We start from the raw sequence: 67,500 nt of genomic DNA, 5'->3' as shown, positions 1-67,500 counted from the left end.
TACCGTATGTTTCAAACGCGAATTTTAAACGCGAATTATATTTGACGTTCAAAATCTTTTTGCCATATTTATTTTAAGTAAAAATCAGGCTTAAATCGCGTGATTATAGCTGTCTCGCGTGATCTCGTGGTCCGATATTTTCATCTGTGTCATACGTATGGCAAGTGTTCATATATAGGAGCTTTACGTGATGTGAGAATGATCTCCTCCTGATTAACTTGATTTTTACTTTCTATATAATAGCCGCGTTCTGAGAAAACTTGGCTTAATGCATGTGCATAGAGTGTCGTCCCAGACTAGCCTGTGCAATTCGCACAGGCTACTCAGGGACATCAAATTCCGCCTTGACTGGATTGCCGATTAAAAGAGACCTTCTATCAATGAAAAAATGCATAAAAGCGGAAAGTGTCGTCCCTGATTAGCTTGTTCAGACAGCAAATGCTAATCTGCGGCGACACTTTACGCATTTGCACTGAGCCCAGTTTTCCAAGAAAATAGTTCATATTTGAAATTGTAATTACCTGACAGCAAAGCCGGCGGCTATCCCGACAATGACCGTGATTGCTATGACCACAGACAGAATCGTCCACAGCGCTGAAACAGATATGAAATCTACATTTGAGCATCTCTACGGGGAAACGGTGTTTATTGCATATGCGTAACTGGTCGTCTCATATAGGCGACGACCCTTTTTGCCTTAAAAAGATGTTCTATAAAAAAAGAATTTCCTAAACGTTAAATGAAAAGAGGAAAGCGGAAACATCGTTCCTTATCAACCTGTGCAGACGACTGAACTTCACTAGAAGTTTCACAACAGGCATTAAAAATCCCAGGATGTCTCCTGTTTCTCACACAAGCCCCCGTAGCCTTAAACGTGTTTTGAGGACGATGGGAAATCCCCAACGCACTCAATAACAGTCTACTATAAAAAACAATCAAGCTTAACACTTACGCTCGATTGGTCATTGTCGGCGCGGGTACTACTTACATGTACCCCGGGTACTCTTAAGTATACTTACATGTACCCCGAGTACGGTAAATATACTAAAACGTAACCCGGACATTTTAAAGCTAAATCGGTCGTTGTCGGCTTTTTAAAAATTAATTATGTTCACATTTATGTCAATTTTCTTTTAAATGGCCTCTATATTATCGGAACTCATAACTCAAATAAGCATGTAGTTTTACGGTAATCGGTAGCGCGTTTTACGACATCGGATTTTTGGCGGGAATACAATTCGGGTACAGTTTAATATCGACCGGGTACGTTTAAGTATAGTTACCGTACCCGGTGTACATGTAAGTACCCGAGCCGACAATGATCATGCGGGCCACACTTACCGTAGAGTTTCGCACGAAGCAAGTACGTACGAAGAGAGGAAATCAAAACGCGTTTCGTGAATCAAGTACTAAACATGAGTATAATATTTTAGATAATGTGAATCGTAGCTACCACTAAAACGCCTTTGGACAAAACTATGCAGTTATTTAAATTTATGGTTTTGCCTTTGTTTACTACAGTGTTAACAAATTCACATTATTTTTCTGTATCAAAGATAAACTCTAACGTGCTTGAGAAATTTAATGTGTCATGATGTAATACTAGTATATTGATATCTCCATCCAATTGTCCAAACAGAGACTTCCTGCATAATATTTATTACGTTGTTACACATATCCAGTCTCTTCATAGCAACTTACTTACGTGACTTGTGTTGGCACTTCTCGCCGTAAAAGCCGCACTTCGGCTCATCCCTTGGCGGGCCGCCGTTCCTCCACTTGATATCCCGAAACAGGTTTAGCTCCTGCAATCATGTGCATTACACTCTTTGATTGTGTGATATTATAATCGATTCACCCTGTAGGTTCATAAGATAACAATAACTCTTGAAACAACTGCGCTTTATACAAGTGCATTTGTGTAAAGTGTAGTCACAGATTAGCATGTTCCATCGTATGCTCTTCATGGACGACATTTTCCGCCCTCAACAGAATTTGTTAAAGAAGAAACGTCTTTGAAACAAAAACAAAACAATGACTATCGGAAACTTTCGTCCCTGATAAGCCTGTGAGGACTATACAGGCTATTCTGGGACGGAACCTATAGGTAAATGACAAGCTAAGTGTCACGTGACTGTTAAGAGTCATGTGACATATGAGTGGAAACATTGGAGTCAGATATTGTTACTAGGCTTTGATAATTTAGATGTCATTCGAAACTCAACATTTCATCAAAGTTCAAAGGTTTGCATGCGCACCAATATACATTGTGGCCATTGTGTCAGTTTTTATAAAAAAAATATTTGCTTTATTTCCACAAATGTCTCTTTTCTAAACCAACGACTTTAAATTGTATGTAGTCTTATAAAGCTTAAAGTGTTGAAATTGATATTAAAATAAGATTAAATCGCTCGTTGCGAATTATACTAAAAGTCCGACACACGTACAGACTGACAGGCGGATAAGGGTAAATCTATCATTAAGGCGAATACTTTAAAACGAGTTCTTAAAGATACACGCGATACAGAAAGATTACTTTGACATTTCTTAATAATTGTTAATTATTAAAGCGATGTGTACAATAATGACTACCGTATTCATGTATGCAACGATAAACGGGAGCATTTGACAACGTTATTTGACGTGCGAGTAATTTATGTTCATTAAATATAGGATACTTATTCGCTTTTGGGGTAATGCTGTGAACATTTATTTTCAGAAAAGTAAGGAATTAACATTTTTTTACGTGCGTCTGCTCGAGTGAAAGTGGTTTTAAATGTCACTGCACTCATAACATATTTCACTGTTTTACCCTGAAAAGAAACACATTTTATTTTTATTTAATTATTAGTTTATTTGATTTTTAGTAATTAGTACTTTTTAGACGTTTTATACCCGTACCATTTTCTCATTGATGCGCTATTTAGAAATCTTCATCAAAGCGCCTTATTACAAAATAATACATATGTTTCGGATTTCAATAGTATTGTGGGGCTATTAGTTGCTTAAATAAGAGACATAATGTATTAGATCCGTTTACACACGATCATAGAAAAGGCATAACTTTATTACATGCCAAAGTCATCTAAAAATAATGAATCTCAATGTTAATTAATTTATAAGTATTATAATATAAAATTGTTAGCAGAACGAACGTAAAGAATTCATTGCAGTTTGAATGTTTACAGGACTTATATAACTGTATTCATACTAGAGATAAAAATCAAATTAAATGTATTGTAAAGAGCAGAAGCCCTTGGTATGGCTATTGAGAAAAATAATGGGAATCATGTTCATGATAATCTTCCATATGTCATAACTAAGTATTAAATGAATAGCTTAACCCATTTATGCCTAGCGTCTATAAAAAAGGCCTTGGCAAACAGCGTAGACCCCGATAAGACGCCGCATTGATGCGGCGTCTCATCAGGGTCTGCGCTGTTTGCTTAAATGAATTTCTGTAAGAAATATTCTAAATATAGAAATAAATATACTAGACATCCCTAATTTTGGAAATAAATTGATCCAATTTAGAAGGGTGGGAGAGTCCACTAGGCATAAATGGGTTAATTAACTCCACTGCGGTTATCAATCTAAGTCTATCAATTGAAAACATGTATATATTGTATTGTCGAAAAACAAAACAATAACCATGTCTGGCAAATGCCCAATTCGCCCGTTTTGTATATTATTGGCAACCACCAATGTCTCACTTCGTGTCAGATCGCAATAACGTAATCTACGTCTCTGCCTAACCTCTAGACAAATGATACGTTCCGGAAATTTGCTACAGTCGCGCTTTTCGCGCGTCAGAAAGTGCAGAATGAAAAAAGGTACAAGTGGAAGATAATATGATATTATTTGGTATAAAATAACACAAGCCCTTAAAATAATACATAATACCTAAGATAATGGCCTATAAAAACATATGCTCTAATATGTTTGAGAGCCAAAAACTATGTATAATCGCTGAAATTGTAATTTACACCATAAGTTATATTTTTTAACTATGACTGCCTTTAAGAGATTCCGAAAATTAAAAGGAAAGCTATATTAACTTTGGAGTACTCGACAACTATCTGTTAAGAAACAACTTGGCAAAATTATAATTTACATACTGGAATGCCGACGCCACCTTGGGTCATCCGGAAGTTGCCAACAGGAAGTAGCTCAACGCGGGAATCTTGTTGGTGGACGTCAAACGTGAGGAGTGTGTAGTTTCCCTCTGCATCCCCCTGGCGGTCAATGTACACCTCGTAACCCAAAATACCTGTAATCAAAATTAGTTGAGGGCGCTAATATTAGATACACTAAACAATTATCATCGTGTTAACTTTACAGCTAAAAACATCTGCAATTATGAACATATATTTTTAAAGAAAACCATTTGCAAAGGAAAGAAAACACAACTCATGTTATAAGATGATTCTTTTTAAATCATTGTATAAGCGATTTCATCCGTAAATTGTTTTGAATAATTGATTGATCTTAATCAGTGGAAAAACATAGAATTTAATCAATGTTCGGAATAATTGCAGTACATATCTCAATTATATCTAAAATGCCTGCATACACAATATTTTATAATCGACGAAATTAAAAAAATAATCCAATATTCATGTAGGCAAATACCAATTTAGTCTTAAATACATAAGAGTGTCATTACTCGTATATGTAGTATTGCGGATGTGATCTATAAACGCCGTGCCGTTGCGTATGTCTCCCCCGGATATAAGCGTCTCGTGGAGAGCACGTGCGTACGTGTGCACAGCGTCATACAGGAAGGCGGCGTAGATTGGCACCTTGATCTGAAGAGTGGACGAACTGTGTGTCTCAATGTATGAGCATCGTTTTTGGAAAATGGGTCGTAATGCATGTGCGCAAAGTGTCGTTCCAGGTAAGCCTGTACAGTCCGAACAGGATAATGGTGATGACACTTTCCGCTTGTATGATAATAGTTGTTAAAATGAAGCCTCTTCTTAACGAAGCATTCAGGTTCGTGCGGACAAGGCATTGGTATTATTGTTTTTAAAAAGCCTCGATCTGGGAAAATAGGACTGTATGTATGTGTGTGTGTAGCGATTCATCCAATATTAGCCTGTGCAGACCGCTGGATTATGAATAAAATACTTCATTTAACCGAGAAACACGGGATCGTTTTGTTTGTTCATTCTCAATACAATTCACAAAACAATTCACAGGGTAATAATTGTCATTTAGTTTTTAGATATAAAAGTGGAAACTCAAGAATTTTATTGGCGTTTTACAAATAGGAGTCAGTTGAAGTGGTTGTGTTGTGCTTTTGCGTTTTCTTATGAAGAATTTCTCTGATCATCTAAGCTATCTCTACTAGAATGTCTGGCAAAATTTTAACAGAAATCTCAGTTATATTTATTGTAAAGGACAATCTATAAAAGTCGTATGGGACGTTCCGTCAATTATATTCCATTGTTCTTTTTATCACACGTTCTTGAACGTCTTCATCGTTTGTGGTTTAGTATGCTATTCTATTTCCATTTAAGTGACGAACTAAAGCGAAATACGTTGACATCAATTTAATTCTCTGTTCCAAGAATTGTTGCATGCATTTCTCTTGTATATTGGCTTTAAGCATGCGACCAATTGTATCAAATATCTCAATCAAAGTGGAGACGCTAGGGAAGCCTTCCTTTCTATACCAGTTACAAAATGCACGCAACATGTCTTTTTATTGTTGTTTCCTTTGCTGTTGTTTTTGAAGGTGTTTGGGCGAACCTTACATTCGTTAATTCATTCACAAAATATGAACGTGCAAATAAAATAAACCCATATGCACCAATTTCTAATAAAAAGACAATTAAATAAAATATGTTTTTTAACTTAAATATCACTCATTTACTAAAAAGATAGCTGTAATCTCGACCAACATGTTTTGTTACATTCCGAGGGGCGGTGACAGTAAATAATGATTATACGTTACCTATATCAAGTATTATACACAAATATTTAAAGACATGTTGCTACGAAGATTAATATTCATAAAATGAACATGAAATTTCAGGAAGAAGCCGAACCATTTGGCTTCATAAAACCGATGTACCCCTAAATGGTATGCTTTGCATTTACTGTTCTTAGGCATTGACTGAAGTTTTATAAATTGGTGTTCGTGGTTTTTATGTGTTTTGTTCTATGTATAATTGTATGGCAATTGGACACTTTGCCTTCAAATGACCTCGAAGTGATGGAAAGAATGATCACCTGCTGATGCAAATAGAGTTTTGCTTAATTTATATTTGAGCCACGTTCTAGGAAATCTGGGCAGTCCACACTTTCAGCATTTGTAGAATTGTTGGATTAAAGTAATTCTCTTCTGAATCAACTCTAGGCAGAGAGTGTCGTCCCTAACTAGCCCCTGCAAACAGCACAGGCTAAACTGGGACTATACTTAGCGCTCATGCATTAAGCCATGTTTTTTTCCAGAGCACGAATTTTTGGTTGTTTGCAGACCTTACCGTAAATCCCTTGTACTCCTTTGCGAACCCGTTGATTGGTGGCTCTGTGTTCCGGCGTCTGACGTCATCCAGGAAATGGTCCCAGTCTTCATTTAGGGGTGGGCGAGGGACCAGCAGTAAGACCGTCTCGAACGACTGCACTTTATATGTGTTCAAGTCGCCTTCGGATTCGAATGGTGCTGTGGAGAAACCGTGTGGCTTGATCAACCAATACGCATCTCCATAATTCAAGTAATCACTTTAAATTGAATACGAGAAGTCAGCGGCAATTTATTTTTGTTTAAATACGTATTTTAAAATGTAGTAATGTTGCATGGGTAATGTAAACATGAAAACCGATGTAAACCCAGTGCAAACCGCAAAGCTATTTCCATATATTTCATCTGGTTAAAAAAGCTATCCCCATTATCAATAATAAATAAATCTCTATGTTAATCAAACAAGGCAATATCACGTTGTGAAAGTGTTGAGTACTTTTGAGGAGGTATGCGTTCGGATCCTCTGTGTACATGCGTTCGTCCACGGCGATGACGACGTACTCGGATATCCGGTCATCCACGTGCGCCTTCAGCAGACGACTGAAGTCGATCAGGCCGTGATGGTCACCCAAGAACACGTAGACTGGGACCAAGAAACACACAGACTGGCAACTCGTGTAGAGTGTCAAGACGATACAAATGAGCATTGCTCTGGGAACCATTGATCCTTTCCCCCATAAGGAGCAAAGTAAAAATGGCTTTTGCAACCAGCATAAAACCAGAACAGCCTGCGAGTAACTCGCAGTCTGTCCAGGTTTTATGCTGTTTGCTGCTCATCAGTAACTAAGGGTTGAAAATGAAGCCCATAAAACTTGAATTTAGTAAGAAAGGTATTTAATTACATTACAAATTAACTTTCTACGGGACTACAAATGCGTCAAAATACGTATCTAAGTGGTAAAGGGTTAATGCATGTGCTTAAAGTTTCGTTCCAGAAGTGCCTGTGCCCACTGCCCAAATTAATCCGGGACAGCTTTTTACGCACAGAGCGTGGCTCGATTATTAATAAGTGACGTGACAAGGTACTTAAATGATGTATAAGAGTAACCAACATAGTGATAACAAAACACGTACATTTAAATGAAGCAGCGGGAACCAACATAGTGATAACAAAACACGTACATTTAAATGAAGCAGCGGGTAGATTGTAGACGTGTGAAGCGCGGGCTGTTAGAAACATGTACAGTTTTAAAAGTAACGCATGAATATTTCATGGAATGGTTCATGTTTAAGAGTAAAGAACTCGCTTTAATCTTACCGGTCGCCAATTGAGCAAGTTGTCCTATTTTCTTTGGCCTTAAATAGTAACTTGCTCTAACATGCCAATGTAATTATTACACTTCCCTGCTATGATTAACTTGTAAACTTGTTAACTTGTATCTTTCATAAGTACGACAATTCGCCATTAAAATATAGAATTGATGAATTTCCCGCGGTATTGCGGCATGATTAGTAGAACTGTAACAACGCTTGTAGAGTATTCATGGGCTTGGTTTACGCATTTCTAAGATAAGAAAATAAGATGTTGACAAGCTTTTGATTATGTTCTTCAGTATGTACATGTATAGAAATGAACTGAATGATATTGAAACATTTTCACTGACTGCTTAATCAATCAATATGACAAACGCAAGCACAGAATACAATTACCAATATACTCAGGAGCAATTGTAAACACATGAATAATACGGTGTTTCGATGTCAAGAGGGTTGGAATTTTTTGTATTTTTTTCCAGATTCTTCACGTTTTAACTGATGGTCAAGATCTATCAAGAAGTGCCACGTTCTAATGTATGACAAAGGTATATCACGGAGTGTCACGGTCTAATTGATGGTAAAGATCTCTCAAGAATTGCCACGTTCTATTGTATGACAAAGTTATGTCAAGAAGTGTCACGGTTTCATTGATGGTAAAGCTCTATCAAGAAATGTCACGTTCTCAAGTATGACAAAGGTATATCAAGGAATGTCACGTTCTCATTAATGGTAAAGATCTCTCAAGAAGTGCCACGTTCTATTGTATGACAAAGTTATGTCAAGGAGTGTCACGGTCTCATTGATGGTAAAGATCTATCAAAAAGTACCCCGTTCTAATGTATGACAAAGGTATATCAAGGAGTGTCACGGTCTGATTGATGGTAAAGATCTATTTAGAAGTGCAACGTTCTAATGTATGATAAAGGTAATATCAAGGAGTGTCACGGTCTCATTGATGACAAAAGTAAATAAAGGGTTGTAACGTTATAATGACTTTTGACAATGGTAAAAGGGTCACGTTGCACTTTATAATGACAATAGACTATCAATGAGTGACACGTTTTAATTGATGGCAAAGGTATGATCAAGAAGTGTCACGGTCCCATTGATGAAAAAAGTAAATCAATGTTTGTAACGTTATAAATAACGATTTCACAACCAAAATGGTTGTAACGTTAGTCTTAGTATTTCCAAAGGTAAATCAAGGATTGTAGCGTTACAATTGATTGCTTAGGTGTATAAAGGAGTGTCGGCTTACTTACTGCGCGTCATTCGGTACGACTTTTCCACAATGTGATACATTTCCTCACCGGGGGCGTACGGCTCCTCGAAGAATATGGTGTCATGCAGCTTGATGTTGTGATCCTTCATGAGAGTCTTCAGGTTATCGGCTGTCTCGTTCCATATTGAAATAGAACCAACCACCATGGTCACCCTATGAAAACATATCACACGCGTGGTTACAGAGCTGTTAACAGACAAGGGGCAGTTTTAACACAAATGCTAAAAAAAAACAGTATTATAGGTGTGCAATTGTATTTTAAAACTGACTCAAACTTTTATACGTTGTAACATACGGGTATATGTCTCTGTAGTTTTATACAAAACTGGGATGCTCTACGGTGTGACGGGTTGACATTGAATTCTTTCAATAACCGACTTCTTATTTATTTACTGTTTTCTTAGGCACTGTTGTAGAGAGTTCAATATATATATATATATACCTCGTAGAAGTCAAGCTGAAGGAGATCGTAATTATTATCACTGCAAGCGACGTGATTTGAGGGAAGTTGCCGACTGTTTTTAATTTAGACACACGTCAAAACACGCGATAGAAAAGAAAATTACTAACCTTTCGTATTAGCAAAAAACGTATAAAAATCAAATAAATTGATAATCCTTCGTAAATATCAATTCTATCATTATATTCTGATTTATGTAAGTAATCGGTGGTTTACTCACTCGTAACTTAATTTACGTATACGTGTATGAGTGTATAATTGTTAAACAATGATTAATAACGTATAACCAATCTTGCTTTATTTAGAAGCCGCAACTCATTTTCAATGTTATGTTGTATACGTGAATAAGCGTCTTATTGGGTATGAATGAAGAATAATGTATAAACAATACAGCTATATTTCAAACTTCTCAGACAGTTTTGATATATGACAATTTTAGCTCACCGTATAGCAACAATCTTTAAACATGTATAAGGAAAACCTTAAAAAGCCTACATTTGGAATGGGTAAAACTACATGATTGCATGTACATACTTGCACTTACCTATTCTATTGGTAACAATTCATTTTGGCAATTATGAACTTGGGCAACTTGCCGTTAATAGCGTGTTTTCACGTGATAGCGTACCTATCTAATCCGTAATAGCTCGTCTACCTGTTCTATTGATAGTACTGTAGTATGGCGATTATGGAATTGGGCACCTTGGTCGGGATTATCTTGTGATAGCGTGCCTAACTGCCCCATTGGTATTACTTTAAAATGGTGAGTATGGACTTGGGCATATTGGCCGGGATAGCGTAATCTCTTGTGATAACGTGCCTACCTGCTCCATTGTTAGTACTGTAGTATTGCGAGTATGGACTTGGGCACCTTGGCCGGGATAGCGTAATATCTCATGATAACGTGCCTACCTGCTCCATTGGTAGTACCGTATTATGGCGAGTATGGACTTGGACACCTTGGCCGGATAGCGAAATATCTCGTGATAACGTGCCTACCTGCTCAATTGGTAGTACCGTAGTATGGCGAGTATGGACTAGGGCATATTGGCCGGGATAGCGAAATATCTCGTGATAATATGCCTACCTGCTTCATTGGTAGTACCGTAGTATGGCGAGTAGGGACTTGGACACCTTGGCCGGGATAACGTAATATCTCGTGATAAAGTGCCTACCTGCTCCATTTGTAGTACTGCAGTATGGCGAGAAGGGACTTGGACATAATGGCCGGTGTAACGTAATACTAGTATCTTGTGATAACGTGCCTACCTGCTCCATTGGTAGTGCTGCAGTATGGCGAGTATGACTTGGGCATATTGGCCGGGATAACGTAATATCTCGTGATAACGTGCCTACCTATTCCATTGGTAGTACTGTAGTATGGCGAGTATGGACTTAGACACCTTGGCTGTGGAGGGCTGGGTTGAAGCGAATGTCCGCCGAGTCTGTTCGTATTCCTCATCCCAACTCCTGGAGTCGTGGCATTTCTGAAAGCATGACACATTCTATTTTCTTTAAACATGACCTATAAGATAAATAATGACACCGTAAACTGGGTCTTAAGTTTAGGAAGCATGTTTTTTATAACCATGATCTTTATCAAGTATAGACACATATGGAAAATACACAAAACACAGTGGCTTTAATCAAATTTATCATATTTGTAAAACCATGCCTTAATTTACAGAATGTAGCGTGGTCGTTATATTTAAATGATCGCACACGTACTTATGTAATTAAAAGATGCCATAAGAATAAAGAAGCCATTATATTGCCTCATGTGGACCTAATATTTATAAATAAAAACAAACACGTTTTGTCCGGAAATTTCAGCAGTTACATTCGTACAAAATTTTAAAGCCAGGAACCTTTTCGCATTTTGGTTGCTTAAAATACGAATGACGTCGATAAAGAATGATACGTTCGAATTCGTATGCCTTGGAATACTATATCGTCCTAAATGTTTTAAATAAATCGTACAGAGGTTCGTGAAGTTGGCACACCGCTCAGTAATCGACATAAGCTCAGCAAATTACGAATGCTGATCCGGCACAGCACTTGGCTCAACATTTCAGATCAGTATTCATGTTAAAAGTGTTACGGCGAATGCTGAGCTAGCACAGAACTCCAGCGCGTTATTAGCGATCAGCATTCGTTTTAAACGTGTTACGGCGAATGCTGAGCCATCTCAGCACTCCAGCGCGATATTCCAGATCAGCTTTTGTTTTAAAAGTGTTACGGCGAATGCTGAGCCAGCTCAGCACTCCAGCGCGATATTCCAGATTAGCATTCGTTTTAAAAGTGTTACGGCGAATGCTGAGCCAGCTCAGCACTCCAACGCGAAATTCCCGATCAGCATTCGTTTCAAAAGTGTTACGGCGAATGCTGAGCCAGCTCAGCACTCGAGCGCGACATTCTAGATCAGCATTCGTTTTTAAAGTATTACAGCTAATGCTGAGCCTGCTCAGCACTCCAGCACGACATTCTAGATCAGCATTCGTTTCAAAAGCGTAAAGGCGAATGCTGAGCCAGCTCAGCACTCCAACGCGAAATTCCAGATCAGCATTTGTTTTAAAAGTGTTACGGCGAATGATGAGCCAGCTCAGCACTCCAGAGCGATATTCCAGATCAGCATTCGTGTTAAAGGCAGTAAGATGAATGCTGAGCCAGCTAACCACCCCAACGCGGCATTCCAGATCAGCATTCGTCTTATAAGAATTATGGCAAATGCTGAGCCAGCTCAGCACTATAGCGCGACATTCAAAATCAGCATTCGTTTAGAAAGTATTACGTCGAATGCTGAGCCAGCTCCGCACTCCAACGCGACATTCTAGATCAGCATTCGTTTTTAAAGTATTACGGCAAATGCTGAGCCTGCTCAGCACTTCAGCGCGACATTTTAAATCAGCATTCGTTTCAAAAGCGTTGCGGCAAATGCTGAGCCAGCTCAGCACTCTAGCGCGACTTTCCGTATTAGCATTCTTTCAAAAGAATTAAGGCGAATGCTAAGCCACCTCAGCACTCCAGCACGACATTCTAGATCAGCATTCGTTTCTAAAAAGCGTTTAGGCGAATGAATAACCAGCTCAGCGCTCCAGCACAACATTGCAGATCAGCATTCGTTTTAAAAGTGTTACGGCGAATACTGAGCCATCTCAGCAATCCAGCGCAACATTCTAGCGCAGCATTCGTTTTAAAGGCTTTAAGTTGAATGCTGAGCCAGCTCAATAGCCCAGCTGGACATTCCCGATCAGCATTCGTTTCTAAAGCGTTAAGGCGAATGCTGAGCCAGTTCAGCACTCCAGCGCGACATTCAAGATCAGCATTCTTTTAAAAGTATTACATCGAATGCTGAGCCAGCTCCGCACTCCAGTGCGACATTCTAGATCAGCATTCGTTGTTAAAGTAATACGGCAAATGCTGAGCCAGCTCAGCACCCCAGCGCGACAATCTAGACCAGCATGCGTTTCAAAAGTGTTACGGCGAATGCTGAGGCAGCTCAGCAGTCCAGCGCGACATTCCAGAACAGCATTCGTTTCAAAAGAGTTAAGGCGATTGCTGAGTCAGCTCAGCACTCCAGCGCGACATTCTAGATCAGCATTCGTTTTAAAAGTATTACGGCAAATGTTGAGCCAGCTCAGCACTCCAGCGCGATATTCTAGATCAGCATTCGTTTCAAAAGCATTGCGGCAAATGCTGAGCCAGCTCAGCACTCCAGCGCGACTTTCCAGATCAGCATTCGTCTCAAAAGCGTTAAGGCGAATGCTGAGCCTGCTCAGCACTCCAAAAAGAAAATCTAGATCAGCATTCGTTTCAAAAGCGTAAAGGCGAATGCTGAGCCAGCTCAGCATTCCAGCGCGATATTCAAGAACAGCATTCGTTTCAAAAGCATTGCGGCGAATGTTGAGCCAGCTCAGCACTGCAGCGCGACATTCTAGATCAGCATTTGTTTTATAAGTATTACGGCGAATTCTGAGCAATGAATACTGATCTGAAATGTCGAGCCAGGTGCTGTGCCAGTTCAACGTTCGTAATTTGCTGAGCTGATGTCGATTACTGAGCGGTGTGCCAACTTCACGCAGGTACAGTGATGAAAACTTCACCATACATGAGTTATATTGATTAATCCAAACGAATTTACAATTTTAGCAGCTAGTACTATCAAATGATCCATTCGCTATTAATTTTGTCGAACATACAATCAGGCAAAACATAATTGTTGCCATAGTATGCCTTGTTAGTTATTTCAAAACAGATACACACGTACACGAATTAAACCTTTTGTGTACGCTAATCACAAATCCAATACCACAAGGCATGTTTGTGCATAATTTTCATAATTTTACTACAATCACGCTTTTCATTATGTTATTGTTCACTAAATATGAAATTACAGATAATATAAGTGTTTCAAATCCGATACTTGACTCAAGTACACGATATTGTACCTGATGAGTGTACAAACTGTATGGACACACACACTTATATTCCATGAAGACTTTATACATGAATTGGTACAGGGAAACTTAGCAATATGTCGTTTTATCTGATAACTGTATATCGATAATATGTCATTTTATTGAGTGTTATAATACATTCAATCTTTATTTGTTGCATACTTCACAGATTATGCACGAATCAAGGTGATCATTTAATTACTAAACACGTATGCACGGCAACTTGTTGTTCATATAAAAAAGAAAAAAAACAACAACAAATACTTGTGTAACTAACAGTCGAATAATTAACATGCAAACAGTGCAACACTTAAATGAAGTAATCTATTGCAAAAATGCATATGCATTGTAACAATAAAAATCAAATGATATGGCAGCTTTTATTTGATCACTTTGTTCGTTTATCCCGTAATTAACATGAGGTAGATCTAAGCGTAAATGCGTTGATGTGGCATATAAACACACATGTATTTTTCTGTTTAAAAAGGATAGTAGATACTTAACAAGAGATTGCCAAGCAATATGGTCCCCAACCGGTAAAACTCAACCATTTTCAGTATTTTTATTTTTTATTTGTTGCCATAGCAGCCAGAATTCTAATGAAATAACGAGCATAATCTCCATATTGCCATCCATCCATGTTTCAAGTTTCATGAAAAAATATGAAGAACTTTTAAAGTTATCGCAGGATCCAGAAAAGTGGGATGGACAGACAGGACAGGAAAAGACCGACCGACCGACCGACCGACCGACCGACCGACCGACCGACTGACCGACCGACCGACCGACCGACCGACCGACCGACCGACCGACTGACTGACTGACTGACCGACCGACTGACTGACGCACAGAGCGGAAACCATAATAAAGTCACCTCCAGTTTCACCGGTAGGGGACAATAAAAGACCCGCGGATAGTCTAGATACTTTTGGTCTGATATTGTTAAGTTATTTTCCATAATTATCCTTCATGTTTTAAATGCAGAAAACTGTCTTCAGGATATTATAAATATACGAATTCACTCAAAATGTAAAATACATCGCTCAGAAATTAAAAAGCGTGACTTTTCAATTGGAAATCGTAAATGTGGTAAAAACATGAAATGTCATAATTAAATTGTGAAGATATAACTATATTTTATATGATGCGTGTTCTTCTAAGATAACAATACATTATGTGTGGTTTCAGTATGCCAGTATGTGCCGTTAACTTCATGAAAAAAGCTATCTTAAAGTTAATTAAAACGCTGTTGTCTGTGATGGAATTTCACTTTCTATTCACGATTTTGACAGATAAATTGCCACAACACATCCATGTTATAATGACATTATTTTCAAAATGTCCAATCTATTGAAAAAAAATGTCATAAATAGTTAAACACTTCATCACATTTTCCATCAATTATTGCATTTCTATGGTACCCTTCACTTTTGTACGAAATTGATTGAAATCAATTGAAATACACATTCTGTGTCGTTAAATCGTACTAAATCTCAAAATTCATCACCTTATATGACATTAGTTTTAAGTCGAAACTCACAGTTTAATCTCTATTTTATGATAATTATATTGTCTATCTTCCCTTTTTACATTTCAATCGATTTGAATTATTAAATACACGTGCGATGCTTTTGGGGCAAAACGGGTAAAACTTATTGCAAAACGAGTTGTTATAAAAATTTCACACTGCTTTTTTTGAACGACCTCACGAAAAAGTACAATAAAGCAGCGTTTTGAAGTGCATGAATATTTATTTTGAGTACATCTGCTTTAAAAAGGTATGGTACATTTTACAAACTTTTGTTAAGTACATTAAATGCTTTTAAAACACGTATACTACATAAAAAATAACGCATAATAGATGTCTGTTAAACAAATACAATCTCGTTTTACTGAATAATATATTCCAATAATGTATTTCGTCATACAACTATAAAGCGACTATTATGTTAATTGTTAAAACAAGAATACAGGTCTTAGCTATTTAAGGGTAGTACATTAGTGTTCTATACGGTAAAATCATGTCGCTGACGTCAAACTAATTTCGTGTATTGACTCTTTAAAAGCAGATATTGTACCATGATATTTGCTTTCGGAAATGTTTTTGATCGGCAATGAAGAAAAATAATTGACCGGCGCGTCATAATTGACCGTCAGCCACAAAACAAAGCAAATATCAAATAATAACATGATGTATGGCAAATTAATGTTGTATCTGATATATCTTCTGGATTATATTGATTTCATGTCAAACTGAGTTTGGTTTAATGTACAATTTACAAATCACTTCAAGGACTTGTTCATAGATTGTGGAAAGTACAAATTCCAATGTATTGTTACAATACAAAACACTTTTAAACACGGATCTAAATATCACCAACTAATTAATTATGAGATTACAGCTTCGAATATTGACAATCGTCATTTGAAATCGATACAATTGTTAAGCGTTTTAAACGCAAAACGAATTCAGAATTTACAATTAATCCGCTGGTTCCGTTTAATATCGTGTAAATATGTGGATCAGTTATACCATGCAAAAAAATCGTTTTGACATACAAGGTTAAGGATGAACTAGTGGTCATGGCGATACACATTTATCGCTTTCCTACGGTGGCATAGAGGTGACATTCACTCCTCTTTTTTCTATCTCGTGGCAACGAGTTAGCTAAGTCGGTATCTCGAGATCTCGAAATAGAAAAAAACACTCCTCTTTTTTCTATAAAAGAGGAGAGAATTTTCGTTATCTCGAGATCCCGAGTTAGGCAGCCAATCAAATTTTGCGTAACATGTGTAAATATTCTGTACGCATATATATAGCTGGTCAAAGCAGGCAAGGCTCTGATATAACATAACATACTACTATTAGTACTACTATTACTACAACTACTACTGTTGTTGTTGTTGTTGTTGTTGCTGCTGTTACTACTACTACTACTACTACTACTACTACTACTACTACTACTACTACTACTACTACTACTAATACTACTACTACTACTACTACTACTTCTACTACTACTACTGCTACTACTACTACTACTACTACTACTACTGCTACTACTACTACTTGTGCATATGCATTAAGCACATTTTGAACGCTTTGTAAATGACTTTTTTGTACAAGTGGATTGATGCGTATTATATTCGAGTAAACAATTCACAACATAGAATTCTCTGCAAAAGCACATAAGCACTTACGACAGGAATGTATCAAAGAGTTTTAGGAATCATGATTTCTTGCGAATAAAGTGCATTTCCTATTTTTTGTGTTTTGACATGCAATTTCCTTTGACATGCTGTCAAATCATTTTGCGGAAATTCCTATATTTTTGGGGGGCAAACAAACGCAACAAATAACACCAACAAATTCAATTTAAATTAAATAAGCAGCACGCACGACATTAAAAGTAAGACGCGACACTCGATATTTAAAAACGACCCACCATATTTCATCTCGATGAAAGATGATTCAAACGACATATGGCATTGGATCGTGCATATTTGTTTATTAACTTATTATCGGGCTTCTTGATGAATTTCGTGCTTCTTTTTACTTATGCAATTTACGCCGTAGTCGATATTTCCACGACATAAGCTTGATACTTTAATTTTCAGACTGTTCGAGAATTGATTCAAGAATTATTCACGAAATTAAACGGTACACACAAAACGCATATATACACATTTATAAAATGCTACAACCTGTTCCCGTGTCAATTAACCAGTAAAACAGTTTTATCTCAAACATGTGCTTTTTGAGCATTTCCATGACCTACTTTTTCTACTTTTTGTTTGAATGCGTGTGTATTTCAAAGTTAAGGAGGTCCTTTCCGAGCCAGAGGCTTCATGATGCATTGACTCAGAGTGTGCCTCAGAACTCCTCCCTTAACCCATTTATGCCCAGTGGACTCTCCCATCCTTCTAAATTGGATCAATTTATTTCCAAAATTAGGGATGTCTAGTATATTTATTTCTATATTTAGAATATTTCTAACAGAAATTCCGTTCTAAAAGCAAACAGCGCAGACCCTGATGCGTCTCATCTGGGTCTACGCTGTTTGCCAAAACTTTTTTTCTAGACGCTAGGCATAAATGGGTTTACTTTTTAGACTCACACAGTTTGGAACTAATTTCAGACTATATTATAGTTTAACATATATGTTTAGAGTAATCTTGTAGTAATCCTATAACCATTATATAACCATATTCCTAACCATAACATGACTACTGAAGAATTTACAAATAAGTATGAAGGCGATGAATTACATGTACAATAAAAAATAATCGGGTTAAGCTTTTAAATAGAATATTATTTATGGGTAAAATAAAAAACTGTTTTTTTTTCTCGTTGAAACAACCCTATAACGGGCAGGAAAGTGAAAATCTTGCTACAATAACTTGTTGGCCTTGGTGGACGCCATGGGACTATATTGTCACCAGTGTTTGTATTTCCATTCAGCCACTTGGCGAGTTATTTGTGGTTGTGCTTTCAGATGGTCTTTCGATCAATTTACTAATAAGTTAAAAATCACATTTAAACATTTTGAATTAGTATTTATCAGGGTGTGATTTTATCATCAAAAATACTAACTACCGTGTGTCTAAGAAACGACACCCGCAAGAGATGTCTATACTGTTCGTTTGTGTTGATTGTTTCGCTCATAAAACAAATTGACAGCACAAATTGACAACACATATTGTAATATCCCATATTATACACATAGCGTTGGTTTTCATGCACAATCATTATGCATCAGTGTTTAAGGTTCTGTATTTGAGTCTTGGCCCGGAAAACGGGACTGTATACATATTCGTAAACTGTCGTCCCAGATTAACCTGTTACTTGTAAGTCGGCGCAAACAAGACATGGACGACACTTTTCAGTTTGACGGATTTGGTCCTTTATATTAAGACTCGTCGGAACGAAAATACATTGTTGTTTTTTTAATAAACGACAAGTTTTGTTTAAAATTGTGAGCAAGCCATTGTCAACGTTTGTAAGTTTATTCTCTAAACATGGTAATAGATGCAAATAACATAAGTGTCTTGTATAAGTCAATTTTGTATTTATGCGTAAAATTAAATTTTCACAAACAGTAGTGTGACGTTATCAAGACATTTGCATTTTAATAAAACCGACCTTAAAAAAGGTTAAGTAAAATATTGCACACAAGTTGTCGGTAAAGTATTGTTTGTTGATAAGCACAAAATATTTTAAAGTGTGCACCGCATATTTCCCCTAACTATGTTAACTAAAACTGTTATCTTCCATGCCATGAAATTTATTATCTTTGACTACAATAAATATGTGCTTCACTCTGGAAAAACCGGTACATGTTCAACATTTACTAACATTTTGTTAAACTAGCGCACATGCATGTAGTCTTTAATTTCAAAATAAGATTTAAACAAATACAGGAAATTAATTATTTCACCCTGAGGTCGACAATAATGGCGATTTTAAGTCAAAGAAGATATACATCTTACAAAAACATCAAGGTAAATATCGATTCTTGTTCTGAGAAAACTGAGCTTAATGTATGCGCGTATGGAATCATCCCAGATAAACTTGTTCATTCCACACAGGCTAATCAGGGACGACGTTTTAGACCAAAAAACATACACGTGGAAAGTGTCGTCCTTTATCAGCTAGTCTGGACTGTACTGGCTAATCTGGGATGACTTTTACGCAAATATATTAAGTCAAGTTGTCCATGAACGAGTCTCATAGGATAATAAGGTCAAGCGTAAGACTTACGTAGCCGATCATAGGCAGGTTCCAAGCCGCGGCCACCGTAGACTCGCAGTGACAAGACTCGTCCGGTCCGATGAACGCGAGAGTCTCGTTCCTGTAGTGTGACGTCATTGCGTTGATTGCATTCAGGGAGCTAAGTTCGGTATCGTTGAAAAGGCATTCAAGTCGGTATCCGTGCAGCAGGGAAGTGTTCTGGTTTACATAATCCAGGGCACTGAAGAACGCGCCGGCGAATGTCTTTGATCCATCTTGAGAATCACCGGCTGAAGTTAGGAAAGAGATCTTCAGCGGGATACGAGAATCCTCCACCACCGACGCCGACCAGCCGAAGGCAGCCAGACTTATATAACAGAATGTTAGAGCGTCCCATCTCCGTTTCTGAAATCGTCGCTTATGTGTGTACCGGTACTTTGGGTACATGTTTTGTAAGCAAAATTAACTCTCACATAACGGACAGTATTTTAACACAATGACTCTCAATGATTGTTGTTGTGTAGTTTTTTTCGCTGGGGTATACCGTCACTTAAATCAAACAGATTGTTGGAACTCAAATGGGTTCATGTATCATTTTTAATAAAAATATTCTTGAACATAGAATAAAGTTATTTTCCTAAAGCATCGAATCCGTTACATTATTCAATAGATCGATGTAAACATTTCATTTATCAAATTCGTTTTCGTTTCTTTTTTTATTTATACTGAAATATGTTATACGTTTTAAATTCACTAATAATAGTTGTATGTTACTATAAATAGTAAGTGTAACAAAATCAGACACTTAATGTTCATCAACTGCTGAATTCCAACACTTATCGAGATACCATAGGGATGATATATATGCTTTTAAAATAGGTTAAAAACATAAACCGAAAATGTTTATAATACATTCGTCAGTCGGGTTAGACAAAGAATTCGATTTAAAATTAAGCTGAAATAAAATCCACGACGGAAAATCCAACAAAAATCAAGACACTCGCATTTAAATATATTTTTCATATCAATAATTGACACTTTCTTTGTAGAATAGACGGACCGTATTACGAAAGGAAACATATTCGACTGTGAAACTCGATATTGTTTGCGTTCCAAATTCATCAATAGCGACGTGTTTAACTTAAGCAGTTTTCTATCATAATTATACAAATCACAGTATTGAATATTTCTATTTCGGTAATCAGCGAGGTTCAGTCAAACAGAGTAAAAGCTCTGAAGTTTCGTTCAAGTCTGAAAACAAACATTTCCAGTTTTTAGAGTGGACTTCCGCGTTATTAACTCTATAGTTAGCGGGGAAGTGTGGGTCGCTCTCACTTCCAGCTGACAGCCGCTTACCGATACTGAACAAATACGAGCCGCGAACGGATTTCCGCAGCAAGCGAAAACCTGTCGCTATATTAGGTCATTTTTTAACAATACTTAACCCATTTAAGCGCCTTTGAACGTGCACTCTTGCATGAAAAGGGCGCTATATAAATCCGGTATAATAATAATAATAATAATAATTTATGCCTAGTAGACTTTCCATCCTTCTAAATTGGATAAATTTATTTCCAAAATTAGGGATGTCTAGTATATTTATTTCTATATTTAGAATATTTCTTACAGATATTCCTTTAAACAAACAGCGCAGACCCAGATGAGACGCCGCATCATGCGGTGTCTCATCTGGGTCTACGCTGTTTGCCAAGGCCTTTTTTCTAGACGCTAGGCATAAATGGGTTAACGATATGCTCAAAAGTAATTCAAACATAAATGAAATGTAGTAAATATGAATTTTCTACATAAATATTAACCAAACAAAAAGGAGCACATATTTACTAATCGAATCAGATTTCGACGCTGAAGTAGATTATCTGGCGATTTTATCAATTTTGTTAGATCTCATAATGCATATAAGCTACATCATACTGTCACGGTTAAGCCTGTGCATTCCGCACCGGGCAATCAAGAATGACACTTACAGCTTGTATAATATTCTTCGTTTAAAGGAAGGCCCTTCTTAATAAAAACACATTTTGGACGGAAAGTGTTGTCATTGATTAGACGGTGGGGGCTGTACATGTTAACTTCGAACGACACGACGCAAAGCATTAACCTGCATAACCTGTACCAATATATATATATATATAGGTATAGGTTATACCATAAGAGTTATAATCGAATATAAACTTTAAGTAATTTTTCTCTGGTCAAATATTCGCAGAATTTTAAGTCGATACATAATTTAATAGCTTAGCAGTATATTTTTGGTAGACGTCAAACACTTTTCAAGTCAAAAACATCTTTGTTAGTTTTATTGAGCGGTTTTATTTGAGTAAGGGCTTATCCAACATATGTTATGAGGTGGAAATACTGGCGGATCAAATCCGACAGTGTTCTAAATGAGTATTCAAAGACTATTACTGTAGTATATTCCGCGGACAGGTGTTTAAATCGAAGAAAGTAAATATTTTACTAAACGTTTCCAAATAAATATTTTTTAGTGCTTTTTATGGTTTTACATTTTAAAATATTATATTTAACCTTTTTAATATGCGCATTTGATATAGATAATAATCGAAATGTTATCACATACGGATTCTGTAGGTTTATGTCCATCAATGTAGCTTTTAATAAGTTCATATTCGTTGGTGACCCGTTAAGTCGTAGAATATAAATATCACTTTATCAGTAAGACCTTAAATAAGATATATAATTTGTCGATCTTTAATTAGCCCATTCAATATTCGTGTAAATAATATGTTTAAAATGTTTGTTTATTTAACAGTTTCGTCCCTGAATAGCCTGTGCCTACTACCAAGATTTTAAATAACTCAACTAATATATAAAACAGGTCAGATTATTATTGTCGTTTTATTTTGTTAAGTATTGTTTTGTTAAAGATTGCTATCGTATCCATGCATTGCGCCAGAGATTAAAACCTGTAAATAAATTGATATTTCTGTAGTAATTAAGCCACAGTCATGTATGTACTGTTAGGCCGTTAATTGACGTCATTATGACTGAACATTGTATTTACTAGTGTAGCTTACGATACAATGTTAAGCCACCTACAATCGCCAAATTTGTGTAAGTGTTTTACTATAATTTGTATTACTGATGTGGTTTGTGTAAGTGTTTTACTATAGATTGTATTACTGGTGTGGTTTGTGTAAGTGTTTTACTATAGATTGTATTACTGGTGTGGTTTGTGTAAGTGTTTTACTATAGATTGTATTACTGGTGTGGTTTGTGTAAGTGTTCTACTATAGATTGTGGTACTGGTGTGGTTTGTGTAAGTGTTTTACTATAGATTGTATTACTGGTGTGGTTTGTGTTAGTGTTTTACTATAGATTGTATTACTAGTGTGGTTTGTGTAAGTGTTTTACTATAGATTGTATTACTGGTGTGGTTTGTGTAAGTGTTCTTCGCTAGATTGTATTACTGGTGTGGTTTGTGTTAGTGTTTTACTATAGATTGTATTACTGGTGTGGTTTGTGTAAGTGTTTTACTATAGATTGTATTACTGGTGTGGTTTGTGTAAGTGTTTTACTATAGATTGTATTACTGGTGTGGTTTGTGTAAGTGTTTTAGTTTTACTATAGATTGTATTACTGGTGTGGTTTGTGTAAGTGTTTTACTATAGATTGTATTACTGGTGTGGTTTGTGTAAGTGTTTTACTATAGATTGTATTACTGGTGTGGTTTGTGTAAGTGTTCTACTATAGATTGTATTACTGGTGTGGTTTGTGTAAGTGTTTTACTATAGATTGTATTACTGGTGTGGTTTGTGTAAGTGTTTTACTATAGATTGTATTACTGGTGTGGTTTGTGTAAGTGTTTTACTATAGATTGTATTACTGGTGTGGTTTGTGTAAGTGTTTTACTATAGATTGTATTACTGGTGTGGTTCTCCCAGTATAAGAGCTGTCCGTATACATGTCCCGACTTCACTTACAAAACACATCGGCTTAAAAAAACTATATTTGGGCATTGACTTTTATGTGTTGAAAAGTTCTTTTTAAATATAGAAAATACTATTTAAGACTATTAAAAATGTCTGTGACATGAATTACGAACAAGAAATACAGAAAAGCCAATGTTATTTTAAACAAAATAAACATTTTAACTCTGCTGTTAGCGAAATACATCTTTTAAAAACACTCAATGTTAACATCATATCTAAGACCACATACGAGGCCAGGTTTCAAAATCCAGATAAAACAGTTTTATAAGACCACTCAGGTAATAGTTTAATAACAATCAAACCACGACATGGGTAACAATGAGACCAAAAACAGAAGTGGTGCTATGCTGAAGTGTTCTTCACTCATCATGATCACTGGCCTAAGCTTCTCTGGATTGGCGAAATTAATGCAATGTGATATGTCCTGGGTCTTTGTATTGTGATGTGTTTACTTGATCGGCAAAGAGTTTTCTTGCATATCTACCACCGCTGTTGCTAACGTGTCAGATCTTTAGCCTTTATTCTAAAAAACTCCATTTTCACACTCACTGCGATATTGTCTTGATCGCTTATGCCAATAACATGATTGTTGTCATTATGAAGTGATGTCAACTGTTTGCGCAACAGTTTGTTTGTTCACGCAATACGTTTAGTATTTTGCAAAATGTACATTTATAATTTCATCTCAAAAGCAATTGCTGAAGAAATGAGATATTGAAGTGTTACTAGTATTTTAATGTCCCCACGTCTATACTGGGGGACATATTGTTTTTTGCCCTGTCTGTGGGTTTGTTTGTTGGTTTTTTTGCGTTAAACTTTAACATTTGCGATATCTTTTGCAATATTGAAGATGCAACTTCATATTTGGCATGCATGTGTATCTCATGGAGCTGCACATTTTGAGTGGTGAAAGGTCAAGTTCAATGTCACCCTTTAAGGTCAAAGGTCAATTATATGGAGGGGGACATAGTGCTTCACAAACACATCTTGTTTATACTGTCATACACGTGCTTGACCTTTCACAGCATTTAACAATGTTGACCACTGTTTTATAAAAATAAAAGTTCCTACAATTTATAACTGCATTTTATGCTTTTCAATGGCGAGTATAAGGTGTAAATACACCTTGAATTGTTGCAAATGTAATTAACAAAATAATGGTGACACTTTTTTTAAAGTTGTGACAACTGTGTTCGAGCCAGCGGGAACCTTGCACATGATGTACATATTTTTATTTAGCAAAGTGACTTTAAATGTTCTTTAAAACGACAATACCCAGAGGAGAAATATGCGGCATGAAACATTGTATGGGGTCCTTCACAAAGTTTTGTTCCCTTATATGTGTATAGTAAATTGGAAAAATTCTCATTTAAAACCGTAAGGCACAAAGGTTTGGTAATTGGAATGTACCGTGGTATGTTTAACCTCTACTACTTTGTTCATATCATTCGATTACTCTCATGGTTGAAATAACTTGTTGATCTTATAGGTATCAAATGCAATCTTTAAAAATAAATATCTTAACTTGGAGGGTCCAGATGTTTGGTAATTGACATTTAAAATTGTATGGTGGTTTTCTTCCGAGTGTTTTCAAATTATTTCTCTCTTGACATTACTAACACTGTCCTGGATGTTACTTGTTTTCCTGATATGTAAATAGGGAAAACCTATCTGAACCCGAAAGCAAAACGTGTTGCAATCTAAAATCAAATGGTTGTTCCGTACCACATTTTTCGAAATCATTCATTCATCTGGGCTACATATCAGCCCACCATCGGAGATTCTTTTTTCCTTAAATGTATATAGTGAAAACCTTTAAAACAACTCCTCTAAAACAGTATTGCCCAGAGGTTCGGGAATGTAACATCGTATGTTAGTTTTTTTACTTTTTTACTGAGTTTTTTTTCCAAATCATGCTCCTGTGGTCAACATTGCTTTAGAGATTGGGTAACTTGTTTTCCTTAAATGAATAAAGTGAAAACTTGGAACAACTCCTCGGAAACTGCCATTAGTTGTTTCTCTACCAAGTTGTTAAATTAATGCCCCTGTGGTCAAAATTGGCACCACACTGGGTGTAAATCGTCATTGAGAATTGTAATATGGTTGCGTTTGGTTGAAAGACATTGCCCTCAGGGGATGCACCTTCCGTATATGGCTTAAGTGATTTCTTATCAACACATCAGATATCTTTTTTTTCAAAACCTCTTGTTATTTGCTTAGATAATTTGCTTTTATGATACTAAGGCCACGTTCGAAATGGTTTCTCAAGCATAACATAGGTTTCTGAGAAGAACTATGTTCGTGTAAGTAACGGCATGGAGAGCTTGCCTTCCTGTGTAACACACTTCACATAGGGTTGATGTTACTGGTTCTGTTACTGGTTGCTGATGCAGGCATCCCAGATAATAATGTTAATTACCACTGACTCTGGGAACCAAGGTTTAACAAATACAAGATGAAACACTTTTCCCTGCAGGACAAAATCAGGAAATCAGAAGTAAGGGACAATCAGTAGTTATGAAAAAATGTGTCTTAGTTAATCATATTGAAAATGAAAGATAAAAAAATATTCATTTCCAACTATTCAAACAGTTAAATGTAGTAAGATGTTCTATAAGACGTTATATGTTGGAATCTATTTTTTAAGGGCACTGTAACCAATGTGTGTTTATTGCGATGCTAAATTTTCATTCAATGTTAGACAAAATTGAATATGGGAAACTTCTGTATTTTCATTGGTATCAATGTCATAGTTAATCATATTAAAGCGTGAGATAGACCTATGTTTAGTTGACAAAATTTAAATCTTTGATACTTGTGTTATATTAAATCATAGTGGAAACTATGGGGTACTATAGGTACCTTAAGTTGAAGAAGCATTGTGCAGAACCGCTATGACTACTGCATAACTATTCATTTACATTAACAAGTGATACAACCTGAGATAAAAATGTTGATAATTGCTTGAAAAAAACTTTAATAATTGAGCGAATGTTAGGATTTTATTTCCATGGAATTGAAGTTGAATACAAAACAATGATAACAATCAATATTAAATTACATGAATAAACACACCGACGGTGAAATGTTTATGTATTACTTGTTTCATGAGAAAATCAGTCAAAAGTGTAAGATAAAGTTGTGGCGGCAACAACCAAGAAGGATTCAACGAGTGATTTTGGATTCGTTCGTCCGGCATAAAAGGTGACTAAAGTATATTGTCTATTTATTTTTTAAATGTGTTTTATTTTGAGAAAAAACTCTTAAAAGTATCAGGTTATATTCATATCTACCGCCAAACAATGTATTCAATAAATCCCATAAACTTGCTAGCTTGCCCGTTTCTGCGGTTCATAATAAATGTTACCAAAGTGTGTTCTTTCTGCAGGGGCATGTACAAAAAAGGAGTATATGTCCCTGCTGCAATCGCAGGCATGATGTGATGCTTCAATTTAAAAGGACCTTTTATACGTTTTGGTATATTGACAAAATTTGAAAACATGTTTCAGATTCGCACATTAACGTTGTGGTTATCATATTTGTGAGAAAACAGTAATACTGAACATTAACCATGCTTTAAAATATTCATTATATGCATCTTTTGACGATTTAAAAACCTTCAAATTATAAAGCGTTGCAACGCGAAACAATTGAATATTATATTTGAAGAGTTCTGTTGTTGTCGTTACATTGTGTGATACTACGTGACTTGCTTATATAAAGTATAAAATATATTGCTCAATGTATGAGCACGGCCTAGTAGTCAAAGCATTATAATAATAATAATACCACATTTATATAGCGCCCTTTTCATACAGTATTGTGCGTTCAAAAGCGCTTTACAAAAATGTACATGTATAACAAATAACATTTGTCAATGCATCAAATTTAAGGGCACATTCTAACTAATAAAACGTAATACATGAACTGGCTTTATCAAATGACGATTAAAATAAAGATAACGCTTTAAAGTGATCGACATGGAAAAACTCTGTGTGGACACAGTTGTGTCCGACCAAACACGATTTTGGAAATGTGTCAACTTCTGAGGGCTGGTATCGAAATACTGCTGGATCAATGGTACTGATGTTCCTGATAAATTAGTTTAGTAGCTTTTGAAAACAACCGGTGTGTAATTGATTTGTTAAAAAGTTTTTGAGTTACATGACTTAAAGTACAGATGGTGTAGTTTTCCGGCAAATGAAGTTGCACTCCTTGTTTCTATTAAAGCATATATATATATATATATATATATATATATATATATATATATATATATATATATATATATATATATATATATATATGATGCTATGGGCTTCCCTTCTATGCCCTGGTTCTGCCATCTGTGTGTGCAGAAATACTTGAATGTAATTCGAGAACCTAAATCTATTGAGGATCGCTGTTCGGATTTTTTGTCGGCATTTGAACAAAAGATGAATAGTCGCATGAACAAACTAGAACACGATATGGTAGACATAAAAAATGGGATAGAGGTTATGGAGAAGAACATAATTAAGGAGGTCAAAGGATCTCAAGCAGTTGAAAATCAAGTAAGTGATACGAAATCAATGAAAAATAAAATCATTAAAGAAGTATGTCAGTCTGTCCAATCCGAAATTGAAGGTAAGGGGAACGATTCTGAGAAAATGGAGTTAAAAGAATATAGAATCAACAGGAGAAATAACAAAATATTTTAAATATTCAAGAATACAAAGGATATCTGAAGGGCGAACGCATTACGAATGACATCAGCGAGATAAAAGCAGTTGGCAATGAAATATGAACAAGAACGACAGACTAACAGACTCGGAATTAAGAAAAGAAGCGAAAGAGCGCCAAGTGAAATTACGCAATGGAAACTTTCGGTTCCTAGTACGGGGTTCCATAGGAAACGGAAAGATAATAAAAGTGAAAATACAAAATACTGTCAAGGAAGAACCCAGTCTGGAGGCTGCATAAAAATGATCAGGATTAAAAGATCTGTTTTGTAAATAATGATGAAAATAAGTTCACTGTTCTTGTTCCAAGTGTAGATACGTTTACTCAAGATAACATTTCAGAGATAAAACACGCATTGAGGAAATGGACACAAAACCAATGCTAATAACCTTGCAAAAAGTAAAACCAAAAAGTTTTAAATTTGAGAGGAGTTTATCAGAATACAATTTGGAAGAATATGAATTGATAGGCATACATATAGAAAAGAATGAACGTGGTAGAGGAATACTGACTTAAAATAGCAATAAACCAACATTTACACCATTGTCATTTGATATAAATTTTTCGGAGTACCAGTGTGTGGAAATCTCAATAAATAAACATGATAAACTATTATTTACTTCTATATATAGAATCCCCAGCTCCAGTGATAAAAATAATACTAAATTGAACGAACTGCTAAAGTTGTTATCTGGAAGACATTGTTCTCATTATTTAACGGTCGGTGACTTGAATTATGGCAATATATGCTGGGAAAATTACTCAACTAATGGAGGGCCTGGAGAAGAACAATATGAATTTGTCAAAACTTTAAAGGACTGCTTCTGTTTTCAACATGTGAACCAACTAGAGGCAGGGGAACTAGCAATCCGTCACTGTTGGATCTAGTACTGACAAACGAAGAAGGAATGGTATCGGATATGAAAGTAGGCGCGCCGCTAGGCAAGAGTGACCATTCAGTAATAACTTTTGACTTAAATGCGTACGTGGACAATGATCATGAAAAAAACTAGATACAAATACGACACGGAAGATTATGAAAGTATGAGAGACTTATTAAATATCAAATGGGGGAAATGTGTTATAATTAAAGGATATTGAAACACAATGGAATATATTAAAAACAAAAATATACGCAGCAGTGGAAATATGTGTACCAAAGGCCGTAATAAAGGGAAATATAAAAAGAAGAAAGAAAAGAGCATTTACAGTCACAGTAAAATTGAAAAGTGCTTTCAATAGAAAAGAGCGGCTATGGCATACATATAAGCATTCAGGAAAGAATAAGGATAAAGAAGAATATAATCGCATACGCAATAAAGTACGGTACTTAACCAGAAAAGCCGTGAAATTATACGAAAAGGACGTTTTACGGAAATTCAGTCTAACTCGAAGAAATTTTGGTCATATATTCAGGCGAAATCCAAGACTTAATCATCAATTTCAGATTTATATGCTGATAATAGTAAATTAAAAGTATCAGATGGAGATCGTAAAAAGGCAAATATACTGGCAGACTTTTTTACTTCTGTATTTACGATGGGCAGAGATCAATAATTATCACCTTTGGATATAAAGTAATTGAAAATTAAGATTATGCAGACAGTATAGAAATAACTCCAGAAATTGTGAAAAAAAACAGTTGGAAAAGATTAAAATAGACAAGTCATCTGGGTCTGATAACATTAGTCAAAGAGTATTGAAAGAGTCGTGTTAAGTAAACCGCTTTCAATAACATTTAACAAATCTCTGTCTGATACTAAACGTCAAGCAGAGTGGAAATTTACTAAATTCACTGCAATATACAAGGAAGGGGACAAGAAGGATCCCGGAAATTATAAGCCGGTGAGCCTGACATGCATAATTTGCAATATAATGGAATCTCATAATTTGCAAGGTAATTGAATCTATCGTTCGTGAACATATGATAAAACACATGACTGTAAATAAAACTATTCACAGAAAAGCGATTTGGATTCATACCAAGGAGATCAACTGTGCTACAGTTACTTACTGTACTGGATATGTGGACAGACTCTATAGACGCTGGTTACTACATACACACTGCATAGTGCGATTTTATGAAGGTGTTCGACAAAGTGAGTCACCGCCTGCTAATACATAAACTAAAAATGTATGGATTTGACCCAGTTAACATAAATTTGATCAAGGCATTTTGTCTGACAGAATACAGACAAAAGTAGTGAATAGTGAAAGCTCCACATCCAAAGATGTGACTAGCGGAATCCCTTAAGGGTCCGTTTTTGTTCCTCTCTTATTTGTCGCCTTTATAAACGACCTCCCTGAGTCCATAAAAACGACTGCGAAGTCTTTTTATATGCCGACGATACGACATTGTTTCGCGAAATCAGAAACTATGAAACTATGTGTGTTTGTATGTAATACATGCATATATTGATCGATATGTCAATGTCAGTTTACTCATGTTTATACGGCTGTCACTTTTTTGTGGATCAAAATGTGTATACTTGTTTCAGGTGTTAGTTACTTTAAGATACCTTGCTAAAGGCAATTTCTATAGTGAAGTTGGGGATTTACAAGGAATGAGGTTCCGTGTCGAGATCGATTTCTGTGGTAAGAATATCATAAAAATATTATGTTGTCCTCCCTGATTAAAGTGTACTGTACTGTTGTGTGTTCGGTTTAAAACCAGTCGCCAGCTCAGTTAATAGTTGCCTCTATTATTTACCGTTAGTCAAGGCTCAAGTCCCAAACACTAGCCTTACTTTGCCCAATGGATATTGTCGAAATAACATTTGTTACAAACTACAGAATTATAATATAAAAACTTATGTTTAAAACAGGTATGAAAAGTTAGAACCATTAATTAAAATAACTTAAACCATGTATTGAAAAGTAAGAACTATTTATTTGAAATCACTGAAAACATGTACTGAAATGTGCATTTGTGATTTTACACTAAACAAGTCAATGTGTAAAACAATTTGTTTTGTTTTTAAATTATCAAGTAAACTTTCACTTTTTTTAAGATAGAATTCAATATCTTTTATTTTATTCGTATTAATACAGTTACCGTGAAAACGAACAGTGTTATTGTTTGATAATGGTCATTCTTAATATTGACTGTCTGGAATATTGAATTACTAATTTGAAATTATTGTTTTTCGATTGGTCATTGTCGACTCAGGTACTACTCAAATGTACCCTGGGTACTCTTAAGTATACTTAAATGTACCCCGGGAAAGCGTTATATACTTAAAAGTACCTGAGTTGTTGGTCGTTGTCGACTAATGTTTTAAATTAATTTTGTTCGTATTTATGTCAATATTTTGTATAATGGCCTCCATATTGTGGAAACACAAACACAAAAAGCATGATGAGGCAGGTTTTGTTGAAAGAGAATATTGTTTCGTATTCCGAAACGCGTTCTACGACATCAGATTTTGGGCGGAAATAAACAATTGTTATGTCATTAGGAGATTTTTCTTTACAGGTGGTGGCAGCACTTGACAAAAAACTTGACATCATTTTCCAACATCAACTGAAGACTTGAAAACGGTAAAAACTTGGTTTTTAGGCTTGGTAGAATACCAAATGTTGTTGGTGCAGTTGATGGACCCTTAATTCCCATAACTGCAACAAGTGTGGCGCAAGAGGTATATGTACATGTATGCCGGAAGGGTAACCATGCCCTAAATGTTCAAGCGGTCGTGGACCACGAAATGAGAAACTTTAGTTTATGTTTGCAATTTTTTTACGTTACAAATATCATTGTTCTTACCATACATAGTTAATCATGGATAATAATGGATAAAGAAGAGTATGCCACTTTGTTTCTTAAACATTAAACATTAAATGGTATGGGTTGCCTTTTCAGCTCAGAATAAACAACAAAAGCAAATATTAACGAAAGTAACAAATAGATGTATACACCATTATTTGATTACATTCATTCCATTTTTCATTACATAAATAAGAAAATTCTCACACATAAAGCAATACATATTATTTTAATGAAATACTAGTAAACTGCAATATCTTTATGCATAAATATTTTTTTAAATAAACAATTACACTGTTGTTTAATTTTTTTATGATTTTAATTAATGAAATATATGTTACAGATGCACTGATGTTGTCGCCCAATTGCCAGGTTCAGTTCATGACAGCACAGTCATGGAAAACTGTGCCTTGAAGCAGTGGCTGGCAACTACTGACCACAACTGGCTGTTGGGCGACAGTGATTATGGTTTAAAACCATATTTACTAACACCAATTGGCATACTCTTGGAGATTCTTTTCAACAATGCCCGTCTTAAGACCAGACTAGTGTCGGATAGGGCCTTTGGAATATTGAAATCCAGGTTAAGGCAAGTATATGCACACTAAAATAAATGTTACAGGAAATTCAAACCATTGTTAGACAGTTATAAAATTATAACAGTTAACATGTTAGGGTACTATATTTTACAAATTTGAAAAAAAAACACTATTTGATTTATTTTAAAGATATTTACATTTTGTAAACCATTATCATAATTCATAATAAACACTTTAAACAAAAATCAGTACGACAATATGTCATGGTGAATTTAAATTTTAATTTAATTAAAACAAGCAATATTGCCTTTAAAGATGTTTACACACAAGTGGAGGATGCCTGTTAGTTAAGCACTCAAAAGCTGCACAAATTGTAAGTGTATGTATGAGATTACACAATCTTATGCAAGGAAATGAATTGTGCACACCCATTTATCTTGGACGAGGACGACCATGACGACCATGTGTTTGATGGGCCTGTTAACGGAAATGGCGTGCAAACGCGGCAAAGTGTCGTTTATTTATTCTAAAACTTTATGAACTTGATGAAACAGCTCAGTGAGTCGTGTATTTACAATAACAATTTAATACCAAACCATAAAACATCATATCCTATAGATTTATTACACTGTTTCATATATAATGTTATTTTATGTTTTGAATATTTGAACAATGTCTTTGAAATATGTCAAGGTGCTCATAAAAATGAACTTGCTCATAAATTAGACAACAAAAGTTATGTTTAAAATTGGAAATTCGTTGAAGTTACATTTATCATTCTTCATTAATGGATGAAATTGATAATTAAATTAAAGTTGTTCACATTCATTTTTGAATATCATATGATGCATATGACTAATCACACAAAAACAATAACTTAGCTATTATATGTAAAGAATATAAACTATGGTATTGGGTTGTAAGTGGGCAAAGTGACACTGCTTAAAGAGCAAAAAAAAACTATTTATGTTATGCAGCTCATCTCTAATGTCTGTCTTAACTTGTAACTTCTGGCGCATTATGTCCAGTTTTTGTTTTTCCACAGCCAACATTCGTTCTTCATCTGAAATACATATAAACTTTCGTTTGCATATATGTGATAGCATTACTTTTAGCTGAACTAATCACTGAATATACTATTTACCCAAATGTTGGTATCTGGTTAGCATGTAAAACCTCCATATATTTGTTTCTACCACAGGTATTCAATTGAAACTCCTTACTTGTGTTTTGGGTCATTGTGTGAGGTCACTGATCAAGATCCTTAAATCTAACGTGCAATTAAGCAGAATTATTTCCCTTTGTACCAAGAAAATTCAGATTAAAGTTTGCATGTTACAGCTCCTATCAATCTCTGACATGAATACATAACATTAAGTTGCATTTATGACCAGTCGGTTGAGGGTCAAGATCACTGTAACTTAAATTATAAATAAAGTTTGTGTTTTATGAATTAAATTGGTATGAAGCTCTTGTGCTGAAATGTTGAGTGTAGATAGGTTACATATGGATCTAGTGAGGGAATATATTTTGGACCCAGGGTCAAAATTACTGTTAACAAACACAAAATGAGTGTCCAGTCAATAACTTTAGATTGAATTTTCTGAGTAGGCAGCTTTTATGCAGACCTTGATTGTGGAGTAAATTAAATTCAGCTGAGTTAATTAGTAAAAATGTGAAAATCTTAATTTTTGGCATTGTAGAATTTCTTGTTCATTAAAAAAAATCATCAATTAGTTTCTTTAATATTTTGTATAGCAACTAAATATATTAAGTTTCAAATTTGTCATTTTGGTCATTATATTATACGACTTACAGAAAAAGTGCATCCGAAAACCAAAATGGAGCAATTAAATTTAAATCAAAGGAATAATTTATTGTAATGGCATATAGTATTGTCAGTTTGTTCTTACATGTTCCACATATGTTGTTGTTATTATTTCTGCTTGTTTTCCTAGCTGAAATATAAATGTGCATCAGTATAAGCCTTATATGAAGTTATTATGTCAATATTTAAATAAGTATCTGTTCATGTGTCAATTATAGTTCAATTCATATAGGATATGGCATGAGTTGTCATATCATACCGTATTTTATTAAACGGGTTCAGGAATTTTATTACACATGTGTAAGATAAAAATATTCGTAATGGTTATATTACATGGAAAACAGGGTATGATATTTGATAAAATGTGTTTTTAAATACCAAGTGGGTATGTTACATTGTTAAGACAACAAGACTGCTTGGTATTGAATATTTAATATATTTTGGCCATATCTAGAGTATGTAACATGCCATTTGTACAAATTTATAAGCCAAACACTATTAAAATATCAAATTTTGGCTTATAAATGTGTTTTTGTCTTTTAATTAAAAATTATTTAAAAGAAAAATTATTGCTCCAAACATTTAACACCAATTGTATACCTATACCTTTGTCTGGTGCACTTCCTTTTTCAAGGTCTGCATTCTTCCGCTTTGGAGATGTGCTTGCAGATTTTGATGACTCTGAAGATTCTATTTATAATGAATGTCATTTACATTTGAATAAAAAAGACGTTAAAAGAAAATCTTTGTAAATATATTATTGTTCATTGCATTATGTTGCTTCTCCTCAAACATGCCTGTCCACAATGGGGATCAAACCAGGGACCTCCCTGTTACAAGGCTTACACTCTTCCTCGTCGCAATAAAGGCTAGATCATACAGCATGTCATTACATGTACTCCTTAAAGCTCACCCTAACGCATTATATGTCAACCATGTTTTAAAGAAATATTTCATATTTTTAATAATATATCATTGTAATGTAGTTTTTTGGAAAAAAAACCTTCTTTTTCGTGGAAGAATGTTAGTTGCTGTACATGCTTTTATTTATTTTTAAACAATATTACCATCAGCAAAAAATAAAATATTATTGTGTACGGTTAAGCTATACCTTTGCCCGTTGCTCTTACCTTTTCATTCTTTTGCATCCCTTTTCTTGCAATGTATCTTTTGATGAACCTGTACCAGAGGATTATAAAACTGACAACACTTGATAACAACACAAAATGATGGCATTACACTCCAAGTGATTGATGTACCCAACAGGCTGGAGATGCAACTAAGTTGTTGTGGCGCAATGGATATGGTTTCCCCGAAGCCATCGGGAGGTCAAGGGTTCGTTCCCCATAGTGGAAGTGTTCTTCAGATCTCCCCCATAGACACCAAGAACTTGTTCTATCCAGGAAAAGAACTCAAGAGCCTACCCATAAGCCTTAGACTTTTGATGCAATCAAGGTAAAATAATAAAAATGTTTAAACTACTTCTGGCAATTATATTTATGTATAAACTATCATTTTCTTACTTATCTTTAAAAAATAAAATAAACCAAATAACATGAAAAACAGATAATGATATTGCTTTTGATAACAACACAAAAATGATGGCATTATTTTGCAAGTGATTGCAGTATCAAATAGGGTTGACATACAACTAAGTGCTGAGTACAGAATGTTATGTGAAATATGTACAGGAATGTCAATATTTATCGTTTTAGTGACTACCAACATTTGTTTCTGAATTTCTTCATAGAAAGAGTCTATTGTTTTTTAACTAAAGTGTAAATCCATTGGAACATAATGTACATACACACACAATTGAGAACAATAGCTCCATTAAAACAACAACTTTACAGGGAATAATCCACTTTTCTCTTTTTATTATAACAGTGACTCTGACCTTAACCCAATCTTTCTCATATACAATTGCAAGCTTGCTATACCCTTAGTAAGACAGATCAATGCAAGCTAAAGTTATTGACTGCAAACCATATGTCTGCCATTTTAAGTAACCATGAAATTGTCCTGATGGCTAAAATAAATTCCAAGCTAGTTTTTCATATAAGAAACCAACACACAAACTTTCAGAACAGTACCTCCATCCACACTTCAGATATTGACCGGAAGCTTTTTTTATTTTGGAAAATACTGCCTCGACCTTGAACCAACATGCCCCAAACACAATTCCAAGCTAGATCTACATGCAAGCTTGCTGTAAACACATTTTCATCAAGTTTGATCAATGAAAAATAAAGTTATTGAATTGACTGGCCCCAAACGCAATTATACAATTGGTCTTCAGTTTGTGTTTTGTTGTAAAGTGATTTTGACCAAACATGTCCCAATTACCATCTCAAACTTGGTTTCATTCAGATCGGTTATTGCAAACTTAAGGTAGCGACCAAAAATCACCTGCTTAACGCCGCCCGCCCATCAACCATACCTGTATTTTTCAACCAGCATTTTAAAATTGAAAGAGTCTCCAAACTGAACACAGCATGGTCCGTGTAGCTCTACTTTGCATATTTAAAAATTGTCCATGTATCCAGTAAGAATATAAATAATTTTCACAATGTTTTCCCTTGATAAGCAAAACATCTACGTGTGTCATTAAAATGTGTGGGTATGAAACCACTTGGACAGTCTGGTTAGTTTATTTGCATCAAAAATATATATAATTTTCACTGACGTATTAAATATAGACCAATGACCAAGGCTCTCTGACAAAGGGTCTTAATGAATGTTCAGTATCATACAAGATAAGCCTATTCAGTCATCACAGGCTAATGAAACGTTTCCACTTATATGGAATTTTTTTAAAGAAGGTCTCTTCAAAATAAAAAAACAGTCCATGCATAAAGTGTCATCCCTGATTAGCCGTTGCGGAGTTCACAGCCTAATCTAGAAAATATTTAATGCACATCATTAAGCCCTTTTTTAGATTGAGGCTCAAATAAAAAAGGTCTACATAGCTGGTTGTATTCTAAAGTTTACTCACTATAATCTTTTACATGCAGAATCAGTCTTGCAACCAGGGCTAAATATTCATCCTGAAAATAACCCCCCCCCCCCACATTATTTAAAACAAGAGGACCTGAAAGGCCCAAAGTCACTCACCTGAGATAACACGAGCTGTCCGTAAGACACCATGCTCGACTTTTCTCAGTCTTGATAGAGTAATAAATGCTTGATATTGAAGCATATGGAGTATCAAGAAAGACAGCATTTTTCTATTTGCATTAGTGACAGTAAATAAAAAATTATGTTAGGTTAAAATCACTGTAGAAATTATTTAAAATGTAATATTATTTATATTATAATTCTTTATTTTGTATATTGTTTATTTTTGTCTTGTTTTGGCAATTTGAGCAAAATTTAACAATTTGATCTTGAGAGTCAATGTCATTAAAAGGTCAAGGTCAAATTCAACTTGCCAGGTACAGTACCCTCATGAAAGTAAGAAAGTATTTGAAGTTTGAAAGCAATAGCCTTAATACTTTAGAAGTAAAGTGGATCTAAACACAAAATTTAACCAAATACTCAAAGTAACTTTGTAAAAAAAGGGCAATAATTCCGTCAAAATGCCAACCAGAGTTATGCAACTTGTCCAGTAAAGGCCCCTTATGTTAGTTAGCGAGTTTTCCAAGTCTGAGAGTAATAGCTATGATACTTTAGGAGTGAAGCGGACCAAAACACAAAACTTAACCAAATTTTCAATTTTCTTAGTACAAAAGGGCCATAATTCTGTCAAAAGGCCAACCTGACTTTAACAATCTGTCCTGTACCGTTCCCGTATGATAGTTAGCGAGTGTTCCAAGTCTGAAAGCAATAGCTATGCTACTTTAGAATTTAATGGACCAAAACACAAAACTAAACCAAATTTTAGTATAAAAAGGGCCATAATTCTGTCAAAATGCCAGTAAGAGTTACTGTTTAGCAAGTTTGAATGCAATAGCTGTGATACTTTATGAAACAAGATATGTGTTTGTCAGAAACACAATGCCCCCTATTGCGCTGCTTTGAAATAAAATTTCAATATATCATTTGGCAGGTTTACAAATTATCTCCCTTTTAAAGCTTATTACTTCACTTGGATTGTACTTTTTACTTTTGACCTTGAAGGATGACATTGACCTTGACCTTTCACCACTCAAAACGTGCAGCTTCATAAGATACACATGCAGGACAAATATCAAGTTGCTATCTTCAATATTCAAAAAGTTATGACCAAACTTTAACGAAGGTTAAAGTTTTGGTTAAAGTTTTGGGACACACACATACAATGAATGACAGACAGACAGGCCACAAACAATATACCCCCGATCTTTCGATCCGGGGGCATAAAAAATGGACCTAAACACAAAACTTAACCGGACGCTGACGCGACGCAGACGCCGCTCAGGTGATGACATAAGCTCTTCTTTTTTTTAAAAAAAGTTATGCACCTTGACCTACACAATTGTCTTGTTGTCATTTAGAGGTATTCCAAGTTTGAGTAAAACTATCTTTGATAGTGTTTGAGTTTTAGAAATTAAACAATATTTTCTAAGTTAAATAGGGCCATAACTTTAAAAAATATTGTTGACATATTTATCCAGCTAGACCTTGTTAAGTAGTTTGTCCCCATAAGGAAGTAGTCCAAGTCTGAATTGATTACCTTTGATAGTATTCACATTATTGAACTTAATACACATTTTAACCCAAAATTCTAAGTTAAAAAGGGGACTAACTCTAAAAACAATGCCAGGGCTCAACATTAATGGTTGTCCTATTGCCCCTGGCAAGTAAAAGTTGGGTCCGGGCAAGTGATTTGATAATCTAGTTGCCCGCCCAGGCAAGTGCAAAAAAGAACAAAGAGCATTTAATTTAGACTTTAATTGCTGTGATCATTTTGTTAAATGTGCAAAAATAAAAAAGGTTTTGTGATGAATCATGTTGATCTTTATTAAAAAATATGAGGTTTACAGTTAATGTGATATTTCATGTTTGGGCAAGTGGCTGTACGTTCAGGGCAAGTAGATTTTTTTTGGGCAAACATTTGCCCGGCAGGGCAAGTTGGTTTTTTGGTTAATGTTGAGCCCTGAATGCTGACAGAGTTATGCACCCTAACCTACACAATTGTCTTGATGTCATAAAGACGTTTTCCAAGTTTGAATTAAATATCTTTGATAGTGTTAAAGTTATTGGACTTTATAAAAAAAACTTTAACCAACACCGACGCCGGGGCGAGTAGTAGTTCTCATTTTTCTTCATGAAGTCGAGCTAAAAAAAAATTAAAAAAATGTTTATTTGTTGTTTTTTCGGGAGGAAGATTCTGGGGTGGGGCATGGGGGATGGTTCGGGTGCAGTCCATTGTGGTATGTCAGGTAAGTGTTGTTTTGTCAACGTATGAATCAAATATGATCCTAAATAAGAAGTTATGGCAAGTTTAGCAAAATTTATTAATTTGACCATGAGATTCAAGGTCATTCAAATGTCAAGGTCAAATTTAATTTGCCAGGTACAGTACCCTCATGATAGTAAGAAAGTAATTGTAGTGTTAAGCAATAACCTTGACACTTTAGGAATAAAGTGCATCAAAACACAAAATTTTAACAAAATATTCAAAGTTACTGAGTCAAAAAGGGTCATAATTACGTCAAAATGCCAACCTGACTTATGCAACTTGTCCTGTACAGTCCCCTTATGATAGTGTTCCAAGTCTGAAAGCAATAGCTATGATACTTTATGAGTAAAATGGACCAAAACACAAAACTTAACCAAATTTTCAATTTTCTAAGTATAAAAAGGGCCATAATTCTGTCAAAATGCCAGTCAGAGTTACATAACTTTGCCTTCACAGTCCCCTTATGATAGTAAGTAAGTGTTGCAAGTATGAAAGCAATAGCTTGATACTTTAAGAATAAAGTGGGCCTAAACACAAAACTTAACCGGACGCTGACGCAGACGCCGACGCCGCTCAGGTGATGACATAAGCGCATAATTTTTGTTCCAAAGAGTTATGCACCTTGACCTACACAATTTTCTTGTTGCCATGAACAATTTTTCCAAGTTTGAGTTAAATATCTTTGATAGTGTTAAAGTTTTAGACAGTTAACGACAACTTCTAAATTAAACAGGGGCATAACTTCAAAAATATTGTTGAGAGAATTATCAAGCTAGACCTAAACAAGTCTCTTGTCCCCATAAGCAAGTAGTCCAAGTCTGAATTGATTATCTTTGATAGTATTCAAATTATTGAACTTATTAAAAAATATTAGCCCGAAATTCTAAGTTAAAAAGGATCATAACTGTAAACAATTCTGACATAGTTATGAACCTTGGCCTACACAATTGCCTTGTTGCCATATTGCCATAAAGAAGTATTTCAAGTTTGAGTTAATTATATTTGATAGTGTTAAACTTATTAGACTTTATAAAAAAAAATAACCAACGCCGACGCCGGGGCGAGTAGTATAGCTCTCATTTTTCTTCGAAAAGTCGAGTTAAAAAAGGAACTTACCTGTCCTGTGCAGCCCAAGATATCATAATAACTAATATTCTGACCAAGTTTCATGAAAAGTGAAATATAAATGTGATCTTAAGAGAGTTAACAAGTTTTTACTATTGCCATAATAAGGAAAAATGCCCCTCCCCATTGCCAGCCATGGCTTTCAACCACCCTGTACCATTTTCAAACTCGTCCAAGATATCATTTAGACAAATTTTCTGACCAAGTTACATGAAGATCAAATAATAAATGTGGACTTTAGAGTTAACGAGGTTTTACTATAGCCATATATGAAGAAAAAATGCCCCCCCCTGGCAGCCATGTTTTTCAAGCAACTGAAACAATTTTTATTTTTTCCAAGATTATTGGCCTCTTGAGTGTTAACAACTTTGTATCAACCCTGGTGGCCATGTTTTTCAACAGACCAGAAACATTTTCAAACTCGTCGAAGATATTATAAGAACAAATGTTCCGACCAAGATTCATGAAGATTGGACCATTAATGTGACTTTTAGAGTGCGATCAAGTTTTTACCATTGCCATAAAAGGAAAAATGCCTTGCCCCCTGATGGCCATGTCATCCAACCAACCGGAACAATTTTCGAACTCATCATTAGCACAAATTTTCTGATCAACGTAGTAGTAACAGGAGAAAAAAAACGCATAGTTAAGAAATAGTAAACCGCACTGAGGTCCCTATGGCATTATAGTGACCAGCCAGACAGCCACAAACCGTATATGGACCGATGCCATAGATATAAAAGGACCAATAAGCCCTAGCCTTGATTGCGATTCTACTTGACACTTTCGAAGAGATTAATAAACGTTCCAAGAACAATTTTCTTAATTAATATACCATTTCTAGTATACTATTTTCTGCATATTATTTGTTTAAAACATTAACTACACGCATTGAACCTAGTTTAAGCTGATAAGCAGGAAATGTGCCTTATTATGCCATTCGAGCGTCGGTTTATTGCAATAAATCAATATCAAAACAATAAGGCACAAAACAAAGGCAATAGACAAGACAAACGTGCTACGTAAACAAACGGTTCAAAAACTATTTTATGTTATGGAAATTGTTCATCAAAATGATAGAACGTTAACGTATGGCGCTTTCGTCACTTTATGTATTTTGCTCAAAAGTTTTTTTAGACATGGTCGAATAAGTTCGGCTAGTAAAGAATATGGTTCCGAGTATTTATTAAATAATGGAGGAAAAAATGAAGTGTTTATACTTACAGTATATGTTCTCTCGGGTCTTATGTTATCGGAATGTATTTAAAAGCAAAAAGGATTTAAGGACCTATTCAATAACCTGAGAGGGGAGAACGTTATCGATATGTTTTATTTGGCACAAAAACAAAACATTTGTTGCGTATTATTTATCAGTAATATCAATAAAATGGCCTTCATCGCAGCTCCGATCTGTATAATCACTGTCACTTCAATCGTGAACGATATAATTAACATACTGATGTTCGCGTTTTTTATCTTTCCACTCTACGAATTCCCAGTCCTAAAATTCGTTGCCAATCCCCATCCGACCAGTTCATTTGCAATAATCTCTAGTTTTTCATCCACATAATCTGAGATGCATTTCTCATTTAGATGGCCATCATTGTTTTAATCTTTTAGAAATAAAAGTTGCTCTTAATATATTAATTCACAGACTTCAGTGTCATTTTGGTCGAGCGATTCGTTGATCCAATTTTTGTTTGGCGAGCACCCATATTTCAACTGAATGTCTGATATGGTCTCCACAACCAATGTTTGAGCAAACTGATATAGGTCTTGTTCATTTCGTAAATTGTGGCCTGATTCTTGTTTAATTCATGATACGCATTACCGATCGTTGTTAGCGCTTCGTCAACAAATGCATCGACCAGAAGTTCTAGAGAATCGCTTTCATTTGCATCTTCCAATATGTCAAGGTTCGATTTCTGAACAGATCGGTTAATGCAATCCATATTTAATCGGCGACTTTTAAACGTCGTTTCTCTCTTATTTCGCATTTGGCGGCAATGATGCAATAGCATCTTAATACCCACACAATTAGCATTCACCCTCTTTGACAGCTTTTCTATTACGTCACCGCAATCCACGTGTGCTGGTCTATTATGGCCAACCAAATGCATTATTGGTTCCATAGTCACAAGATGCAACTTTTCACTCATGTCATCCCAAAACTTATCTGAAAGACCAATGTGCAAAGCATCGCCAATTTCTACACCAGCTTCAACGAACAAATTCTATGTCTTTTTATCGACGAGTTCCGCATGTAAGCGGCTGCTTTTCTACAAAATTATATGACTAACATGGTACGCCGTAGTTATTCGGTGATATCCGCAGGTGCAATGGTTTGGAGAAGCGACGCTTGTCAACAAAATCATCTTGGGCAGGTGATAGCGAGACATATTTACACATTTTGCGACAAGACGCCACCTTCCGTGGGTTTCTTAATAACGCTTGTTTCTAGATAAAGGAAGACAAACAAATTGCATTTTGTTTGGTTTAATTGATAGCCTTACTATAGAAAGTTTCGATGGAATATATAAAGTATTTTATGAAGATCTAAGTTATTCCGCATTTGTATAATTTTTACGAATTTCTTATAAATAATTGTATGAGCTTCCCCACTGGAATTGAGGTATTTAGATCAATGCTGTGTGTAGAGAAAACGACATGACAGGCAAATACGATACTATCTGAATTTTAAAAAAAGAGTCATTATGACGACGAATGGATTGTCTACGAGTCCGTATGAATAGTTCACGATTATGGAGTGGATTTATTCACATAAAGATCCAAGTACCATCAGTCAAGTTTTAGGCAAAGAACTCGAGTCCTGTAGTAAATGGTTAATTGACAATAAGCTATCCCTCCATCTAGGCAAAACAGAATGTATTCTTTTTGGTTCGAAACGTAAACTCACCAAGGTGGACAATTTTCATATACAATGTAATGATCATGTTATAAAATCTCAGACGTATGTAAAATATCTTGGTTCTATTCTAGATGCTGATTTGTCCGGTACTTCTATTGTAAATAATATCGTCAAGAAGGTTAACCCTAGACTTTAATTTTTATATAGACAACGTGATTTTTTAAATAAAAGTCTTAGAAAAAGCTTGTGTTATTCTTTAATACAATGTCATTTAGATTATGTATCCTCTTCGTGGTATTGTGGACTCACGAAACAGCTTAAGCACAAGTTACAAATAGTCCAAAATAAAATGGTTCGTTTTATTAACAATTCCCATTGTAGGACATCACTTGTTGTATCGCATTTTGAAGAACTTGGTTTATTGAACGTTGAACAAAGATGCAAGCAACTTCGGCTTAACCAAATCCATAAGATTTTCTACAATAAATGTCCAAGCTATATGAAAGACAATTTTGTCAAATGTACAGATGTCCATCAGTATGGGAATAGATCCCGATTTAATTTTTATGTACCTCAAGTTGATGGCTTTACTAGTTCTTCATTTTACTACAATGGTATTACGGATTGGAATGCATTACCCGATAATATAAAGTCCATCGAATCGAAATTTACTTTTAAGAAACTTGTTAAGACACATCTATTAAATGATATGAAGGTAGACGAGAATTCCATGTATTTTTACTTTTAGATTTGTTTTATTTTATGTAATTCATTATTTTTTATGTTTTTTATTCGTGTCAGTGTATTATCATGTCAACTTTTGAAAGATTCCCTTAATTTGTAGAAGAAATCATGTGTAGGATCATGTCGATTATATATTAAGAACTGAAAAAACAATATATTTATAGTCACTTATAAGATCTGTTCGACTAAATCCATGGACCCCGTTGGAAATAAGCTTTTTCATGTTTACATGTCTAAGCTTTACGGGTTATCCTGTGTATACATCATGTCGTAATCTTATTTGGATCTGTGATAAATGGCACCATTCATGTAATGCATGTTTCTGAATATGATAATAATGCAATCTATACGTTATTTATTGCCTTGATTGCATTGAATTGTAAATTGCTTGACATGTATGCACAAATAAAACAAACAAACAAACAAATGGCGTAAATCTAATCTGTATACTTTTAACTTAGAATAAAAATGCATTTGCAAGGCAAAATATAATGAACTATTGTCGATACACGAGATCGTCTACTTTACTACTCTTTGCGAATTTATTATAAATGGGCCATATATATTCAAATTCATTCGTAATAATGGTAGACTATCTTTAACAAGGTAACACGTGTATATATATTTTACATTCTTACCTGTCTTAAATCTTTTAATAGGTGCGAAGATATTAGAAATTTAAATGTTAGAAACAAAAATCGAGAAATATGTACACAGTCAAATGGGCGTTTTGTTGATTCTTAAAAAAAGCGGGTAGTGATGTTAAAATGTGACGTCAACTTCCCGCCAATGGCAACGTTTGTTAAAGCTTGCCGCGGTGTTGCACTTAATATGGCGTCGTTCTGAGTAAGGTTTCTAACGTTGAATACAAGATCTATCTGAGAATAGAATGGTTTCACAAGAAGCCCACGTCCAGCAATTAATGTTAATAAAACTACACCAATTAGTCTGTCCATGAGAATAGTATTTAACAAGTATTGATCTTTAACATTGTCATGTTATTATTGTTATTATATTACCATAGCGCATTGATTATCGTCTTTACTACAAAACCCAACTATAAAAAATCTCATAGTTTATTTTAATGAAGAATGTTGACTTTTTACACGTAGGTTGAATACTAAAGCAGTAGAGTAGAGTGACCAATGGTTCTAAAATGTGTTGTGTTATTCATTGCAGGGACATGAAAATTGTTACGAATTGGAATTTATATCATACATGTTTGCATGTGTTTAGTACAGATAAACTACAAATATAGCACATGGTGAATACAGGGTTATATCAAAGCTTGAAATATCTGGAATTTCGAAGTCACATCAGTTGGGCAAATGTACACTTGTTTTGATGTCTATTACAATTGTCCCATCGTAATTAACCCTCGTTTCTTGACGTTCTGTGTAAAATCTTCTTTTTAACTTGGTGAAAACATGCACATTTGAGCATGACATTTCGTTAGTTTTATTGTGATGAGATAATAATGACGGAAAGAGCGCCCGGGGTTAAGGTTGCCTAAGCCTCGCTGAAGAGCATTATCTCAATAAATACTAGATGTCTCGGTCGTTATTCGTATCCACAAAGATAATGTGATTATATACAAAATTGTCCGATGAATAAAATGAACTAATTATATATATATATATATTGTATACATGGTATTCAACTCAAAATCAACAAACAATAGGGTGCATCGAATTGACTTGGACAGCCATTACTTCATAACTACTTCTACTACTACTACTACTACTACTACTACTACTACTACTACTACTACTACTACTACTACTACTACTACTACTACTACTACTACTACTACTACTACACTACTACTACTACTACTACTACTACTACTACTACTACTACTACTACTACTACTACTACTACTACTACTACTACTACTACTACTACTACTTCTACTACTACTACTACTTCTACTACTACTACTACTACTACTACTACTACTACTACTACTACTACTACTACCACTTCTACTACTACTACTACTACTACTACTTCTACTACTACTACAACTACTACTACTACTACTACTACTACTACTACTACTTCTACTACTACTACTACTTGGTAAAACTCCCAACGGACATGAACGAATACTGGCCTTTTGCAACGCGAAAGCGGACAAGATATTACTCACACAAAAAGGAGACTAATATATGAGTTCCATACAATATCAATTAAATCGGAAACTGCCGTCCCTGATTAACCTATGCGGACTCCATTAGTTCATTTAGCACGATTTTCCCAAAGCGAGGCGCATATATATTTTCTATATACTGTGTAATTCCTTTCGTTTTTAATGTGTCTATGTATTGAATGTTTGATATATAAGCGATTAAACTTCATTCTCTTTTCATCCCCAAACAGTTTTCTGTTTCCACTAACATCGTCAAAGATTTTATTTCTGTTTTTTTAAAGTGTAGAACTACAAAAAAAGTTCGGGGTCGGCGCGCAAAAAAAAGGTCGGGATGATAGAAACAATTAGTGGGCAGCTGTAGATCAAAGGTCCCTTGCACTTTAGCCTTTCTTTTAAAGTATAACATAAATGTTGCTGGTATTTAATAGTTCCATTATGTTTCACCTTGAGCACAGATTCACCGTTTACATGAATTATCATGTAATTGATTAAGTATCTAACACTTTTTTATGTTCCCACGTATAAAATACTTATCAAATGACTCAATATCCACCTCCGTATGAAAGTGAGAACAAAATAGTAAACAAGGACTTGAATAATGAACACGCCGATCAAGGCAGTTATCTAAAAGTATTTATTTATTTATGTATTTATTTGTTTATGTATATATATATTTACTTATTTATGTATTTATGTATTTATTTATTTATTTATTAAAAAAAATAATTAAAATGTAATACATGTAAAAAATACAATACAAGTCACGTTATTTTCTAATGCTAATTCGACAACTCACGACAGAAAAATTTGTTTAAACATCAATACTTGTTAAATAATAGTCCCATTGACAGACTTATTGGTGTAGTCCTATTAACATTAATTGCTGGATCGGGCCTTCTTGTGCAACCTTTCTATTCTCAGATAAAACTTATAATCAATGTTTCTTTAGAAACCTTTCTGAAAACTACGCCATATTAAGTGCACCACCGCGGCAAGCTTCAACTAACGTTTTTATTGGCGGGAAGTTGACGTCAACTTTCACCACCACTACCCGCTTTTTTTAAGAATCAACAAGACGCACATTTGACGCTGTACATGTTTCTCGATTTGTGTTTCTTACATTTAATGTTTAATGTCTTCAGACTCATAAAACGAGTTGAAAAAGGTAAGAATGTAAAAAAAGTTTATACACGTGTTACCTTTTAAAAGATACCATTATTACGAATGAATTTCAAATTGGTCAATTTATAATTTCGTAAAAATAATCTTATAGAAGACGCTCTCTTGAAATTCAGATAGTATCTTATTTGCATGTTATAAATACACACAACATTGATCTAAATACCTTAAATTCCAGTTCGAAAGCTCATATAATTATTTATCAAAAATTAATACAAGTAATATAAATGCGAAATAACTTACATACAATACATAACATGCATTCGACACGTTCTATTGTAAGGTTATTACGGAATCCGGATAGTGCCATCTATAATCTCGCACTTCTTTCATCAAGGGCGACACCAGACACACGAAGCGATACTTGATCTTTTTCTTTACAGTCGCGGCGACGCACGATATTTTTCTTGACAGTCGCGGCGATACTTGATATTTTTTTGACAGTCGCGGCGACGCACGATATTTGTACTGTTCAAATATCGCTGTAATAATACAATGTATCGCATGTCCACCTGTCGGGTTTTCAAAAAATCAGGGGAGACCAAAAAGGGATATTTTCACGTCATCAAGCGTGTGCATCATGTCGTATATATATTTTTTGATATAATATTATCTTATAATAATGTTTATTTCTGATCAGCAATTAAAATGTATATGATTGATATAACAAGCTATTCGCTTCGTATACTTCAATCTGGCCATAAATAAATAGTTAATATTATATAAATATTTTATATAAACGTATATTTGATGATAGATAAATCGCTTGGAATAACGATTTTGAATATAAGACTGTGTTCCCAATGTTAAGTTATTAGTTGTTCGATTCAACGGTTCAACGTGCATTACGTGCTTTTGTTTAAATCATATTTGACATGCACAAAAGTAACAGTGTGAACTTTATCTGAATATAATTATATAATAGACATTTATATTATATCTGGAACCCTGTTAAGCAATATGAAACAAACGTTTTTCGCCCTTCAAAAGCGTTTTTGTTAGCCGATATGAGTATTATGCAATTGTTGTTTGCACTGTATGCAGTTTTATTTATGCCGATAATTTATTTGATAAAGCATCAAAAAAGGTATTTAAAAGGTTCATTGTAAAACAATACCAGCAACAAAAATACCGTCTAATTATTGTATCAATAGACTGGACATTAATGTTGCTCGTCAATTATCTGGATAACCTATAAATTATGATTACACGTGTACTGAAAAGAAATCTTCTGGTTTCATAGTGATGTCTTACTTGAAGTTAAATGTTATCTATAAATCTGCAATCCAATTGGAAGTGATGCAGATTATAATGATTTATTATCTTAAAATTGATAGAAATTTTACCCCATTGTTCAAATTTCTGAATAGTTTTAAACATATATCCTCGTAAATATATTTCAAAATTATTATAAAAATTAATTAATCTGTACTCGGTTTCCTATGCTAGAATAATCTTTTATAAGTGTGTCGATGGCAGCAATGTTAATAATAAATGGTTAAAAACTACTGTTACAACGTTTAGATAACCTGACAGTGGACAGGCGATATTATTACAGCGATATTTGAACAGTACAAATATCGTGCGTCGCCGCGACTGTCAAGAAAAATATCCAGTATCGCTTCGTGTGTCTAGTGTCGCGGTCTGAATTTCGACCGCGATACACGAGATTCGGATATTATGGGCGATATTTGAAAAATAAAATATCATGCGTCGCCGCGACTGTCAAGAAAAAGATCAAGTATCGCTTCGTGTGTCTAGTGTCGCCCTTTGAACGCGACACTAGACACACGAAGCGATACTTGATCTCTTTCTTGACAGTCGCGGCGACGCACAATATTTTTCTTGACAGTCGCGGCGATAATTGATATTTTTCTTGACAGTCGCGGCGACGCACGATATGTCGCCTTTTTGGCTACCTGCACAAGGGCGATATATCGTGTTAAATATATCGTGCGTCGCCGCGACTGTCGGTAAAAATATCAGGTATCGCCGCGACTGTCAAGAAAAATATCGTGCGTCGCTGCGACTGTTAAGAAAAAGATTAAGTATCGCTTCGTGTGTCTAGTGTCGCCCTTGAGGAACGAAGTGCGAGATTATAGATGGCACTATCCGGATTCCGTAGGTTATCAATTAACTCAATAAAATGCTATATGTTTGTCTCCCTTTTTCTAGAAACGAGCGTAATTAAGAAACCCACGGCAGGTGGCGCCTCGTCGCAAAATTTGTCACTATGCCTCCCTATCACCTGCCACGGATGATTTTGTTGACCACCGTCGCTTCTCCAAACAATTGCACGTGCGGACATCACCGAACAACTACGGCGTACCATGTTAGTCATATTATTCTGTGGAAAAGCAGCCGAATTCATACAGAACTCACCGATAAAAAGACAGAGAATTCGTTCGTTGAAGCTGGTGTAGAAATTGGTGATGCTGTGCCCATTGGTCTTTCAGATGACATGAGTGAAACGTTGCATCTTGTGACTATGGAACCGGAAATGCATATGGTTGGCCATAATAGACCAGCACACGTGGATTGCGGTGACGTAATAGAAAAGCTGTCAAAGAAAGTGAACGCTGATTGTGTGGGTATTAAGATGCTATTGCATCATTGCCGCAAACTGCGAAGAAAGAGAGAAACGCTGTTTCAAAGTCACCGGTCAAATATGGATTGCATTAACAAATCTGTTCAGAAAACGAACATTGACATATTAGACGATGCAAATGAAGGCGAATCTCTAGAAATTTGGGTTGATGTGTTTGTTGGCGAAGCGCTTACAACGATAGTTAATGCGTATCATGAATTAAACAAGAATCAGGTCACACATTACGAAATCGTAGATGAACCAGACCTAGATCAGTTTGCTCAAACATTGGTTGTGGAGACCATATCAGACATTCAATTGAAATGTGGGCGCTCGCCAAACACAACTTGGATCACCGAATCGCACGACCAAAATGACACTGAAGTCTGTAATTCAATATATCCAGGCCAACTTTTATTTCTGAAAGATTTAAACAATGATGGCCATCTAAATGAGAAATGTGTCTCAGATTATGTGGATGATATACTAGAGAATATCGCCAATGAACTGCTCGGGGTGGGGATTGACAACGAATTTGAGGACTTTGAATTCGTAGAGTGGAAAGATGAACACCGCGAATATCAGTATGTTGGAGCGTACACGATTGAAGTAGAACACGAATCTGACAGTGATTCTACAGAATGGAGCTGCGATGAATGGCCTTTTATTGATATTCATGTTTAATATACGTAACAAATATGTTTTCTGTTTGTGCCAAATAAAAGATATCGATGACATTCACTTGCCTCAGTTTATTGAATATGTCCTAAAATCCTTTTTTCTTTATAATACCTTACGGTTACATAAGACCCGATGGTAAACATACTGTAATAATAAAATTGTCATTTTTCTTTCCCCATTACGTAATACATACTCGAAACCACATTCTTTACTAGCCTAGCTTAGAGTAGCCGAACTTTTTTCAATTTGTAAATACAAAGGGTCGACCTTGTCTTAATTAACCCTTTGAGCCCAATACAGGACGTGACATAAACGTCATTCGTGTTTGTTATATCATTTTGATGAACAATCTCCTAGACATAAAATAGTTATTAAACTGTTTTGTTTACGTTGTACGTGTGTCGTGTGTATTGCATTTGTTTTGCGCCTTTTTGTTTGGATATCGATTTATTGCCATAACTAAATGAAATACTAAGGAACATTTCCTCATTATCAGCTTATGCTAGGTTCAGTTCGTGTATATTCAGTTTTTATCAAATAATACAGAAAATGGTATACTATAAATGGTTTATTAATTATGAATTGTGTTCTGGCCACAATCAATAGTCTCTTTGGTAGTGTCAAGTAGAATCACAAACAAGGCATATTGTGCCATACAACTTCACACAACCAACTCGACAAGGTCTTAAACCCTTATATCATCATACACGATATGTATAACAGTTCAGGCCTTTGTGGTTGAAATTTAATGGGCTTCCTTATCCACTACCATTTAGCGTTTTGTGAAATAAATGGCCTAGAAAATAATAAGCACAACAGGCAATCGCGCAATGTTATTATGTTACCGTTAGTTTATATAATCATTAAATTATGCTGCGTATACATTCGCTTACAAAAGAATTAGGAATCGGTATGTGAATGTTATTGTTTTAATAAGAAACGCTGAACTGTTTAGTGGTGTGTAACCAATAACTATTCATTCCTCTCTTGTTTGAGGTCATAATACACCAAATAGTTTCCCTATGTAATTCAATGTAAAAGCGACAACTTTGAGCGAAAATAAATGCAACATTTTGCACATAGAGACCCCCATAACCATACCTTTTCTTAAAGGCCATTCTAAGCGGAATCGATTTATGCAATAAAAAAGATATGTCATGTACAATGCAAGAAAGAACTTGACACAAATCAAAATCGACTGTTTTTGCAACTTTTTTTTTCGGCTGTTTCTTAGTGGAATGTAACCTTTTCTAGTGCAATGGTTTACTATAGTCTTCAAGTGTATCATATTTCAGGGATTCAGTAGTGAACACCTATTCATGCCCTACCATTATCTCCGCAAGATAACACCTGAATAATGGTAAAAAGTGTAAAACATGCCTTCCTGTCAACTATGATATTTTTTTAGAGAGTACAGCCCTACATGAAGCGATCATTTAGTGTATTGTAACCTATAAGACAACGTTTACTGTTAACATCGCGAAAAATAAGCACTTCTCGATACTTATAAACCTATTTTCTATGTGCATGCCAATTTTCAGACCGATCTTTCACGTAAAAATGCTTGACAATGCATTTTATTATAACGCCTGATAAGCCATGTGGCTTTCGCGTTCGGAGCTTTGATTTATAACGGGCGTTCAGGCGTAAAACGATTACCCTAAATAATTACAATCGGTCAAAATACTGGAATATTGTTACAAGCTATGTAGAAAAAGAAGTAAACAACTATTAAAACGTGTTCATGAGCTCTTTCAGCACAAATTGTTGCGATTTGAGATGCTCAAGACGAGTTTTTGTACATTTTTTTCTTATTTTCCTCTGAAAACGTCTTTTTTTCTTAAAAACTCACGATGCTCCTTAAATTCATGAAACAAACGCATTTATTCCGTGAAATTTGCCAAAACGCATCATATCTCACTAAAAAATGATGATTTTCTGTAAATACAGCTTCTTTGTGACTAGGCCTGGTTTTGCGTTTAGGTCATAATACACCAAATAGTTTCCCTATGTAATTCAATGTAAAAGCGACAACTTTGAGCGAAAATAAATGCAACATTTTGCACATAGAGACCCCCATAACCATACCTTTTCTTAAAGGCCATTCTAAGCGGAATCGATTTATGCAATAAAAAAGATATGTCATGTACAATGCAAGAAAGAACTTGACACAAATCAAAATCGACTGTTTTTGCAACTTTTTTTTTCGGCCGTTTCTTAGTGGAATGTAACCTTTTCTAGTGCAATGGTTTACTATAGTCTTCAAGTGTATCATATTTCAGGGATTCAGTAGTGAACACCTATTCATGCCCTACCATTATCTCCGCAAGATAACACCTGAATAATGGTAAAAAGTGTAAAACATGCCTTCCTGTCAACTATGATATTTTTTTAGAGAGTACAGCCCTACATGAAGCGATCATTTAGTGTATTGTAACCTATAAGACAACGTTTACTGTTAACATCGCGAAAAATAAGCACTTCTCGATACTTATAAACCTATTTTCTATGTGCATGCCAATTTTCAGACCGATCTTTCACGTAGAAATGCTTGACAATGCATTTTATTATAACGCCTGATAAGCCATGTGGCTTTCGCGTTCGGAGCTTTGATTTATAACGGGCGTTCAGGCGTAAAACGATTACCCTAAATAATTACAATCGGTCAAAATACTGGAATATTGTTACAAGCTATGTAGAAAAAGAAGTAAACAACTATTAAAACGTGTTCATGAGCTCTTTCAGCACAAATTGTTGCGATTTGAGATGCTCAAGACGAGTTTTTGTACATTTTTTTCTTATTTTCCTCTGAAAACGTCTTTTTTTCTTAAAAACTCACGATGCTCCTTAAATTCATGAAACAAACGCATTTATTCCGTGAAATTTGCCAAAACGCATCATATCTCAATAAAAAAATGATGATTTTCTGTAAATACAGCTTCTTTGTGACTAGGCCTGGTTTTGCGTTTAGGTCATAATACACCAAATAGTTTCCCTATGTAATTCAATGTAAAAGCGACAACTTTGAGCGAAAATAAATGCAACATTTTGCACATAGAGACCCCCATAACCATACCTTTTCTTAAAGGCCATTCTAAGCGGAATCGATTTATGCAATAAAAAAGATATGTCATGTACAATGCAAGAAAGAACTTGACACAAATCAAAATCGACTGTTTTTGCAACTTTTTTTTTCGGCCGTTTCTTAGTGGAATGTAACCTTTTCTAGTGCAATGGTTTACTATAGTCTTCAAGTGTATCATATTTCAGGGATTCAGTAGTGAACACCTATTCATGCCCTACCATTATCTCCGCAAGATAACACCTGAATAATGGTAAAAAGTGTAAAACATGCCTTCCTGTCAACTATGATATTTTTTTAGAGAGTACAGCCCTACATGAAGCGATCATTTAGTGTATTGTAACCTATAAGACAACGTTTACTGTTAACATCGCGAAAAATAAGCACTTCTCGATACTTATAAACCTATTTTCTATGTGCATGCCAATTTTCAGACCGATCTTTCACGTAGAAATGCTTGACAATGCATTTTATTATAACGCCTGATAAGCCATGTGGCTTTCGCGTTCGGAGCTTTGATTTATAACGGGCGTTCAGGCGTAAAACGATTACCCTAAATAATTACAATCGGTCAAAATACTGGAATATTGTTACAAGCTATGTAGAAAAAGAAGTAAACAACTATTAAAACGTGTTCATGAGCTCTTTCAGCACAAATTGTTGCGATTTGAGATGCTCAAGACGAGTTTTTGTACATTTTTTTCTTATTTTCCTCTGAAAACGTCTTTTTTTCTTAAAAACTCACGATGCTCCTTAAATTCATGAAACAAACGCATTTATTCCGTGAAATTTGCCAAAACGCATCATATCTCACTAAAAAATGATGATTTTCTGTAAATACAGCTTCTTTGTGACTAGGCCTGGTTTTGCGTTTAGGTCATAATACACCAAATAGTTTCCCTATGTAATTCAATGTAAAAGCGACAACTTTGAGCGAAAATAAATGCAACATTTTGCACATAGAGACCCCCATAACCATACCTTTTCTTAAAGGCCATTCTAAGCGGAATCGATTTATGCAATAAAAAAGATATGTCATGTACAATGCAAGAAAGAACTTGACACAAATCAAAATCGACTGTTTTTGCAACTTTTTTTTTCGGCCGTTTCTTAGTGGAATGTAACCTTTTCTAGTGCAATGGTTTACTATAGTCTTCAAGTGTATCATATTTCAGGGATTCAGTAGTGAACACCTATTCATGCCCTACCATTATCTCCGCAAGATAACACCTGAATAATGGTAAAAAGTGTAAAACATGCCTTCCTGTCAACTATGATATTTTTTTAGAGAGTACAGCCCTACATGAAGCGATCATTTAGTGTATTGTAACCTATAAGACAACGTTTACTGTTAACATCGCGAAAAATAAGCACTTCTCGATACTTATAAACCTATTTTCTATGTGCATGCCAATTTTCAGACCGATCTTTCACGTAGAAATGCTTGACAATGCATTTTATTATAACGCCTGATAAGCCATGTGGCTTTCGCGTTCGGAGCTTTGATTTATAACGGGCGTTCAGGCGTAAAACGATTACCCTAAATAATTACAATCGGTCAAAATACTGGAATATTGTTACAAGCTATGTAGAAAAAGAAGTAAACAACTATTAAAACGTGTTCATGAGCTCTTTCAGCACAAATTGTTGCGATTTGAGATGCTCAAGACGAGTTTTTGTACATTTTTTTCTTATTTTCCTCTGAAAACGTCTTTTTTTCTTAAAAACTCACGATGCTCCTTAAATTCATGAAACAAACGCATTTATTCCGTGAAATTTGCCAAAACGCATCATATCTCACTAAAAAAATGATGATTTTCTGTAAATACAGCTTCTTTGTGACTAGGCCTGGTTTTGCGTTTAGGTCATAATACACCAAATAGTTTCCCTATGTAATTCAATGTAAAAGCGACAACTTTGAGCGAAAATAAATGCAACATTTTGCACATAGAGACCCCCATAACCATACCTTTTCTTAAAGGCCATTCTAAGCGGAATCGATTTATGCAATAAAAAAGATATGTCATGTACAATGCAAGAAAGAACTTGACACAAATCAAAATCGACTGTTTTTGCAACTTTTTTTTTCGGCCGTTTCTTAGTGGAATGTAACCTTTTCTAGTGCAATGGTTTACTATAGTCTTCAAGTGTATCATATTTCAGGGATTCAGTAGTGAACACCTATTCATGCCCTACCATTATCTCCGCAAGATAACACCTGAATAATGGTAAAAAGTGTAAAACATGCCTTCCTGTCAACTATGATATTTTTTTAGAGAGTACAGCCCTACATGAAGCGATCATTTAGTGTATTGTAACCTATAAGACAACGTTTACTGTTAACATCGCGAAAAATAAGCACTTCTCGATACTTATAAACCTATTTTCTATGTGCATGCCAATTTTCAGACCGATCTTTCACGTAGAAATGCTTGACAATGCATTTTATTATAACGCCTGATAAGCCATGTGGCTTTCGCGTTCGGAGCTTTGATTTATAACGGGCGTTCAGGCGTAAAACGATTACCCTAAATAATTACAATCGGTCAAAATACTGGAATATTGTTACAAGCTATGTAGAAAAAGAAGTAAACAACTATTAAAACGTGTTCATGAGCTCTTTCAGCACAAATTGTTGCGATTTGAGATGCTCAAGACGAGTTTTTGTACATTTTTTTCTTATTTTCCTCTGAAAACGTCTTTTTTTCTTAAAAACTCACGATGCTCCTTAAATTCATGAAACAAACGCATTTATTCCGTGAAATTTGCCAAAACGCATCATATCTCACTAAAAAAATGATGATTTTCTGTAAATACAGCTTCTTTGTGACTAGGCCTGGTTTTGCGTTTAGGTCATAATACACCAAATAGTTTCCCTATGTAATTCAATGTAAAAGCGACAACTTTGAGCGAAAATAAATGCAACATTTTGCACATAGAGACCCCCATAACCATACCTTTTCTTAAAGGCCATTCTAAGCGGAATCGATTTATGCAATAAAAAAGATATGTCATGTACAATGCAAGAAAGAACTTGACACAAATCAAAATCGACTGTTTTTGCAACTTTTTTTTTCGGCCGTTTCTTAGTGGAATGTAACCTTTTCTAGTGCAATGGTTTACTATAGTCTTCAAGTGTATCATATTTCAGGGATTCAGTAGTGAACACCTATTCATGCCCTACCATTATCTCCGCAAGATAACACCTGAATAATGGTAAAAAGTGTAAAACATGCCTTCCTGTCAACTATGATATTTTTTTAGAGAGTACAGCCCTACATGAAGCGATCATTTAGTGTATTGTAACCTATAAGACAACGTTTACTGTTAACATCGCGAAAAATAAGCACTTCTCGATACTTATAAACCTATTTTCTATGTGCATGCCAATTTTCAGACCGATCTTTCACGTAGAAATGCTTGACAATGCATTTTATTATAACGCCTGATAAGCCATGTGGCTTTCGCGTTCGGAGCTTTGATTTATAACGGGCGTTCAGGCGTAAAACGATTACCCTAAATAATTACAATCGGTCAAAATACTGGAATATTGTTACAAGCTATGTAGAAAAAGAAGTAAACAACTATTAAAACGTGTTCATGAGCTCTTTCAGCACAAATTGTTGCGATTTGAGATGCTCAAGACGAGTTTTTGTACATTTTTTTCTTATTTTCCTCTGAAAACGTCTTTTTTTCTTAAAAACTCACGATGCTCCTTAAATTCATGAAACAAACGCATTTATTCCGTGAAATTTGCCAAAACGCATCATATCTCACTAAAAAATGATGATTTTCTGTAAATACAGCTTCTTTGTGACTAGGCCTGGTTTTGCGTTTAGGTCATAATACACCAAATAGTTTCCCTATGTAATTCAATGTAAAAGCGACAACTTTGAGCGAAAATAAATGCAACATTTTGCACATAGAGACCCCCATAACCATACCTTTTCTTAAAGGCCATTCTAAGCGGAATCGATTTATGCAATAAAAAAGATATGTCATGTACAATGCAAGAAAGAACTTGACACAAATCAAAATCGACTGTTTTTGCAACTTTTTTTTTCGGCCGTTTCTTAGTGGAATGTAACCTTTTCTAGTGCAATGGTTTACTATAGTCTTCAAGTGTATCATATTTCAGGGATTCAGTAGTGAACACCTATTCATGCCCTACCATTATCTCCGCAAGATAACACCTGAATAATGGTAAAAAGTGTAAAACATGCCTTCCTGTCAACTATGATATTTTTTTAGAGAGTACAGCCCTACATGAAGCGATCATTTAGTGTATTGTAACCTATAAGACAACGTTTACTGTTAACATCGCGAAAAATAAGCACTTCTCGATACTTATAAACCTATTTTCTATGTGCATGCCAATTTTCAGACCGATCTTTCACGTAGAAATGCTTGACAATGCATTTTATTATAACGCCTGATAAGCCATGTGGCTTTCGCGTTCGGAGCTTTGATTTATAACGGGCGTTCAGGCGTAAAACGATTACCCTAAATAATTACAATCGGTCAAAATACTGGAATATTGTTACAAGCTATGTAGAAAAAGAAGTAAACAACTATTAAAACGTGTTCATGAGCTCTTTCAGCACAAATTGTTGCGATTTGAGATGCTCAAGACGAGTTTTTGTACATTTTTTTCTTATTTTCCTCTGAAAACGTCTTTTTTTCTTAAAAACTCACGATGCTCCTTAAATTCATGAAACAAACGCATTTATTCCGTGAAATTTGCCAAAACGCATCATATCTCACTAAAAAATGATGATTTTCTGTAAATACAGCTTCTTTGTGACTAGGCCTGGTTTTGCGTTTAGGTCATAATACACCAAATAGTTTCCCTATGTAATTCAATGTAAAAGCGACAACTTTGAGCGAAAATAAATGCAACATTTTGCACATAGAGACCCCCATAACCATACCTTTTCTTAAAGGCCATTCTAAGCGGAATCGATTTATGCAATAAAAAAGATATGTCATGTACAATGCAAGAAAGAACTTGACACAAATCAAAATCGACTGTTTTTGCAACTTTTTTTTTCGGCCGTTTCTTAGTGGAATGTAACCTTTTCTAGTGCAATGGTTTACTATAGTCTTCAAGTGTATCATATTTCAGGGATTCAGTAGTGAACACCTATTCATGCCCTACCATTATCTCCGCAAGATAACACCTGAATAATGGTAAAAAGTGTAAAACATGCCTTCCTGTCAACTATGATATTTTTTTAGAGAGTACAGCCCTACATGAAGCGATCATTTAGTGTATTGTAACCTATAAGACAACGTTTACTGTTAACATCGCGAAAAATAAGCACTTCTCGATACTTATAAACCTATTTTCTATGTGCATGCCAATTTTCAGACCGATCTTTCACGTAGAAATGCTTGACAATGCATTTTATTATAACGCCTGATAAGCCATGTGGCTTTCGCGTTCGGAGCTTTGATTTATAACGGGCGTTCAGGCGTAAAACGATTACCCTAAATAATTACAATCGGTCAAAATACTGGAATATTGTTACAAGCTATGTAGAAAAAGAAGTAAACAACTATTAAAACGTGTTCATGAGCTCTTTCAGCACAAATTGTTGCGATTTGAGATGCTCAAGACGAGTTTTTGTACATTTTTTTCTTATTTTCCTCTGAAAACGTCTTTTTTTCTTAAAAACTCACGATGCTCCTTAAATTCATGAAACAAACGCATTTATTCCGTGAAATTTGCCAAAACGCATCATATCTCACTAAAAAATGATGATTTTCTGTAAATACAGCTTCTTTGTGACTAGGCCTGGTTTTGCGTTTAGGTCATAATACACCAAATAGTTTCCCTATGTAATTCAATGTAAAAGCGACAACTTTGAGCGAAAATAAATGCAACATTTTGCACATAGAGACCCCCATAACCATACCTTTTCTTAAAGGCCATTCTAAGCGGAATCGATTTATGCAATAAAAAAGATATGTCATGTACAATGCAAGAAAGAACTTGACACAAATCAAAATCGACTGTTTTTGCAACTTTTTTTTTCGGCCGTTTCTTAGTGGAATGTAACCTTTTCTAGTGCAATGGTTTACTATAGTCTTCAAGTGTATCATATTTCAGGGATTCAGTAGTGAACACCTATTCATGCCCTACCATTATCTCCGCAAGATAACACCTGAATAATGGTAAAAAGTGTAAAACATGCCTTCCTGTCAACTATGATATTTTTTTAGAGAGTACAGCCCTACATGAAGCGATCATTTAGTGTATTGTAACCTATAAGACAACGTTTACTGTTAACATCGCGAAAAATAAGCACTTCTCGATACTTATAAACCTATTTTCTATGTGCATGCCAATTTTCAGACCGATCTTTCACGTAGAAATGCTTGACAATGCATTTTATTATAACGCCTGATAAGCCATGTGGCTTTCGCGTTCGGAGCTTTGATTTATAACGGGCGTTCAGGCGTAAAACGATTACCCTAAATAATTACAATCGGTCAAAATACTGGAATATTGTTACAAGCTATGTAGAAAAAGAAGTAAACAACTATTAAAACGTGTTCATGAGCTCTTTCAGCACAAATTGTTGCGATTTGAGATGCTCAAGACGAGTTTTTGTACATTTTTTTCTTATTTTCCTCTGAAAACGTCTTTTTTTCTTAAAAACTCACGATGCTCCTTAAATTCATGAAACAAACGCATTTATTCCGTGAAATTTGCCAAAACGCATCATATCTCACTAAAAAAATGATGATTTTCTGTAAATACAGCTTCTTTGTGACTAGGCCTGGTTTTGCGTTTAGGTCATAATACACCAAATAGTTTCCCTATGTAATTCAATGTAAAAGCGACAACTTTGAGCGAAAATAAATGCAACATTTTGCACATAGAGACCCCCATAACCATACCTTTTCTTAAAGGCCATTCTAAGCGGAATCGATTTATGCAATAAAAAAGATATGTCATGTACAATGCAAGAAAGAACTTGACACAAATCAAAATCGACTGTTTTTGCAACTTTTTTTTTCGGCCGTTTCTTAGTGGAATGTAACCTTTTCTAGTGCAATGGTTTACTATAGTCTTCAAGTGTATCATATTTCAGGGATTCAGTAGTGAACACCTATTCATGCCCTACCATTATCTCCGCAAGATAACACCTGAATAATGGTAAAAAGTGTAAAACATGCCTTCCTGTCAACTATGATATTTTTTTAGAGAGTACAGCCCTACATGAAGCGATCATTTAGTGTATTGTAACCTATAAGACAACGTTTACTGTTAACATCGCGAAAAATAAGCACTTCTCGATACTTATAAACCTATTTTCTATGTGCATGCCAATTTTCAGACCGATCTTTCACGTAGAAATGCTTGACAATGCATTTTATTATAACGCCTGATAAGCCATGTGGCTTTCGCGTTCGGAGCTTTGATTTATAACGGGCGTTCAGGCGTAAAACGATTACCCTAAATAATTACAATCGGTCAAAATACTGGAATATTGTTACAAGCTATGTAGAAAAAGAAGTAAACAACTATTAAAACGTGTTCATGAGCTCTTTCAGCACAAATTGTTGCGATTTGAGATGCTCAAGACGAGTTTTTGTACATTTTTTTCTTATTTTCCTCTGAAAACGTCTTTTTTTCTTAAAAACTCACGATGCTCCTTAAATTCATGAAACAAACGCATTTATTCCGTGAAATTTGCCAAAACGCATCATATCTCACTAAAAAATGATGATTTTCTGTAAATACAGCTTCTTTGTGACTAGGCCTGGTTTTGCGTTTAGGTCATAATACACCAAATAGTTTCCCTATGTAATTCAATGTAAAAGCGACAACTTTGAGCGAAAATAAATGCAACATTTTGCACATAGAGACCCCCATAACCATACCTTTTCTTAAAGGCCATTCTAAGCGGAATCGATTTATGCAATAAAAAAGATATGTCATGTACAATGCAAGAAAGAACTTGACACAAATCAAAATCGACTGTTTTTGCAACTTTTTTTTTCGGCCGTTTCTTAGTGGAATGTAACCTTTTCTAGTGCAATGGTTTACTATAGTCTTCAAGTGTATCATATTTCAGGGATTCAGTAGTGAACACCTATTCATGCCCTACCATTATCTCCGCAAGATAACACCTGAATAATGGTAAAAAGTGTAAAACATGCCTTCCTGTCAACTATGATATTTTTTTAGAGAGTACAGCCCTACATGAAGCGATCATTTAGTGTATTGTAACCTATAAGACAACGTTTACTGTTAACATCGCGAAAAATAAGCACTTCTCGATACTTATAAACCTATTTTCTATGTGCATGCCAATTTTCAGACCGATCTTTCACGTAGAAATGCTTGACAATGCATTTTATTATAACGCCTGATAAGCCATGTGGCTTTCGCGTTCGGAGCTTTGATTTATAACGGGCGTTCAGGCGTAAAACGATTACCCTAAATAATTACAATCGGTCAAAATACTGGAATATTGTTACAAGCTATGTAGAAAAAGAAGGTAAACAACTATTAAAACGTGTTCATGAGCTCTTTCAGCACAAATTGTTGCGATTTGAGATGCTCAAGACGAGTTTTTTGTACATTTTTTTCTTATTTTCCTCTGAAAACGTCTTTTTTTCTTAAAAACTCACGATGCTCCTTAAATTCATGAAACAAACGCATTTATTCCGTGAAATTTGCCAAAACGCATCATATCTCACTAAAAAAATGATGATTTTCTGTAAATACAGCTTCTTTGTGACTAGGCCTGGTTTTGCGTTTAGGTCATAATACACCAAATAGTTTCCCTATGTAATTCAATGTAAAAGCGACAACTTTGAGCGAAAATAAATGCAACATTTTGCACATAGAGACCCCCATAACCATACCTTTTCTTAAAGGCCATTCTAAGCGGAATCGATTTATGCAATAAAAAAGATATGTCATGTACAATGCAAGAAAGAACTTGACACAAATCAAAATCGACTGTTTTTGCAACTTTTTTTTTTCGGCCGTTTCTTAGTGGAATGTAACCTTTTCTAGTGCAATGGTTTACTATAGTCTTCAAGTGTATCATATTTCAGGGATTCAGTAGTGAACACCTATTCATGCCCTACCATTATCTCCGCAAGATAACACCTGAATAATGGTAAAAAGTGTAAAACATGCCTTCCTGTCAACTATGATATTTTTTTAGAGAGTACAGCCCTACATGAAGCGATCATTTAGTGTATTGTAACCTATAAGACAACGTTTACTGTTAACATCGCGAAAAATAAGCACTTCTCGATACTTATAAACCTATTTTCTATGTGCATGCCAATTTTCAGACCGATCTTTCACGTAGAAATGCTTGACAATGCATTTTATTATAACGCCTGATAAGCCATGTGGCTTTCGCGTTCGGAGCTTTGATTTATAACGGGCGTTCAGGCGTAAAACGATTACCCTAAATAATTACAATCGGTCAAAATACTGGAATATTGTTACAAGCTATGTAGAAAAAGAAGTAAACAACTATTAAAACGTGTTCATGAGCTCTTTCAGCACAAATTGTTGCGATTTGAGATGCTCAAGACGAGTTTTTGTACATTTTTTTCTTATTTTCCTCTGAAAACGTCTTTTTTTCTTAAAAACTCACGATGCTCCTTAAATTCATGAAACAAACGCATTTATTCCGTGAAATTTGCCAAAACGCATCATATCTCACTAAAAAATGATGATTTTCTGTAAATACAGCTTCTTTGTGACTAGGCCTGGTTTTGCGTTTAGGTCATAATACACCAAATAGTTTCCCTATGTAATTCAATGTAAAAGCGACAACTTTGAGCGAAAATAAATGCAACATTTTGCACATAGAGACCCCCATAACCATACCTTTTCTTAAAGGCCATTCTAAGCGGAATCGATTTATGCAATAAAAAAGATATGTCATGTACAATGCAAGAAAGAACTTGACACAAATCAAAATCGACTGTTTTTGCAACTTTTTTTTTTGGCCGTTTCTTAGTGGAATGTAACCTTTTCTAGTGCAATGGTTTACTATAGTCTTCAAGTGTATCATATTTCAGGGATTCAGTAGTGAACACCTATTCATGCCCTACCATTATCTCCGCAAGATAACACCTGAATAATGGTAAAAGTGTAAAACATGCCTTCCTGTCAACTATGATATTTTTTTAGAGAGTACAGCCCTACATGAAGCGATCATTTAGTGTATTGTAACCTATAAGACAACGTTTACTGTTAACATCGCGAAAAATAAGCACTTCTCGATACTTATAAACCTATTTTCTATGTGCATGCCAATTTTCAGACCGATCTTTCACGTAGAAATGCTTGACAATGCATTTTATTATAACGCCTGATAAGCCATGTGGCTTTCGCGTTCGGAGCTTTGATTTATAACGGGCGTTCAGGCGTAAAACGATTACCCTAAATAATTACAATCGGTCAAAATACTGGAATATTGTTACAAGCTATGTAGAAAAAGAAGTAAACCACTATTAAAACGTGTTCATGAGCTCTTTCAGCACAAATTGTTGCGATTTGAGATGCTCAAGACGAGTTTTTGTACATTTTTTTCTTATTTTCCTCTGAAAACGTCTTTTTTTCTTAAAAACTCACGATGCTCCTTAAATTCATGAAACAAACGCATTTATTCCGTGAAATTTGCCAAACGCATCATATCTCACTAAAAAATGATGATTTTCTGTAAATACAGCTTCTTTGTGACTAGGCCTGGTTTTGCGTTTAGGTCATAATACACCAAATAGTTTCCCTATGTAATTCAATGTAAAAGCGACAACTTTGAGCGAAAATAAATGCAACATTTTGCACATAGAGACCCCCATAACCATACCTTTTCTTAAAGGCCATTCTAAGCGGAATCGATTTATGCAATAAAAAAGATATGTCATGTACAATGCAAGAAAGAACTTGACACAAATCAAAATCGACTGTTTTTGCAACTTTTTTTTTCGGCCGTTTCTTAGTGGAATGTAACCTTTTCTAGTGCAATGGTTTACTATAGTCTTCAAGTGTATCATATTTCAGGGATTCAGTAGTGAACACCTATTCATGCCCTACCATTATCTCCGCAAGATAACACCTGAATAATGGTAAAAAGTGTAAAACATGCCTTCCTGTCAACTATGATATTTTTTTAGAGAGTACAGCCCTACATGAAGCGATCATTTAGTGTATTGTAACCTATAAGACAACGTTTACTGTTAACATCGCGAAAAATAAGCACTTCTCGATACTTATAAACCTATTTTCTATGTGCATGCCAATTTTCAGACCGATCTTTCACGTAGAAATGCTTGACAATGCATTTTATTATAACGCCTGATAAGCCATGTGGCTTTCGCGTTCGGAGCTTTGATTTATAACGGGCGTTCAGGCGTAAAACGATTACCCTAAATAATTACAATCGGTCAAAATACTGGAATATTGTTACAAGCTATGTAGAAAAAGAAGGTAAACAACTATTAAAACGTGTTCATGAGCTCTTTCAGCACAAATTGTTGCGATTTGAGATGCTCAAGACGAGTTTTTGTACATTTTTTTCTTATTTTCCTCTGAAAACGTCTTTTTTCTTACAAACTCACGATGCTCCTTAAATTCATGAAACAAACGCATTTTATTCCGTGAAATTTGCCCAAAACGCATCATATCTCACTAAAAAAATGATGATTTTCTGTAAATACAGCTTCTTTGTGACTAGGCCTGGTTTTGCGTTTAGGTCATAATACACCAAATAGTTTCCCTATGTAATTCAATGTAAAAGCGACAACTTCGAGCGAAAATAAATGCAACATTTTGCACATAGAGACCCCCATAACCATACCTTTTCTTAAAGGCCATTCTAAGCGGAATCGATTTATGCAATAAAAAAGATATGTCATGTACAATGCAAGAAAGAACTTGACACAAATCAAAATCGACTGTTTTTGCAACTTTTTTTTTCGGCCGTTCTTAGTGGAATGTAACCTTTTCTAGTGCAATGGTTTACTATAGTCTTCAAGTGTATCATCTTTCAGGGATTCAGTAGTGAACACCTATTCATGCCCTACCATTATCTCCGCAAGATAACACCTGAATAATGGTTAAAAGTGTAAAACATGCCTTCCTGTCAAACTATGATATTTTTTTAGAGAGTACAGCCCTACATGAAGCGATCATTATAGTGTATTGTAACCTATAAGACAACGTTTACTGTTAACATCGCGAAAAATAAGCACTTCTCGATACTATAAACCTATTTTCTATGTGCATGCCAATTTTCAGACCGATCTTTCACGTAGACATGCTTGACAATGCATTTTATTATAACGCCTGATAAGCCATGTGGCTTTCGCGTTCGGAGCTTTGATTTATAACGGGCGTTCAGGCGTAAAACGATTACCCTAAATAATTACAATCGGTCAAAATACTGGGAAATTTGTTACAGCTATGGAGAAAAAGAAGTAAACAACTATTTTAAAACGTTGTTCATGAGCTCTTCAGCACAAATTGTTGCGATTTGAGATGCTCAAGACGAGTTTTTGTACATTTTTTTCTTATTTTCCTCTGAAAACGTCTTTTTTTTCTTAAAAAACTCACGATGCTTCCTTAAATCATGAAACAAACGCATTTTATTCCGTGAAATTGCCAAAACGCATCATATTCTCACTAAAAAATGATGATTTTCTGTAATACAGCTTCTTTTGACTAGGCCTGGTTTGCGTTTAGGTCATAATACACCAAATAGTTTCCCTATGTAATTCAATGTAAAAGCGACAACTTTGAGCGAAAATAAATGCAACATTTGCACATAGAGACCCCCATAACCATACCTTTTCTGAAAGGCCATTTCAAGCGGAATCGATTTATGACAATAAAAAGATATGTCATGTACAATGCAAGAAAGAACTTGACACAAATCAAAATCGACTGTTTTTTGCAACTTTTGTTTTCGGCCGTTTCTTAGTGAATGTAACCTTTTCTAGTGCAATGGTTTACTATGTCCTCAAGTGTATCATATTTCAGGATTCATTAGTGAACACCTATTCATGCCCTACCATTATCCAGCAAGATAAACACCTGAATAATGGTAAAAAGTGTAAAACATCTTCCTGTCAACTATGAATTTTTTAAGAGAGTACAGCCCTACATGAAGCG

General features: G+C 35.0%; 2 protein-coding genes and 1 long non-coding RNA gene across 3 annotated transcripts in view; 1 reads left to right on the top strand and 2 right to left on the bottom strand.

The window, feature by feature from the left end:
- The window catches only part of LOC127844518 (guanylate cyclase 32E-like), a 72,633-nt gene extending 52,259 nt beyond the window's left edge, over positions 1-20,374 (bottom strand). Inside the window, exons 1-9 of the mRNA XM_052374785.1 lie at positions 19,747-20,374; positions 10,885-11,015; positions 9,049-9,221; positions 6,966-7,112; positions 6,492-6,670; positions 4,667-4,808; positions 4,119-4,270; positions 1,706-1,805; positions 522-594 (exon numbers count right to left, since the gene is read on the bottom strand). Coding sequence (XP_052230745.1) covers positions 522-594; positions 1,706-1,805; positions 4,119-4,270; positions 4,667-4,808; positions 6,492-6,670; positions 6,966-7,112; positions 9,049-9,221; positions 10,885-11,015; positions 19,747-20,163 — 1,514 coding nt within the window. The 5' untranslated portion in view covers positions 20,164-20,374. The remainder of the gene's footprint in view (positions 1-521; positions 595-1,705; positions 1,806-4,118; positions 4,271-4,666; positions 4,809-6,491; positions 6,671-6,965; positions 7,113-9,048; positions 9,222-10,884; positions 11,016-19,746) is intronic.
- A 12,122-nt stretch (positions 20,375-32,496) lies between these two features.
- LOC127844509 (uncharacterized) lies at positions 32,497-45,399 on the bottom strand. The gene is made up of 6 exons (XR_008032780.1): positions 45,299-45,399; positions 37,535-37,586; positions 35,670-35,718; positions 35,146-35,229; positions 34,625-34,669; positions 32,497-33,774 (listed from the first exon to the last, which is right to left on the bottom strand). It is a non-coding gene; the product is annotated as an uncharacterized LOC127844509 (long non-coding RNA).
- Positions 45,400-47,847: 2,448 nt separating this feature from the next.
- On the top strand, positions 47,848-51,319 carry LOC127866777 (uncharacterized). The gene is made up of 2 exons (XM_052407585.1): positions 47,848-47,977; positions 50,167-51,319. The coding sequence occupies exon 2, from the start codon at positions 50,225-50,227 to the stop codon at positions 51,260-51,262; it is 1,038 nt and encodes a 345-aa protein (XP_052263545.1). The 5' UTR covers positions 47,848-47,977; positions 50,167-50,224; the 3' UTR covers positions 51,263-51,319.
- Positions 51,320-67,500: the final 16,181 nt, after the last annotated feature.

Source organism: Dreissena polymorpha, chromosome 1 (genome assembly GCF_020536995.1).
Source record: "Dreissena polymorpha isolate Duluth1 chromosome 1, UMN_Dpol_1.0, whole genome shotgun sequence".
In the NCBI taxonomy this organism is placed as follows: Eukaryota; Metazoa; Mollusca; class Bivalvia; order Myida; family Dreissenidae; genus Dreissena; species Dreissena polymorpha.
The sequence above is the reverse complement of the archived record's forward strand: the minus strand, read 5'-3'. Positions and strand labels throughout refer to the sequence as shown.

What these genes read in the sequence shown, in the direction of transcription:
- LOC127866777 (XM_052407585.1), top strand. Translation starts at nt 50,225, where the DNA reads ATGCCTCCCTATCACCTGCCACGGATGATTTTGTTGACCACCGTCGCT.